This window comes from Carlito syrichta, unplaced genomic scaffold, assembly GCF_000164805.1.
Source record: "Carlito syrichta isolate Samal-C Ts95f unplaced genomic scaffold, Tarsius_syrichta-2.0.1 Scaffold307347, whole genome shotgun sequence".
NCBI lineage: Eukaryota > Metazoa > Chordata > Mammalia > Primates > Tarsiidae > Carlito > Carlito syrichta.
The window spans coordinates 1985-67147 of record NW_007251443.1 but is presented as its reverse complement, the minus strand read 5'-3'; the positions used below and the strand labels follow the sequence as shown (position 1 = coordinate 67147).

General features: G+C 45.1%; 1 protein-coding gene across 2 annotated transcripts; it reads right to left on the bottom strand.

Moving 5' to 3' along the window:
- Nucleotides 1-20167: 20167 nt before the first annotated feature.
- RPS6KA5 (ribosomal protein S6 kinase A5) lies at nucleotides 20168-60335 on the bottom strand. 2 transcript variants are annotated; one of them, XM_008064472.2, is made up of 12 exons: nucleotides 60221-60335; nucleotides 57802-57905; nucleotides 50834-50984; nucleotides 47677-47838; nucleotides 45862-45987; nucleotides 45349-45482; nucleotides 44591-44684; nucleotides 40640-40810; nucleotides 36142-36333; nucleotides 24596-24755; nucleotides 23167-23330; nucleotides 20168-22002 (listed from the first exon to the last, which is right to left on the bottom strand). In XM_008064472.2, the coding sequence occupies exons 1-12, from the start codon at nucleotides 60263-60265 to the stop codon at nucleotides 21763-21765; spliced, it is 1743 nt and encodes a 580-aa protein (XP_008062663.2). In that variant the 5' UTR covers nucleotides 60266-60335; the 3' UTR covers nucleotides 20168-21762. The 2 variants fall into 2 exon arrangements, 1 of the variants encoding a protein (XP_008062663.2); XR_002482333.1 differs by having other exon boundaries at nucleotides 21916-22002; nucleotides 22941-23330.
- Between the last annotated feature and the right edge of the window lie 4828 nt (nucleotides 60336-65163).

Sequence of the window (65163 nt, the reverse complement as noted above, 5' to 3'; positions counted from 1 at the left end):
GTCTCACTCTGTCACCCAGGCTGGAATGCAGTGGCATGCTCACGGCCACCCCAGCATTGATCTGCTGGGCTCAGGTGATCCTTCTGCCTCAGCCTTCCAAGTAGTCATAGCTACAGGCATGTGCTACCATGCCTGGCTAATTTTTTGATTTACTGTCGAGATGAGGTCTCACCAAGTTGCCCAGGCTGTTCTTGAACCTGTGGGTTCAGGCAATCCCCTCACCTCGGTCTTCCAAAGTGCTGGCACTGCAGGCCTGAGCTACTATGTCCAGCCCAAAGACAGCCTTGAGGATGAGGGGGCATCTGGAATCATCAGCTACTCAGCAACATCTTAGGAGATGGGTACAGAGCATCTGGAACTATCTCAGCTACTCAACAATAGCCATGGGGTGGGGAAAGCATGTGGAACTATCCCAGCTACTCAACAACAGCTATGGGGAGGGATATCTGGAATCATCTCAACTACTCAACAACAGCCATGTTGGGGGAAGCATCTGGAGCCGTCTCATCTAGTCAACAACAGCCATTGTGAGGGGAGCATCTGGAACCATTTCAGCTATTCAACAGCTGTGGGCGGGCAGAGACTCTGGAACAATCTCAGCTGCCTAACAACATGCATGGGGGTGGGGAAGCATCTGAAATCATCTCAGTTACCTAACAATGGTCACTGGGGAGAGCATCTGGAATCATTTCAGCTACTTAACAACAGCCATCATGGGGAGGAAGTGGAAGTGTGGAATCATCTCAGCTCCCATGGCAGGGAGGGAGGGTGAAAGCATTTGGAATCATCTCAGCTACTTAACAACAACCATGGTAGAGAGGGAGCATTGGGGACCATCTCAGGTACTCAACAACAGCCATGGAGAAGTGGAGAAACTGAAACCATCTCAGATACTTACCAACAGCAGTGGGGGAGGGCATCTGGAATCATCTCAGATACTCAACAACAGCCATGGGGGGCCATCTGGAACCATCTCAACTGCTAACAAAAGACCTGTGGGGGTGTTGGGGAGGCATCTGGAATCAACTCATTTACTTAAAAACAGCCGTGGGGGTAGGTAGAACATGTGAAACCATCTCAGCTACTCAACAACTGTGGCAGTGGGGGTGGGGGGAATATCTGGAACCATTTTAGCTACTCAACAATAGCAATAGCCATGGCAGTGGAGGGGGGAGTCTGGAACCATCTGAGCTACTCAACAACATCTGTGGGGGTGGGGGGAGCATCTGGAACCATTTCAGCGTTCAACAACAGCCTTGGCTGTAGGGGGGGAGTATCTGGAATGATCTCAGTTACTCAGCAACATCCATGGGGGTATGGTGAGCATCTGGAACTATCTCAACTACTCAACAAAAGCCCTGGGGTGGGAGGAGCATATGGAACAATCTCAGTTACTCAGCAACAGCCATGGGTGCCAGGTACAGTATCTGAAACCATATCAGCTACTCAACAACAGCCTTAAGGGGGAGTATCTGGAACAACCTCAGCTACTCAACAATAGCCATGGGGAGAGGCCATCTGGAATTATCTCAGCTACTCAACAACAGCTGTAGGGGTGGGAGAAGCATCTGGAACCATCTCAGCTACTCAACAACAGTTGTGGGCTGGGGTCATCTGGAATTATCTCACCTACTCAACAAAAGCCATGGTGGTGGGGGGGAGGGAGCATCTGGAACCATCTCAACTACTCAACATTTGTGGAATTGGGGTAGAGCATCTGGAATCATCTCAACAATTCAACAACATCTGTGGGCAAAGGGGGAGTATCTAGAACAATTGCAGCTACACAACAGTTGTGGTGGGGCAAGGGGAACATCTGGAACCATCAATTCTACTCAACAATGGCCATGGAAGTAGGGTGGAGTTTCTGGAACCAACTCAGCTACTCTACAACCTCCATGGGGGTGTGTGTGGAGGATCTGGAACTATCTCAGCTATTCAACAACATCCTTGGGGAGGAAGCATCTGGAACCATCTCAGCTACTCAACGCCATCCATAAGGGAAGGAGGAAAAGCAACTGGAACCATCTCAACTAGTCAACATCAGTGGGGAGGAGGGGGAGGAGAGGCAGCATCAGCTACTCAACAACAGCTGTGGGGTGGGGGAAACATATAAAACCATCTCAGCAACTCAACAACAGCCCTGTCAGATGGGGGGAGTACCTGGAACCATCTCAGCTATTCAACAACAGCTTTGTGGGGGGAGTGGGTGGGCATCTGTAACCATCTCAGATACTGGACAATAGCCATAGGGGAGGGGGAAGCATCTGGAACCATCTCAGCTACTCAACGACAGTCGTGGGGGTGGGGAAAGCATCTGGGAATATCTCAGAAACTCAACAACAGATGTGGAGTGGGGGGATAGGAAACATCAGTGACTCAACAGTAGATGTGGGGAGGGAGCATCTGGAACCATCACACCTACTCAGCAGCAGCCATGGGGGTGGGGGAAATCTCTGGAACTATCTCAGCTACTAACAACATCTGTGGGGGTAAGGGGGAGCACCAGGAACCATCTCAGGCACTCAACAACAGCCTTGTGGATAAAGATCATCTGGAAACATCTCAGCTACTCAGAAACAGCTGTGAGGGAGAGGAGCATCTGGAACCATCCCTGCTACTAAACAACATCTGTGGGGTTGAGGAAGAACATCTAAAACCATCTCAGCTACTCAACAACAGCTGCAGGGGTGGGGGGACTTCCTGAAACCATCTCAGCTACTCAACAACAGGTGTGCGGGTGGGAGCACCAACAACCATCTCAGCTATTCAACAACAGCTGTTGTGGGGAAACCTCTGGAATGGTCTAGCTACTTAACAACAGCTGTGGGGAGAGGAGCATCTGGAACTCTCTCAATTCTCAACAACAGCCGTTGTGGGAGGGGGCCATCTGTAACCATCTCAGCTACTCAACAACAGCTGTGGGGGTGAGGGGGGCATCTGGAACCATAACAGAAACTTAATAATTGTATGGGAGTAGAAAACTTACGGAACCGTCTCAACTACTCAAGAACAGCTGTGGGGGAGGGCAGCTTCTGAAACCATCTCAGCTACTCAACAACAGCAGCTCGGGTGGGTAAACCGCTGGAAACATCTCAGCAACTCAACAACATCCATTGGGGAAAGGGGGAGCACCAAGAACTATCTCAGGTACAAAACAACAGCCATGGAGGTGGGGAGCAACTGGAACCATCTCAGCTACTCAACAACATCAATGGGTTGGGGGTGTCATCTGGAACTACACCAGCTACTCTACAACAACCAGGGAGGTGGAGCATCTGGAACCACTTCAGCTACTCAACAACAGCCTTAGGGTAGGGAAGCAGCATCTGGAACCATCTCAGGTACTCAACAACAGCTGTGAAAAGGTGAGAGTATCTGAAACAATCTCATCTACTCAATAGGAAACGTGGGGGTGGAGGGAGCTTCTGGAACTATCGCAGCTCCTCAACAAATACCTTGGGGTGGGAGAGCATCTGGAACCATCTCTTCTACTTAACAATAGCCATGAGAAGAGGAATTCTCTAACACACTCAGCTACGCAACATCAGCAGTGGGGTGTGGGAACATTGGAACCATGTCAGCAACTCAACAACTGTCATGTGTGGGGACACCTGGAACCATCTCAGCTACTCAACAACATTTGTGAGGGTTGAGGAGAGTATCTGGAATCACTTCAGTTACTCAATAACAACCAGGAGAGGGAGAGCATCTGGAACCATCTCAGCTACTAAACAATGGCCGTGGGGTGAGGGAGCATCTGGAACCATCTCAACTACTCAACAACATCTGTGAAGTTGGGGGGGGTCATCTGGAACCATCTTAGCTACTCAAAAACATCTATGGCTGGACTCAGTGGCTCAGTCTGTAATCCTAGTACTTTGGGAGGCTGAGGCGAGTGGATTACCTGAGCCTGCGGGTTTGAGACCAACCCAGGCAACTTGGCGAGACCTCATCTCTACAATAAATCAAAAATTAGCCAGGCATGGTAGCGTGTACCTGTGGCTCTGGCTATTTGGAAGGCTGAGGCGGAAGTATCGCCTGAGCCCAGCAGGTCAATGCTGGGGTGGCCATGAGTGTGCCACTGCACTCCAGCCTGAGCTGCACTCCAGCTGACCAACTGAGTGAGATTCTAACTCAAAACAAACAAATAAAAAAATCTATGGTGGGGGAGCATCTGGAACGATCTCAGCTACTCAACAACAGATGAGGAGGTGAAGCATCTCGAATCATCTCAGCTACTCAACAACATCCGTGGGGCTGGAGGAAGATCATCTGGAACCCTCTTAGTTACTAAAAAACATCCATGGGGTGGAGGGGCAGCATCTGGAACCATCTCAGCTATTTAGCAACAGCCATGGAGGTGGAGCATCTGGAATCATCTCAGCTACTCAAGAATAGCTGTGGAGGTTGGAGGAATCTCTGGAACCATTTCATCTACTCAACAACAATCGTGGGGGTAAGGAGGAGCACCTGGAATCATTTCAGGCACTCAACAACAGTGGTGGTGGGGAGCACCTAAAACAATCTCAGGTACTCAACAAAAACCATGAGGGGTAGGGGGAATATCTGACAACATCTCAGCTACTCAACACCAGCTGTGGTGGTTGGGGGAGTATCTGGAGCCATCTCAGCTACTCAGAAACATCTGTGTGTGGGAGGATATCTGGAACTATCTCACCTATTGAACAAAAGCCATGGTGTGGGCAAAGATCATTTGTAACCATCTCAGCTACTCAACAAAAGCGGTGGGGTGGGAAAGCATCAGGAACATTCTCAGCCTGTTATCAACAGCTGTGGCGACATGGGGAGCAGCTGGAACCATCTTAGCTAGCCAACAAAGTTTTTGGTGGTAAGGGAGAGCACCTGAAACCATTTCAGGTACTCAACAATATCCTTGGGGTAAAGGGAGTATCTGGAACCATCTCAGGTACTTAACAATGGTGTGAGATGTGGGAGCATATGGAACCATCTCAGCTATGCAACAACAGCCATGGGGTGTGGGAGCATTGAAACCATTTCAGCCACTCAACAACTGTAATGCAGGGGAAGAGCATCTGGAACCATCTCAGCTACTCAACAACAGTTGAGAATTTGGAAATATCTCAGCTACTCAACAATAGCCAGAAGGAGGGAGCATCTAGAACCATCTCAACTACTCAACATTCGTGGGGATTGGGAGGGTATCTGGAATCACTTCATCTACTCAACAATAGCTGTGGGAGGAGGACCATCTGGAACCATCTTAGCTACTCCACAACATCCATGAGGGGGTAGAGAGCATTTGGAACCATCTCAGATACTCAACAGCAGCCAAGAGAATGAAGTGGGGGAGCATCTAGAATCATATCAGCTACACAGTAACAGGCATGGAGATGGAGAAACAATGCTGTTGTTGAATAGCTGGATCTATCCCAACTACTGTATCTATCCCAGCTACTCAACAACAATGATTGGGGGAACATCTGGAATCATCTCAGCTATTCAGCAACAGGGTGTCATGTGGGGGGCAGCATCTAGAACTATCTCAGCTACTCAACACCATCCATGGGGATGGGTGGGGAGCATCTGGACCATCTCAACTACTCAACATTTGTTTAGGGGAAAAACATCTGGAACAATGTCAGCACCTTAACAAGAGCTGTGGGAGGAGGGGAGCATATGAAACCATCTCAGCTACTCAACAACAACTATGGTTGGGGGAGCTTCTGGAACCATGGGGGCTGGAGAATCTCCACTACGCAACAACAGCTGTGGGGTGTGGAAGCATAGGAACCATCTCAGCTACTCAACAATAACCATATGAATGTGTGTGTGGGGTATTCTGAACCATCTCAGTTATTCAAAAACAGCCATATGGGAGCAGGGACTGAACAATGTCAGCTACTCAACAACATCTGTGGGGTCTGGGGGAGTATCTGGAAACTTCTAAGCTACTCAATAACTTCTGTGGTTTGGGAGAGCATTACGAAACATCTAAGCTACTCAACAACATCTGTGGGGATGATGTGGGGGAGCATCTGAAACCATCTCAGTTACTCAACAACAGTTGTGGGTAAGAGGTACGATCTAGAGTCATCAACTAATCAACATCTGAGGGGAGAAGAGAAGCATATGGAACCATCTCAGCAACTCAACAACAGACATGGGTCGGGGTGGAGGGAGGGTGGATCATCTGGAACCATCTCAGTTACTTAACAACAGACACGGGAGTGGGAGGGAGCATCTGGAACAATCTCAGCTACACAACAACAGTTGTGGGGTGTGGGAACATTGGAAACATCGCAGCTACTCAACAACAGCTGTGTGATTGGGGCACCTGGAACCATTACAGCTACTCAAAAACAGCCATGGGGCAGGGGAGGATGGAGCATCTGGAACCATCTCAGTTACTCAACAATACACATGGGAGTGGGAGGGAGCATCTGGAACAATCTCAGCTACACAACAACAGTAGTGGGATGTGGGAACATTGGAAACATCTCAGCTACTCAACAACAGCTATGTGGATGGGGCATCTGGAACCATTATACAGCTACTCAAAAACAGCCATGGGGCAGGGAAGGATGGAGCATCTGGAACCATCTCAGTTACTCAACAATAGACATGGGAGTGGGAGGGAGCATCTGGAACAATCTCAGCTATACAACAACAGCCGTGGAGTGTGGGAACATCGGAAACATCTCAGTTACTCAACAACAGTTGTGTGGTTGGGGCATCTGGAACCATTACAGCTATTCAAAAACAGCCATGGGGGTGGGGGGAGGATGGAGCATCTGAAACCATCTCAGTTACTCAACAACAGACATGGGAGTGGGAGGGAACATCTGAAACAATTCTCAGCTACACAACAACAGCCATGGGGTGTGGGAACATAGGGAACATCTCATCTACTCAACAACAGCTGTGTGGTTGGGGCATCTGGAACCATTACAGCTATTCAAAAACAGCCATGGGTTGGGGCAGGGGGAGGGTGGAGCATCTGGAATCATCTCAGTTACTTAACAACAGACATGGGAGTGGGAGGGAGCATGTGGAACAATCTCAGCTACACAACCGCCGTGGGGTGTGGGAACATCGGAAACATCTCAGCTACTCAACAACAGCTGTGTGGTTGGGGCATCTGGAACCATTGCAGCTATTCAAAAACAGCCATGGGGGTGGGGGGAAGATGGAGCATCTGGAACCATCTCAGTTACTCAACAACAGACATGGGAGTGGGAGGGAACATCTGGAACAATCTCAGCTACACAACAACAGCTGTGGGGTGTGGGAACATTGGAAACATCTCATCTACTCAACAACAGCGGTGTGGTTGGGGCATCTGGAACCATTACAGCTATTCGAAAGCAGTCATGTGGGAGGAGGGGGAGCATCTGGAACCATCTCAGCTACTCAACAATAGCCATAGGGGTGGGGAGCAGCATCTCAAATCATATCAACTACTCAAGAACAGCCAATGAGGTTGGGACAGCATCTGGAACTATCTCAGCTACTTAAAAACAGCCATGGGGTGTGGGAGTAGTGAAACCATGTCAGCTACTCAACATCAACCATGTGGGGGGAGCATCTGGAACCATCTCATCTACTCAATAACAGCTGTGGTGGAGGAGGAGGGCATTTGGAACCATCATAGCTGCTCAACAACATCTTTGGAGGAGAGTGGAGCATCTGGAACCATTTCAGCTACTCAACAACAGCCTTGTTTGTGGGAGGGGAGTATCTGGAACCACCTCAGTTACTCAACACCATCATTGGGATGGGAGGAGCATCTGGAACTATCTCAGCTACTCAACAAAAGACCAGGGGTGAAGGGAGCATATGGAACTATCTCAGCTACTCAGCAGCAGTCATCAGGGGGCATCTGGAACCATCTCAGTTATTCAACCACATCTGTGGAGATGGGTGGAAGCATCTGGAACCATCTTAGGGGCTCAACAACATCTGTGGAGATGGGTGGGAGCATCTGGAGCCCTGTCAGGTATGCAAGAACAGTCATGGTGGGGAAGCAGCATCTGGAACCATCTCAGGTACTCAACAGTTGTGAAAAAGTGGGACTATCTGAAACCATCTCAGCTACTCAACAACAGCCATGGGTGGGTGAAGCATCTGGAACCATCTCGGTTACTTAACAACAGCTGTGAAAAGTGGGAACATCTGGAACCATTCTAGCTATGCAACAATAGCCGTGGAGTGTGGGAACATTGGAACCATCTCAGCTACTCAACAACTGACTTGTGGGGGAGAGGCATCTAGAACCATCTCAGCTAGTCAACAATAGCTGTGTGAGGGGTGGAGAGCATCTAGAAAAATCTCAGCTACTAAACAACAGCTGGAAGGAGCATCTAGAACCATCTCAGCTACTCAAAAACAGCTGTGGAGTGGGGGCGGGGATCATCTGGAACATCTCAGCAAATTAACAATAGTCATGGGGCAGAAGCATCTAGAACCATCTCAGTTACTTAATAACATCCATGGGGAGGGAGGAGTATCTGGAACCATCTCACTACTCAAAAAACAGCCATGTGGGGGAGGGGATTAGCTGGAACCATCATAGCAAAGTAACAACAGCCATGGGGAAGAAGCATCTGGAACCATCTCAGCTATTTAATGACATCTGTGGGAAAGGAAGGGCACTTGGAACCATCTCAGGTACTCAAAAACAGTCGTGGAGAAGGGGGACTATCTGGAACATCTCAAGGGGAGGAGAAGACTTAGTAGGGGTGGGTATCTGGAACCATCACAGTTACTTAACATTATTGGGAGTGGGCAGAGCATCTGGAATCTCAGCTATTCAACAAAAGCCCTGGGGGTGGGGAGCATATGGAAACATCTCAGTCACTTAACAATAGCTGTGTGGAGGGGTCATCTGGAATCATCCCAGCTACTCAACAACAGCTGTGGTGGTTGTGGGGGAGCATCTGGAACCATCTTAGCTACTCAACAATAGCCATGGTAGGGAAGGGGGAGCATCTGGAACCATCTCAGTTACTCAACAACATCTGTGGGGGTGGGAGGAGCACCTGAAACTACCTCAGCTACTCAACAAAAGCCCTGGGGTGGAGGGAGCATATGGAACTGGAACTATCTCAGCAACAGTCATGGAACGGGGCATCTGGAACCATCTTAGCTACTCAACCACAACTGTGGAGATGGGTGAAAGAAATGGAACCATCTCAGGTGCTCAACGACATCTGTGGAGATGGGTGGGAGCATCTGGAACAATCTCAGGTACTCACCAACAGCCAAGAAAAAGTGGGAGTATCTTAAACCATCTTAGCTACTCAACAATAGCTGTTGGGGTGGGTGAAGCATTTGGAACCATCTCAGCCATGCAACAATAGCTGAGATGTTGTGGGAGTATTTGAATCATCTCAGTTACTCAACAACTGATGTGTGGGGAAGGGGCATATGGAACCATCTCAACTACTCAAAAATAGCCATGGCAGGGGTGGGAAGTATCTAGAAGTATCTCAGCTACACAACAGCCAGGGAAAGGGGAGTGTCTAGAATCACCTCAGCTACTCAACAACAGCCATGGGGGGAGGAGGGGAGCATCTGGCTCAGCAAATTAACAACAGTAGTGAAGAAGGGGGACTATCTGGAGCCACCTCAACTATTCGGCAACATCTGAGGGGAAAAGAAAAGAATCAGGAACCATCTCAGCTACTCAACAACAACCATGGGGGTGGGAGTGCAACATCTGGAAACATCTCAGCTACTTAACAACAGCCATGGGTGGGGGACCATATGGAACCATTTCAGCTACAGTTACTTAATAGCCATGGGGTGGGAGCATCTGGAACAATCTTAGCTACACAACAAGAGCCATCAGGTGTGAGCATTGGAACCATCTCAGCTACTTAACAGTAGGCAAGAAGGGGGACTATCTGAATCCATCTCAATTACTCAACAACATCTGAAGGGAGAAGAAAAGCATATGGAACTATCTCAACTACTCAAAAGAAGCTTTGGTGGTGGGGAGCAGCAGGAAACATCTCAGGTACTTAACAACAGCTGTGGGGGAAGGTGCAGCATCTGGAACCAACTCAGGTACTCAACAACAGATGTTTTACTGGGGGAGCATCTGGAAACATCTCAACCACTTAATACCCATGGGGGGGGGGTTGGGAGCATCTGGAAAAATCTTAGCCACACAACAAAAGCCATGGGGTGTGGTAGCATTGAAATCATCTCAGCTACTCAACAACAGCCATAGTGGTTGAAAGCACCATGGGGAAGGGGGGAAGCTTCTGGAAGCATCTCAGCTACTTAAAAACAGATGTAGGAATTGGAGGGGGGAGCATCTGGAACCATCTCAGTTACTTAATAGCCATGGGGAGTGGGAGCATCTGAAACAATCTCAGGTGCACAACAACAGCTGTGGGATGTGCAAGCATCTGGGACCATACAAGATACTCAAAAACATCCATGGGTGGGGGAAGCATCTGGAACCATCTCAGGTACTCCACAACAGCCGTGGGGGTGGAGGGAGTGTCTGGAATCATCGCAGCTACTCAACAACAGCCATGGTGGAGGGGGGGAATATCTGAAACCATACCAGGTTCAAAAACATCCTTGGTGATGGGCAGCAGTATCTAGAACAAACTCAGCCACTCAATAAAAGCTGTGCAGTGGGGGGAGGGTACATCTGGAACCATCTCAGCCACTCAACTACTGCTGTGGATGTGTGTGTGGGAGCATCTGGAACCAACTCAACTACCCAACAACAGCCTTGGTGGTGGGTGGGAGTATCTGGAACCATTTCATCTACTCAACAGCATCCATGGGGCAGGAGTTAGGGGGAGTATCTGGAACCATCTCAGCAAATTAACATCAGCCACAGGGAAAAAAACATCTGGAACCATCTCGGCTGCTTAACAATATCTGTGTGGAGGGAGGAGCATCTGGAACCATCTCAGCTACTCAACAACATCTGTGGGTGGGGTAGAATATCTAGAACTATCAGCTACTCAACAACAGGTAAGGGAATGGGAGGGAGATAGCATCTGGAATCATCTCAGCTACTCAACAACAGCTGTGGTGATGGATGGCAGCATCTGGAATCATCTCAGCTACTCAACAACATCTACAGCAGGGAGTGTTGGAATTATCTCAACTTCTCAACAACAGCTGTGGGAACATCTGGACCATCTCAGCTACTTAACAACATCCATGGGTATGGGCAGGGAGCACATGGAACCATTCCAGCTACTTAACTAACTCAACAAGATTCGTGGGGGGGGGGGGGGTGAGAACACCTGGAACTATCTCAGCTAGTCAACAACAGCCATGGGGATGGGGTTAAGCATCTGGAACTATGTTAGCTACTCAACAACAGCCATGGGGATGAGGGGGATTATCTGGAACCATCTCAGCTACTTAACAACATCCGTGGGGATGAACAGGGAGCATCTGGAACCATTTCAGGTACTCAACAAGATTCGTTGGGGGAAGGGCAGGTGTAAACTTCTCAGCTAGTCAACAACAGCTGTGGAGATGGGGTTGAGCATCTGACACCATCTCAGCTACATAGCAACAGACATGGGAATTGAGGAAGAGCATCTGGAACCATCTGAGCTACTCAACAATATCTGTTGGAATCAGAGATGGTATCTCAAACTATCTCAGCTACTCAACAGCCTTGATGGGGAGTATCTGGAACCATCTCAGCTACTCAACAACAGCTAACAGAATGGGGGAGAGCATCTAGAATCATCTCAACTACTCAACAACATCAGTGGCAATGGCAGGGGGCTTCTGGAATCATCTCATCTACTAAACAATATCCACGGGTATCAGAGGGAGTATTTGGAACCTCTCAGCTACTCAACAACAGATGTGGGAGCATCTGGAACAATCTCAGCTACTCAATAAGAGTGTGGGGATGGACAGGGAGCATCTGGAACCATTTCAGCTACTCAAAAAGATTTGTGGGTTGGAGTGGAGCATCTGTAATCATCTCAGTTAGTCAACAACAGTTGTGAGAATGGGGTTGAGCATCTGGAACCATCTCAGCTACATAACAACAGCTATGGGGATGGGGGACATCTGAAACCATCTAAGCTACTCAACAACATCTGTAGAGTTGGGAGCAGCATCTGAAACCATCTCAGCTACTCAACAATATCCGTGGGGAAGGAGCATCTGGAACCATCTTAGCTTCTCAAAGACAGCTGCGGAGATAGGGTGGGAGTAACTGGAACCATCTCAGCTACTCAACAAACAACATCTGTGAAGGTTGGAGATGGTATCTAGAACCATCTTAGCTACTCGACAACAGCCATGCAGGAAGGAGAGCATCTGGAAACATCTCAACTACACAACAACAGATGAAGTGGGGAGCATATGGAATCATCTCAGTTACTCAGCAACAGTGGCGGAGGGGAGGGAGAAGCATCTGGAATCTTTTCAGTTACTAAACAACAGTCGAGGGCAGAGGAGGATCTGGAACCATCTCAGCTATCCGACAACAGTAGTGGGTAGGGGGAGCATCTTGAATCATCTCAGCAACTCAACAGCAGTCTTGATGGGGAACATGCAGAACCATCTCAGCTACTCAATAACAGTCGCAAGTGGCAGCATTCTGGAATCCTCTTGGCTACTCAACAACATCCATGGGGGTAGGGGGAAGTATCTGGAACAATCTCAGCTACTCAATAACAGTCATGGGAGGGGTGGAAGAATCTGGAACTATTTAGCTACTGGACAACATCTGTGGCTATGGGGGGGAACATCTGGAATTATCTCAGCTACTCAACAACAGCCATGGGGGAAGGGACCATCTGGAATCATCTCTACTACACAACAACAGATGTGGGGGAGGGCATAGGGAACCATCTCAGCTACACAACAACAGACATGGGGGGCAGGGAGAAGAATCTGGAACTATCTCATCTACTGGACAACATCCTTGGGGATGGGGGGGAGCATCTGGATCTAGCTCAGCTACTCAACAACAGCCATGAGGAGCGGGGCCACCTGAAATCATCTCTGCTATACAACAACAGATGTGGGGGGGGCGGAGCATATGGAACCATGTCAGCTACTCAAAAACAGCCGTGGGGAGGTGGGTAGAATAATCTGGAACTATCTCATCTACTGGACAACATCTGTGGGGATGGGGGAAAGCATCCAGAACTATCTCAGCTACTCAACAACAGCTGTGGGGGAAGGGGTCATCTGGAATCATCTCTACTGCACAAAAACAGACAGGGGAGCATATGGAACCATCTCAGCTACTCAACAACAGTTGTGGGAGGGGGCAGGGAGCATCTGGTATAATTTCATTTACTAACAACATCTGAGGGCTGGGAGCATCTAAAACCATCCCAGCTATCCAACAACAGCAGTGGGCGAGGGGAGCATCTTGAATCATCTCAGTTACTCAACAGAAGCTGTGTGTGAACCATCTCAGCTACTCAAAAGCAGTTGTGAACTGGAGGAGTTTCTGGAATCCTCTCAGCTACTCAACAACAGCTGGGGTGGGGGAGCATCCAAAACCATCTCTGAAACTCAACAACATCCATGGGGATGAGGGGGAGCATCCAGAAACATATTGGCTTCTCAACAACAGCTGTGTGGGTGGAACCATCTGGAACCATCTCAGCTACTCAACAACAGCTGTGGGGTGGGGGAAACCATCAGGAACCATCTCTGCCACTCAACAACAGTTGTTGGACTGGGGGTAGTATCTGGAACCATCTCGGTTACTCAACAATAGTTGTGAGGGTGGAGGGAGCATCTGGAACCATTTCAGCTATCAAAAACAGCAGTGTAGGGGGGGGAGCATCTCAAATCACTTGAGTTACTCAACAAGAGCTGTGAAGGGGGGAGCATCTAAACCATCTTATCTACTCAACAACAGCCTTGAAGTGGGGAGTTTCTGGAATCATCTCAGCTACTCAACAAAAGCCAGGGAGGGTGAAGGGCATATGGAACCATCTCAGCTACTCAACAATGTCTGTGGGGAAGTGAGAGGAAGCATCTGGAACAATCTCAGCTACTCAATAACATACATGTGGGGTGTAGCATCTGGAACCATCTTAGCTACTCAACAACAGCTGGGGGGTGTAGGGAGGGAGAAGCATCTGGAATCTTTTTAGTTACTAAACAACAGTCAAGGGCGGAGGAGAATCTGGAACCATCTCTGCTATCCAACAACAGCAGTGGGCGGGGGGAACATCTTGAATCATCTCAGCAACTCAACAGCAGCTGTGGGGGGTAGCATCCAGAACCATCTTGGCTATTCAGTAACTGTCGCAAATGGGGGGAGTTCTAGAATCTTCTCAGCTACTCAACAACAGTGGCAGGGGGCGGGAGGAGGGAGTATCTGAAACCATCTTTGCTATGCAACAACATCCGTAGGGATAGGGGGAGCATCTAGAACCATCTAAGCATCTCAATAACAGCCGTGAAGGAGGGGGCACTTCTGGAATCATCTCAGCTACTCAACAAAAGCCAGAGGGTGAGAGCATATGGAACCATCTCAGTTACTCAACAACATACGTGTGTGGGGTAGTATTGGGTACCACCTCAGCTACTTAACAACAGCTGTGGAGATGGGGAGAAACATCTGGAATCATCTGAGCTATTCAACAACATCTGTGTGTGGGGTAGCATCTGGGACCATCTCAGCTACTCAACAACAGCTGTTGGAATGGAGAAGCATCTGAAAACATTTCAGCTACCCAACAACAGCATGGTGTGGGAGTGGGAGCATCTAGAACGATCTCAGCTACTCAACAATAGCCGTGGAGTTGTGGGAGGATCATCTGGAACCATTTTGGCTACTCAACAACAGCAGTGAGGGTGGGGATCATCTGGAACCATCTCAACTACTCAACAACAGCCGTGGGGACGGAAGTCATCTGAAACCATATCAGCTACTCAACAACAGCCATGGTGTGGGGTCGAGCATCTGGAACCATCACAGCTACTCAACAAAAGTTGTGGGGCTGAGTATCTGGAACCTTCTAAGCTACTCAACAACAGCCATGGGGGTGAGGGGAACATCTGGAACCATCTCAGCTACTCAACAGCCATGGTGGGATGGGGGGCATCTGGAACTATCTCGGCTACACAACACCTGTGAGAGTGGGGGGGAATATCTGACCATCCCAGCTACTCAAAAACAGACCTAGGGTGAGGGGAGCATCTGGATCCACAGTAGTTGGGGCTGGGGGTTGGTATCTGGAACCATCTCAGCTACACAAAAACAGCTGTGGAGTGGTGAGGGGTTGAATCTAAAATCACCTCAGCTACTCAACAGCCATGGCAGCTGGGGGAAGTATCTGGAACTATCTTAGTTACTCAACAACAGCCATGGGGTGGGGTGGGGGAACATCTGGAAACACCTCAGCTACTCAACAACAGTTTTTGGGTGGAGGGCAGGGTATCTGGAACCATCTCAGTTACTCAACAACAGCAGGGAAGGGGTAGGGCTGGGTATTTGTAACCATCTCAGCTACTCAGAAAAAGTTGTGGGTAGGGGGGTGGAGAGTGGAGAAACATCTGGAACCACCTCAGCTACTCAATAGCAATAGTGAGGAGGCATCTGGACCTATCTCAGCTACTCAACAACATCCGTGGGTTGGGGTGGGGGGAATCTAGAACCATCTCAGATACTCAGCAACAGCTGTGGGCAATGAGGGGAGTCTGGAACCATCTCAGCTACTCAACAAGAGCCGTGGGGTGGAGGGAGCATCTGGAACCATCTTAGGTACTCAACAACAGTCATGGGGAGGGGGGTAGGAGAACAGGAACCATCTCAGTTACTCAACAATAGCCATGGGAGTGGTGGGAAGCATATGGAACCATCTCAGCTATCAATAACAGCCATGGTGGGGACAGCATCTGAAACATAGCTATTCAACAACAACCATGGGGTGTAGGGGAGCATCTGGAACCATCTTAGCTACTCAACACAGCAATGGGGGGATGGGGGAGCATCTGTAACCATCTAAGTTACTTAACAACACCTGTGGGATGGGGAAGAAGTAAATGGAACCATGTCAGCTACTCAACAACAACTGGGAGGTCAGGGGGAGTATCTAGAACCATCTCAGCTACTCAGTAACAGCTGTGGAATGTGGGGAGTGTCTGGGACCATCTCATCCACTCAACAATATCTGTGAGGGTTGGAGGGACTATCTGAAACCATCTCAGCTACTCAATAACAACACTGCGGGGAGAGGGGAGGGCATTTGGTACCATCTCAGCTACTGAACAATAGTGGAGGGGTAGGTATGGGAGCATGTGGAGCCATCTCAGCTACTCAACAACAGCTGTGGGGGGATGGGAGCATTGGAAACTATCTCAGCTACTCATCAACAGACGTGGGGTGGGAGGAGAGTACCTGGAACCATCTCAGCTACTCAACAACAGCTGTTGGGGAGGGACAATCTGGAACCATCTCACCTGTTCAACAAAAGCCGTGGGATGGAGGATGATCATTGGAACCATGTCAGCTACTCAAAATTAGACATGGGTTGGGCAAGGGGAGCATCGGGACCATCTCAGCTACTCAAGTCGTGGAGGTTGGAGGTTGAGCATTGGAACCATGCCAGCTACTTAAAATTAAAGATGAATTGGGCAGGGGGAGCATCAGGACCACCTCAGCTACTCAACAACAGTCGGGGGGTTGGGGGGAGTATCTGGAACCATCTCAGTTACCCAACAACAGCCATGGGGTGGGGGAGGGGCACTGGAATCATCTTGGCTATCTAACAATGGCCATGGTGTGGGGGTAGCATATGAGACCAACTGAGAAACTCAACAACAGCTGTGGGGGCATGGGAGCATCGGGAACCATCTTAGCTACTCACCAACAGCTGTGGGGTAGAGGGGGAGCTTCTGGAACCATCTCAGCTACTCAACAAAAGCCAAGGGGCTGGGTGGGGAGTGTCTGGATCCATCTCAGTTACTCAACAGTCGTGGTGGGAGGGAGCATCTGCAACCATCTCAGCTACTCAACAACAGCTGTTAAGGGGGTAAGCTTCTGGAATAATCTCAGCTACTCAACATCTGTGTGGAGTGTAGTATCTGGAACCAAGTCAGCTACTCAACATTAGCTGTAGGGATAAGGGAGAAGCATGTGGAACCATCTAAACTACTCAACAACAGCTGTGGGGTGGGGGTGGGTAGCATCTGGACCATCTCAGCACCTCAACAGCTGTGGGGGGAGGGGAAGCATCTGGAACCATCTTAGCTACTCAACAAGAGCCCTGAGGGGAGATGGAGGGCATCTCAGCTACTCAGCAATATATATGAGGGAAGGGGGTAGGGGAAGCATTTGGAACCATCTCAGCTGAGGGGAGCTTCTGGAATTGTCTCAGCTACTCAACAAGAGCCATGGGGTGGTAGTGGGGGGGGGGAATCTGCAACCATTTTAGCTACTCAACAACAGCTGCGGGGGTTGAGAGGGGTATCTAGAACCATCTAAGGTACTCAACAACAATCATGGGGAGGGGAGCATCTGGAACCATCTCAGCTACTCAATAATATCATGGGGGTCTGGCTGAGAATCCGGAACCATCTCAGCTACTCAACAACAGCTGTGGCAGGGGAGGATCTGGAACCATTTCAGCTACTCAGCAACATCCATGGCAGGAGTGGAGGGTGGGAAGGACTGGAACCATCTTAGTTACTCAACAATTGTGTGGGGGAGCATGTGGAACCATCTCAGACACTCAACAGCCATTGGTGGGGGGAGCTTATGGAACCACTTAGATAGTCAAGAACATCCATGGTTGGGGGAGCATCTAGAACCATATCAGCTACTCAGCATCCGTTGTGGGGGGAGAGCATCAGAGTTACCCAACAACACCCATGGTACGGGGAGCATGTGGGACCATCTCAGCTTCTTAATAACAGCAATAGTGGGAAGAACATCTGGAACCAGCTCAGGTAATCAACAACGGCCCGTGGTAGGGGGAGCATATGGAACCATCTCTAGTACTCAACAACAGCTGTGGGGGGTTGGGGGTAACATCTGGAATCATCTCAGCCATTCAACAACAGCCGTGGGGGTGGGGCAGGATGCATCTGGAACCATTTCAGCTATGCTGCTACACAGGGGGAGGGAACTGGACACACAGAAACCTCAGGAGACCCATCCTGACAGCTCCCGAGTTAGCAGTATCAGGAAGAGGATGGTTGATGGCCGTTTTCAGGAAGACACTGCTCCTTTGAAAATATACTCCCCCCACAAAAACAAAAATAAATACTCTCAAGGAAAGTATCATCGCTAAAGAATGTCACAATTTGGATTAAAGTTATTTAACAAAACAGAGAATGAAACCTTTATGTTGGGTGTAGTAGCAATTTTCTTTGGGGAGATTATACTTAAAACATTTACTTGGCACATAACATACTTATGTTAATCTTATTTTTTCCATTTTTGAGTTTTACACTATCTCATATTTAAACCCCAAACTTCAACAGATCCTGCTACGTTCATTTTAGTGCCAGATAAAAGTATCAGGTGATGGTATCTTCAACTAATTAAACACCAGAAATTGGGGTATGATAGTGAGAAGACATTTGAAAGGCCAAAAGCCATGTCATTTTAAGATACGTCACTATGTTAAAATAACAATTCCTCTCTAAGACAATTACTTTGATATAATGTAAAAGGCATATCAGCATTTAACTTATTTACTTAGATCTTAAGTCATTTTAGAAGTGTTATCACACAAGTACAAAAATCACGCTCTTCTTATTGGTTACTGGGAGACTACCCAAAGTAATCAAGTGGTCTAAGGCACAGAGACCCAATAATTAAGAAATTTTCACCAACTGAGGTATCCTGTTCTTAATAAATATAACAACAGGTGCTTGAAACGGGGCAAGTAGACAATAAGTCAAATACTCATAAATACTGTCTTTGAGAACACACTTAAAGTGAGATGATACGAAAAGAATTTCCTTACTTAAAAAGTCACTGCTATCCCAGTAGGTTCCTTGAAATAACTTACCTTATATGTAATATGCAGCCATTTGCATACTAAAAAAGTCAGCAGTATCTAAAAAAAAATTAAAGGGCAGAATTTCATGGGTGAATTTGAATCTGTAACTCCAAGACAGATGAGCATATTGATGTTTCACTCTGGAGCTGATTTTCTGCTCTGATAGTTCAGCAGTTTCTTATTTTAAAGAGACTTGGAAGAATCAGTAAATTTCAAAATACTGAATTCAACTGTCTCAGTCCTGGGATCCAGCGTAGTCATCAGAAGAAATGGGCCTGTGTTCATTCTTTATTTCCTTCTTTTTCCTATTCTTGCCTCTCAATCTGGCTCATACAGTTATACACGTGCCATGTGACGCAGGACTTAGGATGGTGTGAAAACTATACACAACACAACCCACAAGGGAAGGAGGAGGGGCAATGTGGTTCTATCCCCAAAACTGATGTACTAAAGGGAATCTGATGCATATATCTGTATTTCTTAGACTTACTCCTAATTCCAAAAAGGAGTCCTTTTGTTTAACATTTTCATAGGAAGTATTTTTAACTGCTTGTTTTTGAAGGTGCGTTTTAGCATGTGATTCGCTGTGCGCTCCTGTCCTGCACACGTCCAGTTGCTGCCACTCAGCATCCGTGTAAGGCTGCTGTGAGGACTCACAAGCAGGGCAGGGGCAAAGGCTCTGGACCCAAGAGCCACGTTCTGTGCCTGTCAGAGGCTCCCAATGGCGCAAGACCTTTTGGGAGGCTCACCAGGTGGTCAACAGCCATATCTTTCCTTCCTTCTCTTACCCCACTTGCCTTTCTGCCCCATCATCGTCTGTCAAGTTCCCAGAGCAAGAGGCGAGGGATATACCCAAAAAGGAAACCCACTGATTTCCTGTGTTCACCACGAACTGCCACATCACCGACTGGGCAGTTTGAGCACTTTTCTGGTCATTTCCATGAACAGCACAGTCCCTTCAGTTTGAACTTTACAACTACTATTTTCTACCAGGATGCAGTTTTAAAAATAACTTGAAAAACTAACTTGCACATTTCCAAACAGACTCCAAATACAGCCAATGTAAATATAAATGAACATTTTCTCAATCATTATTAATCTGTGCTTGATGGAATGACATGTTTTGTGAATTAGTGACAGCGTGGTAATACTTCACACACAATCTCCCATCATTACTAGGAACTAGGAACAACTGAATGTTGGGAGCAAAAAGCTTTCACTGACTCAGTGAGAACCATGCAGTCATCTGGGCCAGTGAAGAGGATAAAAAGTTATCCCAGTAATCCCTGTGGACAAAAATGTGACCAGGGTGATATAATATTTTGAAAATATTTTAATATTTGCCATTTTTTGTCTGTGCTATTAATATATACATTGATTTAGTAATAAATACACTGATATTACATAGAGTGCAATGTTTTTAGTATTCATAACTGATTGAAGTTAATGCTGCTATTACCTCAAGGTAGGAATAAATAAATATTTCCAAATTTCAAACAAATAATGCTCAAGAGTTATCACCAACAAAAACTGTAAAATAAACGTGCTGGGCACTATCTCTTGAAGTACAATTCCTGTAAACACAGCAAAACTCACTTTTCTCAGTCCTGACAGTTCACATGATGGCTTTAAAAGAAAATATAACATACAAATCCTATCACTTTTTTTTGCATAGGGAATGAATTAATTGAATTTTTAAATGCAGCAATCTTTTAATGAAATGTCATCATCACATAGCACTTGTTTTCTGAATGAATTCAGAACTTTTGAGCAGTAAAAGTGCTCTGTATAAGTTTATAAAATATGATTTCTGAATTTAAAATTTAACAGAAAAGTTTCCAAACGAGTCAAGGTCTGAGTCTAAAAGTCTATGTACATCAGCTACGACCCAGGAGGAAGTCCTCGCTGCGATGGGCACAGTGTACAGGGAGCACAGTGTCAGGATCGTTCCCTTTGGCTCCTCACAGAGCGTGTGGCTGACCACACGCACAACATGCCCTCTGTTTCTCATGCACAGGGCAGAGGGGTGAGGACAGACTGAAAGTACAGAATGAAAAATGGTACGTACAGTACATAAACAATGCTCTTTATAAAACAGTTTGCTGCATCCATACTCTTTTATAAAGTGCGATGTTACTTAAAACAGGGAAACATGTACCTTATTTTGTAGTAACCATTAAAACAAATTGCCAGGAAAGGGCAGTGCAAAATTAAAAACACATGTAGCTCAGCATGCATCTCAGAGGGGTCCCAGACCCAGAGAAGGGACCAAATTCTTCTATCTTTTATGTTACTTTTTAGGAAAAGATTAATAATAGCAGGTTAACATCATATGTAACCATAAAATAAAAACAATAAGTTAAAATCTCTCAAGAAATAAGTATATGCCACACATAAAATTCATTACAGAATCTTTTTGAAAACCGACCTTTTTCTCTGATAAATCCCTGTCCCAAGGGTGTGAATCTCTTCGAAACCCACACTGCCCCCAAGGCAAAGCAAAAGGTGTCATCCCACACAGGCCATCTCTCGTTAGCAGACATCAGAGACCCTGTTAATTTACAGAAACCCTGGCTCTTCCAAGGGCCCCATGATAGGTGGCAAAAAAGAACACGTGCTCTGTTCACAGTAACGTTTGTCCAGTGCTTTGAATAAGGATAACCCAACAGGTATTCCTGAAAAATTCACTAAGAGGCAGATTTCAGGAGAACCACGGGACACACTTCTGAGAACACAGCCCGTGCTGAGGGAATGGGAGGTGTGACGCTCTGATTGCACTCCTTCCACTCCCTGCTCAGTCTGAGAACTGGAACAGTGGCTCAGGGTTGCTGCTGTCAGCTGGGGGACCGGGCTGCAGTGCCGCAGGGGGCGTGGTCTTCCCGTGGGAATGGGAGGACGATGAGTGGGAGCTCTCACTGGAGCTGCTGCGTGTCTCGGTGCTGGTGCTGGTCCTCTTCATCTTCCTCCTCTTGGCCAGAGGTGCCTTATCGACATTCTGTAGGCAGAAGCCCTCTCTCCTGTACTTGTTAAAGGCCTGGGGAGAAGTAGAGAAGACCCGTGAGGGAGGGCTGGGCTTTGCAGCAGTCAGGACCCAGCAGGGACAGCTTCCCTGGGTAGCTGCAGCTCCTACAACCCTTCTCTCCAGGCAGCCTGGAGAGGATCGTGGGAAGAGGTCCCCGAGGGCCTAACTCTCACCAGCCAGCTGTCCAGGAGCCACAGATCAACCCAGCTTCTGAAGACACTACTGCTACATCCTGGTGAGAAACTCCTGACCGACTGGAAACTCCCGAAGTCTCTCATCGTCTAAACAACTCACCTCCATTCTCCAGCTGGCCTGTGTCCCAGCATGGAGCAGGGCTGATTCACGAGGGCCCCTCCCCTGCCCACTCATGGTCACCTGGATACACCTGGGACACATGACATGGCAGCCCAGCTCTGCAGACCTACCCGGCTCCTCTCCCGCAGCCTGTCTCCCCTCCAAGCCTTGGCCTGGGCAGTGTTGCAGTCAGGCCCGCAGCTGTCACCCTGCATCGTGTGACACTGAGATCTGAACTATCTGGGATAAGCTCTTGCCACTCATCTCTCTCTCTACACTTCGACTCTCCCTGCAGCTGGAGAAGCACCACCCTTCTCCCTTCTAGAAAGTTCCCTCCCGGGGAACTTTCTTTCTCCCTAACTCACATTACGCTGCACTTGACACTAATCACCTTAATATTCTGTGTACAAGCCATGATTAGGCCATGTCCTCTCAGCCTTTCACATATACCATCTGCACCGGATCTCTCTGTCTCTAGAATGGCTTATGCACTAAATGGTCATGGAATAAACGGCCTCAGTCCTAATGTTGATTTATGGTTTTTAAAGATAATGATTTATTTGAGAAAAATGTTCTAGTATGCACACATTTTCACTTCTCACTGGAAGTTTTCCACAGGTTGAGTGCAGGCTGTGTTGCCTCATGAACTCACACACCTCACAAGATGTTTTGTGGTTGGAGTGATGCTGGTACCCTCAGGACCTGCAGCTTATAAAGTGTTCATACCAAGAAGTGGTTTATAAAAACATGCCCCAAGATAAAGGGACTCATGTATTTCCTTAAATGCCATAACCAGGAGCCTGTCTCCAAGGCCACAGAAGAAGGACCTCCGAGTGTGGTTCCTATTCTAACTGCCCCACAGGCATGCAGTGCAGGCCTCACGTGGAAGGTGGCCTTCACGCAGGTGTGCACAGCAGCGCCTGAGGAGCCCAGGACATCTGGGGTCATCAGAGGGGTAGAAGACAGTTGGCCACCATCCTGGAGCCACTCGTTGTACCGCAGGCCAGACATCTTTAGCCTTTTGTTTGGATCGACTGTGAGAAGCCCTGTGGAAGTAAATGAGATATTTATTTAATCATGTCATTTTAAACATGTTTAAAACTACCTCAGATGTGAATCTCAATTATGTTTATATGACATGTTGGTTTCTGTAAAGCTCCAGTCTCCTACAAGATGAGGACATCTGCACATGCATCTAAACTTGCTGGCAGTCGCTGGAGCTAATGGCAAAACCTCAGCTGCTCCTCCTGGGAGGCCATAGGGAGCTGACTTTTCAGTAAGGAGGAAGCAACAGCCCCAAGCAGAGTGGGGCCCATGAGCCCCGAGCCGATAGGAGTACCTGGATCTGGCTCCTTCTGGATTGAATGTTAACTGGCAAACCAGGGGGCATGGCGAGGTGAGGGGCATGGAGAGGGAGACCAGAGAGGAACTTCGAGAAGACATAGACCCTGGGCCCACAACAGCAGGGACAGGGCAGTGGCAAGTGACAGGTGGGGTGGCTGCTGCCCGGGGGAAGGACTTGACCCAGGGAGCCCTCCCGGAGTGCACCTGCTGGATGGAGTAGCCAGAGTAAGGGGGTGCTCCAGGAACCATAGGCATGTGCACAGGAGGAGGTTGGAGGCTCGGCACATGTGGAGTCCCATATTCTGCCATCAGAGCTAGGGTGCCAAAGAGGCAGAGGCAAGTGGGCCAGGAAAGAGGGGCTGGCAGTGCTGAGCGCCAGGCCAAGGGGTCTGCCCTGAAGCTCACAGATCACCCCAAGGATTTCTCCCAGAGGTAAGGCATTGGTGCCTGTGGATGCTGGAAAAGTCACTCATCAACAAGTGGTGAGCAGGTGAGGTAAGAGGAAGGAGGCCAGGCAGAAGGACACGGCGGGGTCTTAGGAGAGATGGCGACAGGACAAAGGCCATAACTTGTGGACAGGAGGATGGGATTGCCAGGGGCCAGTGAGGCTGTGGGGACCTCTGTGAGGTGGGCAGGGTGAAGTGGTGGCACCTGGGCCTCCATGGTGACCTGGCTTCATGGAGTACCAGCCTCTCACGGAGATCAGGAGTGTGTGTGGTAAGGGACAGCCCATGGGCACTGGCTGGGTCTGGATGCGTCCGACAGAGGCAGCAGCAGCCCAGGGCAGCTAGGGTTGGGAATGCAGGTGAGTTGAGGAGGGGATTGTTCTGTTAGGAAGAAAAGGAGGCCTAGGAGCTGCCTGGATGCCTTCTAGGACACACGTGGTTCCTTGAGTAATGAACTTGAGGGCACACACGTGTGCAATTGCAACACAGCACATACATGTACACCACTAGCAGGTCCTTACCTTGGATCAGATCTTTAGCCTCTTGGGATACGTTCTTCCATGCCTCTCCTTCAAAGGAGAAGTCACCCTTTTTAATTTTCTTCATGATTTCCACGGCACTGGTGCATGTCAGATTCCCGTCATCAGACTGGAAGGGGACCTGCCCCGACAGCATGGTGTACTGTCAGGAAAGAGGAAACAGTACGGGTGACTGCCAGGACCCTGTGGAAGCCACACAGGACCCCAGTCGAGCTCGTTCGGCACCATTCACCAGCAACGGACTCGTAGTGCTGGGTTTAAAGAACCACGTGACTGCCATCAGAGTGCAACCAACACAACCAAGAGTTATAAACAAAGCGGTAGGGCTTATCAGAAGGTCGGAAACCTTCAGGCTGGCAGAGATGGCGCCTGGTCTTCATTGGGGCTGGGTTCAGTAGGTATGCAGAACAGAGAGGACCAAAAGGTGGCGTCACCCAACTGTGCAGGAAGGGAGTGGTACCAGCGAGAGGAGGTTGGTGAGGAGGAGGCTGACAGCGGAGGAAGCTGACAGCACATGGACCTGTGCTCTCCAGTAGCGATGGATGGCGGCATTTGTGCAGGCTGGCGGATGAGCACAGGGCCTGGCTGGAGGGGTCTGTGGCAAACAGTGACAGTGCTCCCAGGGATGAGACAGATGACTTGTGCTGCTCGTGTGTCTTCTCTTGATGGGAATGAGGCTAAACTCAACTGCTAGGCAGGAAGCCAGCATCCACCACCCTCAGTCACAGACCTGAGACCAGTACAACCTGGCTTCTGGTTGATGAGAGGACAAGCCTCCTTGAAGCAGGGACTCACCAGGCCAAGCAACCATAGAGAGTAAACAGCTCCCACCCCTCACATGGGGCCTGTGGCCAGCTGCCAAGATGTGCTGGGAAAGGGAAGCCCAGGCTTTTGTGAGACCTGCCTAGGTCCAAGTACTGACACCAAGGACCCAGTACACTCTCGCAACCCTTCAGTGCGAGTGGGATTTGCTACCTAGAGACAGATGGAGTTCTGGCTGAAGTCCACCCTGTAGTGCTTCCCAGTGGCTCCCTGACGTGTAGATTAAGAGCCATCATGGGAGGAAGTGCTGGGGGAAGCCCCCGAAGCGTCTCTGGCCAAAATCACACGTCACAGATTACCTTCAGACCTCAGGATCAGTGCCACAACGAAAAACTTGGAGGGAGCTAGGTGCTGTGGCTCATGCTTCTCATCCCAGCACACTGGGAGGCCAAGGCAGAAGGACTGCTTGAGTCCAGGAGTTCGAGACCAGGCTGGGCAACAGGACAAGACTTTGTCTCTACAGTCAATCAAAAAAGTAGTGCATGCCTGTAGTCACAGCTACTTGGGAAGCTGAGGTAAGAAAATCACTTGAGCCTGGGAGATCGAGGCTGTGGTGAACTGTGAGTATGCCACAGCACTCCAGCCCGGGCAACAGAGTAAGACTCCAACTCAAACAAACAAATGAACAAACAAAGTAACTAACTTGCAGAATTTGAGGGTTGTAGGCGCCATCATATGCCCCTTCAGCGTGGTCCCTGCCAAAACCAGAGGGACTGAAGTGACGACAGAGGACATGAGACCTCATCTGTGAGAGCCACAGCAGTGGCCACGTGGGATGTGTGGTCAAGCCTCCTGGCCCTGACAGGCATGAATGCCCTGGTCAGTGTCTTCCTGATTCTTATCTATGGAAAGATTCAAGCAGCAGGTCTCCATATGACAAGGTCAGCATCCCACGGCTGTCCCGGGTGATGCGGACTTTCCTGCTCTGTCGTAATAAGCCTGTCAGGACCCTGATCTTCATGATACCCTGAAGAGCCCACGCTGGCTCTCTACCTCCATCAAGACCTGGCAAGCAGGAACTGCCTACAGCTACATGCATGCAAGAGACTTTGGGGACTGTCACACTGGCCAAGAATTGAGGTTGCCATGGTCAGGGACACAGTGACACACCCTCCAGAGACAGACCGCTATGCTGGGTGCCACCAAGGAGGCTTGGGACTCAGGAGGCATCTTTGCATTCTGGAGGCAGCACACAACTGCACCTGAGGACGCCGCTCCAACCAGCTTCCCATGTGACCTGGGAGGCCAGCTTCAAGGAGGCTCAGAGTGGAGGCTTTTGCTACAGGTCCAAGTGGTTACCTAAAGCTACTTGGACCACAGGATTTGGCAGATTCGATAGCCTAGAGGCGTCTGTGAAAGACAAGAATGTAGTGTGGAGTGCCGAGAAGACTGGAAGGATTCTGGGGCAAGGTGGTGCCCTCCGTGGCAGAGACTGACTCTCCAGAAGCAGCTCTTGGGATGCTCTGGGCTCAAGCAGGTAGTGGAACAGTGAGTGTGTGCTGGGACTAGCGACACCCTGACTCCCAGTCAGCAAGGGCAGCAGCAATCCAGGGCACCATGGCAAAGGCACATGCAGCATAGCTCCGGTGACCCAGAGGCATGAGGACACACATGCACACGGGCACATCACCTATCTCAGAGGCACCAATACTGCTTCCTTAATCCCTACATGGCCCCACTAGGAAAGTTCCCTAGGGCCAGCAGATGAGCCTATACCCTCACTTGGTGGCAACTGGTGTGCAGGACACGACAGGCTCAGGGATGATACTGGCTCAGGGTGACACAACGTGTGTGGTGTGGACCTTAAGAACTGCACGGCACCAGTGCTGACGGGCAGGTGCCTCATGGGGACTCGGTGGGCACACAGTCCATGTAGAGAATTCATGTCCCCTGTCCCTGTAGTCTTAGGCCCTGCTAGCTGGACATCTCAGCCCTTGGGCTGATGTGACAATGGCACTCGGCCACACGTGCTCTGCACCTCCCTCCCTCCCACAAACCTGGGCTTGCACCCCTCAGTAAGGTCATATGATGGAAGCCATAACTTCAGGTGCTGCTCTCTGGGAACACAGACCAGAGTCTTTCCACTCCCAACTTTTTTACTATGCTAAAATATGTGTAACAAAATGTTCCATCAAAACCATTTTTAAATGTACAACTCAGTGGTACTGAATACATCCATGATGTCATGCACCACAGGTGTGCCATCAGCCATCTCCAGAACTCTCGTATAGCTGAAACCCCACACCCGTGACACTGTAACTCCCCACTCTCTCCTCCCCAGCCATCACCATTTTACTTTCTGTCTCTCTGACTGTGGATGCGCTCAGGACCTCACATAGGTAAAATCATACAGCATTTATCTTTTGTGGGCTATTAAGGTCTCCAATATTATTACAGAATTGTGTGTTTCTCCTTCAGATCTTTCAGTTTTTACTTTGTATACTTTATTGGTCTGACATTAGGTGCATAAGTGTTGTAACTGTTATGTCTTCTTGTTGAATTGAATCTTTTATTAACATATAATGACTTTGTTGTCTTGAAAACTTTTGATTTAAAGTCGATGTTGCACACTCACTTTCTTCTGATTAATATATGCATGGAATATCTTTCCCCATCTTTTTACTTTAAGTATGTGTGTATCTTTTTTTTTTAAAGACAGTGTCCTACTCTGTCACCCAGGCGGGAGTGCAGTGACATGATCACAGCTCACCACAGCCTTGACCTCCTGGGCTCAGGCAATCCTCCTGCCTCAGTCTCCCAAGTAGCTGGTATTAAAGGTGTGTGCCACCATGCCCAGCTAATTTTTAAAATATTTTTTGTAGAGATGGGATCTCACTATGTTGCTCAGACTAATTTCAAACACCTAGCCTCAAGGGATCCCTCCCATCTTGGCCTTCCAAAGTGCTGGGATTACAGGTGTGAGCCACCATGCCGGGCCTGTTTGTGTTTTGAAATCTAAAGTGATTTTTTGGTAGACAATATATAGTTGGATCATGTTTTTTAATCCATTCTTCCAATATCTATCTTTTGATTGGAGAGTTTAATCCATTTACATTTAAAGAAATTATTGATAAGAAGGCATTTACTTCTGCCATTTTGCCATTTGTTTTCTATGTGTTTTATAGCTTTTCTGTTTCTCATACCTGCATTACCGACTTCTTTTGTGCTTATTATTTGTAATGGAACAATTAAATTCCTTTCTCCTTTCTTTTTGTATATATTATATAGTGATTTTCTCTGTGATTATCAGGGGATTATATTTAATGTCCTCAAGTTATAACGCTCTAACTTGAACTTATACCAGTTTAACTTCAGTAACATAAGAAACTTCTGTTCCTTTAACAGTTCTCTGTCCCAACCTTTTTGGTTGATGATATCACAAAATTACATCTTTATACAAGTGCACCCCAAAACAAATGAATAATTCTTTGAACTGCATTAGTCTCTTATGTCATACAGAAAACAACAAGTAGGGTTAGAAACCACTCTTACAATAACACTAGCTTTTGTAGCTGCCCATGTACTCACCTTCACGAACACCCTGCAGGACTCCTGTAAGCATTTCTTGTAGGAAAGGATTAGTGGTAATAAACTCCCTCGACTTCTATTTATCTGGGATGTCTTAATTTTCTCTCACGTCTGGATAGCTTTGCCAGGTACAAGATTCTTGGTTGATAGTTTTTTTTCTTTTATTGGTCCATTGCCTTTCAAAGTTTCATATGAGAAATTTGCTTCTAACTGAAGATGCTTGTATGTAATGATTTGTTTCACTCTTGCTGCTTTCAAGACTCTGTCTTTCAACATTGTCATTATAATGTGTCTCACTGTGTCGCTTTCAGTTAGCCTTATCTTGAGTTTGTTGGGTTTCTTAGATGTTTACATTCAGGTCTTTTTATAAAATTTGGAAAGTTTTCAGCCGAAACACCAACTATCTCTTCCAGTATCACCTCTTTCCTTTGCTCTCCCTTCTCTTTCTGGGATGTACACGTTAGTTCTCTTGGTGGTTTCCATAGGCTCGTTCACTTTCTTCAGTCTTTTTCCTTTCTGTGCCTCACATGTGATAATTTCCACTGTCCTGATTCTGAGTTTACCAGTTCTTCTGCCTGAGAAGTCTACCTTTGAAACCCTTTAGTTAATTTTTCATTTCAGTTCACACATCTGTTCTTGGCTTTCCCTATGTATTCCTTAGACCTTTCAGTATCTTCAATACAGTTATTTTAAAGTCTTTGTCTAGTGGATTTGCCATGAGGTCTGTTTTGGGAAGTTTCTGTCGTTGTTGTTTCTTCCCTTGAATGGGCCATACTTTCCTGTTTCTTTGTATGCCTTGTGATTTTTGTTGAAAATGGGACCTCTGAATCTAATAATGTATTATATTACCTCCAGAAATCAGATTCTCCTCCTTCCTCAGGTATTGCCTTTTTAAAAATTGTTTCTGTTTTATTTTTTGGAGACAGGACCTCACTCTGTAGCTCAGGCTGGCATGACCATAACTCACTAACTTGAACTTCTGGGCTCAAGTGATCCTCCCACCTTAGGCTCCGAAGTAGCTGGGACCATAGTTGTGTGCCACCATGCCTAGCCAAATTTTATTTTTCCGATTTTTATTTTTAGAAATGGGATCTAGCTATGTTCCCAGGCTGGACTCCTCAAGTTCCTCAGGCTGGGCTCAAGTGATCCTTCTACTCCAGTCCCCCAAAGTGCTAGGTTACAAGCATGAACCACTGTGTCTAGCATTGTTTTTATTTATTGCTTTTAGGTTTTTGATTGTTGGAGGCTGTCTCTGTGCCTCAGCCTAGACTGCAAACTTAAGGCCTTCTCAGGTCTTTTCTGAGCTTATGCCTTTGCCTAGACAGTAGCTTTCTCATTTTCCTTGTATATATAGTTGTTTTTGAATGCCCTAGTCTCGAATATCTGGTCCCAAAAGGGAAAAAAGAGAAAAATGGGGAGGGGGGGGGAAGGCACTGGCTCTTTGGAAATCCCTAAATCCAGAGGAGGTGGGTCTTGCAGCCATGGTGGTAGGTGCAGCAACAATGGCTGCTGCTTACTGGCACCTCTGTGATGAGAAGCAGCAGTTGGCAGTTCAGACCGCAGGTCGTCCATATGTGACTCACCCTGACTCTTACAGCAGGTTGTTCCAGAAGCACGTGCACAGTTGGCTGCCATGGGGCAGAGGGTGGAGGCGGGCAGCTGCTACAGGTTAAGCATCCCTAACCAAAAATCTGAAATCTGAAATGCTCCAAACCCCAAAACTTTTTGAGTGTGAACATGATGCTCAATGGAAAAGCTCATTGGAGCACTTTGAATTTCTGATCTGCATATTTGGGATGCTCAACCAGTATGTATTATGCAAATATTCCAAAAAATTGGAAAACATCAAAAGTCCCAAACACTTCTGGTCCCAACGATTTTGGATATGGGATATCCAAGTGGCACTTTGCTAAGAGCTGAAATTGAACAAAAGTATCTGCACTTTACTGTCTAAGCCTTCCCCTGAAAGTTGCAAGCCTTCAACAGATTCCTGAGTTCCCAGACAGTTACATCAGACAGATTCTGCTAGGGCAGTTGTTATCTATGTGCGGAGACTGACTCCTTGTGCTCCCTACTCCACCTCTTCCCAGAATTCTCTCCTTCAAATATCTTTCTATTGGTGATGAACATCTGGGTTGTTTTCAGTTTGGGGAAATTTGAATCATGCTATTATAAACCTTATACATGTCTTTGTTACATAAATATACACATTTCTGATGGACATATTCCCAGGATTGGAATTTCTGGGTTTCTGGTCTGCATATGTTCAGATCTGCCAAACGGTTTTCCAATGTCTGCTCTACTTCTTAATCCTACCCTACTTCCTAACAAGGAAGTGCTTTTGGATGTGTAATAATGCAACAGAGTACTGGGTGGAAAAGCCGACTCTCCATCTTTGGATGTATTGAAGAGGAGTTTGGTGATCAAAGACTTTGTAGAGAAGATTCCTTTTGAAGGGTAGAATTAAGCAAACTTTAGGCTTCTCTCAACTTCAGAGAGACTGCACCTTTGCCTGGGCATGCAGTCTTACAGTTTTAATTGATTATCCGACAATCAACTTCTGTTAAGAATAATTTTGTGTCGCAAACTGCTTGCAAATGGTATAAATATATATCTACATGAAAATACATATATCTATATATGTAGGTATTTGTACATATGTATTACATGTGTTCACATACATACACATACATACAGAGGGAATGTGTGCACAAGAGAGAATTAGAGAGAAAAAGCACATGCAGTCAAATGATGGATGTTCACAGGATATTCTCTTATATTTTCTTTAGTTTTGAAATGTCCTGAATAAAATTTTGGGAAAAAAGGTTAAAAAACAAAAAAGGTTTCCAGAATAAAACATGTGGAGAAAATGTTTTAAATGGAATTATGTGACACAGATACATGACACCCCCCCCAAATACTGTGTGTTGTGGACTGAATACTTATGTTCCCAGATCCTCAAATTTGTGTTGAAGCTCCAGCTGAAGTCAGCGTGACTATATTTGGTTACAGGCTGTTAGGGAGATCATTGAGGCTACCCGAGAGATTGTGTGGACAGCCTGGATCCACAGTTCTCAGAGAAATAGACACCAGAGCTAGCTCGAGCTCTTGTGCTCCCTCTCCCTCCTTCCCTCTCTTCCTCTTCTTCCCTCCCTCTCTTCCTCTCTCTCCCTCTCTCTCTCCCTCTTCCTCTCCCTCCTTTCTCTTTCCCTGCCTTCCTCCACTTCACTCTCTCCTTCTCTCCCTCTTTCCCTCCCTCCCTCTCTTTTCCTCTCCTCCCTCCCTGCCCCCTCTCCTTTCCTCTCTCCCTCTCCTTACCCACCTCCCTCTCCCTCCCTCCCTCCTTGCTCCCATTCTCTCTCCCCCTTTCTCTCTTCCTCTCTCCTTCCCTCCCTCCCTTTCCCTTTTCTCCCTCCTTCTCTTCTCCTCTTCCCTCACTCTCTCCCTCCCTTCCCCCTTCTTTCTCTCCCTCTCTCTCCTCCCTTCCCCTTCCCTCCCTCTCTCCTTCCTTTCCTCCCTCTCTGCCTTTCTTTCCTTCCCTCCCTCTCCCTCTCTCTCCCCTTCCCTCCCTCCCTCTCTCTCTTTCTCTCTCTCTCTGAGCATGCACACCAAGGAGAGGTTGTGTGAGCACACAGCATGCAGGTGGCCATCTGTAACCCAAGGAGGGTCCTCATCAGACACAGACTCTGCTGGCACCTTGATTTTGGACACCCCAGCCTCAAGAAATGTGAGAAAACAAATTTGTATTGTTTCTTCCACCCAGCCTGTGGTATTTTGTTATAGCAGTCTAAGCAGATTAATAAACTGTATAAGCTATATTTTTATTAAAGTCCTATATATTTCAGACAGAGATTGTACCTACAGGGTAGAATGGGCTGCAATCAAAGCCTTGTGACAATACATGGTGCAACTTCCTGAAATATTTCCTCTACTCAATGAGGGCAATATAAAACCATAACCACAACACCACTATCATGGTTTTTAAAAGATAGTAGTAACTCCTTTATCATTCAGTATTCAATCAATATTCAATTTTTCCTATTATGTTATACACATTAAATATATAATTACACCTACATAAATTATATCTAGGTTTGAATTTAATACACAGAATTTAAATTAGAAAGTGCTTGGATCAGGATCAAGGGAGATGCCAACTGTGTTGCTTCAGGTCTTCTCATCTCTGGGCTCCCAGGTCTTCTTTCCTTACGGTGTATTTGCAGAAGAAGCTTTGTTCTGACTTGTAGACCTTTCTGCAGCCTGGACACCATGGTTACCCTCATGTGATATTATGCTGCCTGTTTTTCTTAAATGCTGACAATGAGATCTAGAGGAACACACCACATCCATCTATGCCATGTATGTAGTTTCCATACCTGAATGTGTTCAGAATGTGAAACAGCTCTCACATGTCTTAAGCCTGTCCTGGAGAACCTGAAAGAGCCTGACAGTCACAACTGGCCTGTACCTAAGGTGAAGTCCCTTTCACAGTGGAAAAGAAACTACTAAAGATGAAAGGCTCTTTTTTATTCAGATTTTTAAAAGACGTTGCTACTAACAAAAATTTCATCAATTTAAGTCCTTTAACAAAAAACTTTTACATCTACCAGAGTCAGTTGTTTATTTTTACTAAAAATAAGCTTATCCATAAGTATATAAGTTTAGTTTGAAAATTACAAAACATGACTTGCAACTACTGAGAAGAAAACTATATAAAGCCTACAAATAAAAGAAGAACCATTGTGTAGGGGCAAGTGACTAGCCATTGGCGGAAACAAACAGACACAAACCTAGAAATAAATCCTAGATGGATACAGATTTAAGTATAAAAATAAAATATAATAATTCTAGAGAAAAATCTAGGAAAGCATTTTTATAGTTTTGGGTTGGACGTAGGGTAGAGTGACAATCTAACGTTAAAGCCAGATACCATTAAAAAAAGACTGACATATCTTATTACAGATAAATCTTTATCTTATTACAGATAAAATCTTCTCTATTTAAACCCATCTAAAAATAAAGTAAAAACCCACATTACCATAAGCAGAGGCTTTAAACAAAAGACAAACCAGATAAAACACTTCCAATATTACTGGCAGACAAAGAACTGAAATCCTTAATAAGAAATTTAAAATTCAATAAGAAAAATCTCCTCACAAGACTTCTCAGCAAATTGGATGGAATTAGAGACACTCACACTTAGTGATCTATCGCAGAAACAAAGACTGAATACCACATGTTCTCACTCATAATTGGGACCTGAACACTAATTAATTACAATAGCACAAGGGAGAGACTGGCAATTGTGAAACACTGCTAGGGAGTAGGGCGGCACATAACAACACAAAGGGTAGCTCATCCTAAACCAAGGGGAGTGAAGGCCAGTTTGAGGCCCAAACATCATCAGCACATAGATTACTTACATACCAAATCCTGACATGTACTCCACATCTGTAAAATAAAATAAAGAAAGAAGAAAGAAAGAAAGAAAGAAAGAAAGAAAGAAAGAAAGAAAGAAAGAAAGAAAGAAAGAAAGAAAGAAAGAAAGATCTCCCTATAGGAAAAGTTCAAAAAAACCCGATTCATACAAGAGGAAAGAAAATGTCCAAATGCATGAAAAGATGATCAAACTGAATATTCATTGAAGAATTGCATGTAAATGATTTGAGGCATCATTTAAATATTGAAATTGATAGTATCCAAGGTACTCCCACACAGCTGGTGAGAACATAACTTGAGAAATCTTCTGGAAAAAATTGAGGTTGTATGTTAAAGTTGTGTATACCCTTCTCCTAAGAATCCACCCTAAGGAAGTAACAAGACAAATGCAAACACATAAGTGAAAAATATTCATGTGTGTTGCATGAAATTAGTGAAAAAAATTAGAAAAATGCTAACTGCTTATTAGTCAAGAAATGGTCAATCAGTCCTGAAGACATATAATAGAATCACACTTAAGACAGCTAAATATGTACACATGCATTACAAATATAGCCAGATGTCAGGCATACATACACTGGCAGTATCATCTCCATATGGGAAGAGTCTGAGAAAATTCACTCGACTCCTTCTGACTTTCTTAGTCTGAAGTAGTCTGAAGTCTGGAACTTCCCTCCAAGAGTGTGCACTATTGACTACCATTAATATCTGTATGGGGAAAGGGGGGCACACCTCATCAACAAGGGTACCTGCACAATGAATATGCATATCTAACCCTTAATTGTACCCCACAACTTTAAAATAAAACATATATATTATAAGAAAAGAGTATGCACTACAAATTATATACAGAAAAAGTGAAGATATTTTGAGAAAAAACACAAGATTTTTCTAGTGTAATGTTCTGTTTCTAATCCCAGTAGTCATGGACATTTTGTGAAAAGCATGCTCATCATGGTTACTGTAAGTTACATACTATAAATATTTATAATTTTATTGATTAATTTGCTAATTCACCTAAATTACATTATTTTTTCTTTTGTTTTATTTTTTTCTGAGACAGGGTTTCACTCTGTCACCCAGGCTGGAGAGCAGTGGCATGGTCATGGCTCACTGCAGCTTAGACCTCCTACGCTCAAGCGATCCTCCTACTTCAGCCTCCCAAGTAGCTGGGACTACAGGTGCATGCCACCACACCTGACTAACTTTTCTATTTTTTTGTAGAGATAGGGTATCACTTTGTTGCCCAGGCTGGTCTCAAACTCCTGGGTTCAAAGGATCTTTCCACCTTGGCCTCCCAAAGTGCTAGAATTACAGGTGTGAGCCACGGCGCTTAAGTGATATTTCTTCAAATACATTTTAATTGGAGACATCCCAGAATAGCTTTTTAATGTTTTTTTCTATTGATGAGTCACTGTGTTATTTTCACATTATATGCAATAGAACACGCGTCTAGAAAGTACACTACAATATCTTTATAAAAAAAATATAACTCTTAGTCACATAAAACACAGCTAACTTAAATATTTCAAAATAAGCCAAAATAAAAATTCCTATGTTTTTTCTAATATAAGCTTTAAGAAAGGGAACTATTCTTTGGTTAGGGTTTTAATTGGTTATATAGAAAAGGAATCAGTTTGCCAATTTTTTCCACAAATTTCAGGAAGATAGGTGAGAGGGAGAGGGCTGGAGAGGACACCAAGGAACGGCCAGGCTCGACGGCCATGGACAGGACTCACCAAGATGACGCCCAGGCTCCACAGGTCACAGGACTCATCGTAGCCTCCGTGGTCCAGGAGCTCTGGGGCTGCATAGTGCAGAGTGAAGCAGGGCGTCTTGAGGGGTTGGTTGTCAGGCGGCTTTAGGCGGGCGAACCCGAAATCTATGATCTTGATCTCCAAACTGTCATTCTCGTCGGTGAACAATAAGTTCTGTGAGACACCAACATGGTGATGAGCCTCTCATCAACATGTGCAGCGTGACCTCTGTAGAGGACACTCAGTTTGCGCAGAGCCTGTGGGCAGTTTGGGATGGATGTCCACACCCTGTGTGCTCTCTGCTCACACCTTCCCAGCTCCATTCTAGTTTCACAATGCCAGTGAAACACGTGACAGTGCCATGCCTCTGCTGACGTCAGCCCTGGCCATGCTCTCCCTCTGCCTCCCCAGCCTGCCCCCCAGACTGGCTCATCTCCATCCTCCTGACCATTCTGCCAGCTGACGTCAACCCTGGCCATGCTGTTCCCTCTGCCTCCCACAACCTGCCCCCAGCCTGGCTGGCATCCATTCCTCTGACCATTCCGCCAGGCCCATGCAAGCATTCTCTCCATGTTTTGCTGCCACGCTTTCTTCTTCTCTCCTGGCACCTGCCACTTGTAGTATTAGTTTAGTGCCTCCGTCCCCACTCAGCCAGTCTCCTATAAGGGCAGGGTTCTGTGTCCACCTTACGTACGACCCTGTCTCCTGGGCTTGGCACAGCCACAGAGCAGGAGCTTGGGTAAGTGTCTGTTCACTGAAGGAAGTCATACATGAAATGGTTACATGGTGTCTAGTGTAACCTATGAAGAAAACATGGTGCAGATATTTTTCTCTACAACAGTTCAATATATCTTGATGCTTGGAGATGCCATCCCTTGACTATTCAGGAAATAGTTACTTTGAATCATCTACCCGCCAGGGCATCTGCATCACTAAGGCTTTGTATTGACCACATGCTCCATACATGCTAGCTACATGGATGCCCAGATCATCATCTCCGTAAGCACATCAGGCCAGTTCCAAGTGGATGAGGCTGAATTGCACTGTCTTTAGATATCCAAGCAGAATCTCATGCCTTTATGGTCAGTAAGCCCTTCCTAGCTCAGGGCAGAGTCTGTTTTGCTAATACCATTCTAGTTGATATGAAGGACAGTAGAGAAGGCTTCACTGACACCAGAAGGTGAACCTCCTATGTCATTCATTTACATGTTGAAAATGAGTGAGGTGGGAGAAGAGAAAGGCAAAAAGCTAACTAGGAAGTTTCTTAAGTTTCCTATCCTACAATGCTTCAGCTGGACTGTGACACCTGCAATCACAGTGGATTGACGAGCATGCTGGGAGACCTCTCGGGATTCAGTGCCAGTCCTTGCTGAGCTGGGCACTGGACCACACAGCAGGGCAAGGAAGCACTGTCTCCACTGAGCCACATACCCTGGAAGCAACACATGTACTCCCCATCAGGGCCTGGGTCTCAGTTCCTGAAGTGGGGGAGGGAGCGTGTGGCATTCATTAATTGAATGGCTTTAATCCACCTCTCCTTCCTGAGCATGTAAAGTCCAAGTACGCTGCCCACCGGTGGCCTCTCAAAGCTCCCAGTGGAGGTTCCAAACACTTCTACGTGAGGAGGGTGTGCTTGGTTGGGAGCGGGGAGAGCAACCACTTAACACCCTTGTACCCACAGCAAGTTCTGTCTGAAATGGAGCTGGCAGATACAGTTTCTCTTAAACCTTCCAGGAATATGAAACAGTTCACAAAATACAAAGCAGCTTATCAAGATGGTCAGCCAGCTTCTAAATCCACTGACTCGCACCTGGACATAGGGATCTGCCTGTGTGGAAATGAGTCCCATGTAACTCACTAGTAGAATGCATATAATCAGATCTTGAAAGCCACATGGGACAAGGGCAAACCTTCAGTTTGGAAATGACAAAATCTGTCATTAAACATCAAAGGGAAGAGTATTTTATTATGAAAATGTACCTTTTTAGTTCAAAAGTACATTTTCTTTCTTTCTGTCTCTCATCGGGGTCTCACTCTGTTGCCCAGGCTGGAGTGCAGCGGCATGATTATGGTTCCCTGTAGCCTCAAACTCCTGGCCTCAGGTGATCCTTCTGCCTCAGTCTGCTGAGTAGCTGGAACTATAGGTGAGTCCCACCAAACCCAGCTAATTTTTTTTTTTAAGTTGTAGAGAATGGTGCCCAGATTGGTCTCAAACTCCTGGGCTCAAGTGACCATCCCCTCTCCCCTTCTCGGCTTCCCAAAGTGCTGAGATTATAGGCATGGGCTACTGCGACCAGTCACAGTCTAATAGTTCTGCTTCATTTCAAGGACTATTTGAAAAAAAGTCTTATAACAAGTAAGAAGAATCAAGCTCTATAAGACTCTTTTTATCACAAAAGTAGGAATGCAAACTAAAATCTGCAGAGAGGACAGTTGCCTCGTGAGACTCGGGATGACAGATGGTCACTTATCAGAGAACACACCATGTGAAAATGAGTTCTTTACAGTCATGGACAGATCTTTTCAATTAAGAAAACTACATGCTCGCTCCTTGTCTCTCAAGACAACACAGAAGTTCTGTGTCTCACATTTAAAACTGACAGCCCATCTCCACTGGCCAGAGCACCAGTTCTCCATGGGCATCACGTGGGAGGGCAAGGACTAGAGGGAGGGCATGGGGGGGCTGCCACAGGTGCAAGTTAACAAAGCACAGTCACTTTGGTTAATTACTAGTAATAGAAACAGCAGTGACAGAAAGTACATAGACAAGTTTACATACTTCAAATGAATACATCAATTATATTTGAATGCACAGAATTCCTTTTTTTTTTTAAGTTAGGCAGTTCACTCTGTTGCCTAGGCTAGGGTGCAGTGGCATGACCACAACTCACTGTAGCCTCTAACTCCTGGACTCAGGTGATCCTTCCACCTCTGCCTCCTGTGTAGCTGAGACTACAGGCATGCACTACCTTGTCTAGTTGATTTTTTTGTAGAGAGGAGGTCTCACTATGTTGCCCAGGCTGGTCTCGAACTCCTGGGCTCAAGCGCTTCTCCCAACTCAGCCTCTCAAAGTGCTGGGATTACAAGCATGAGTTACGGTGCCTGGCCTAGAATTCCCTTTCAAAAACATCCTCTACCTCATAATAATTCAACACATTTAAGTAAAAGGCAAAAAAAGTGCTTTTAAAGACATATTCTTTTGTGATCTAACCAAAAAAGGAACATCAAATAAGCTAATGTTTTAAATATACTTAAAAATACATTATAACCACACGGTAATCAAACATAAGTTCTGTTTTGGAGAGGAAACATGTATAATTCTGCATATGGCAAAGGATGAATCAGTTATCTTTTTATACTTTTTTGTTTTTCAATTTTCATTATTATTTTGACTTTCTAAAAGGAAGGAATTTTCATAGTTTTGATACAAAAAAGGGGCTCATTCTCAGAGCTAGAGCTTTCTCTGTTAACCTTTGAAAGTGGAAACGTATAAAAAGCTGTTGCTGCACTGCAACATGCTTCTATAACTATGACACCTCGAGCATGGAAAGGCACATGTAAAGATGGCGTAACTAAACCAACATGATTCTTTATGTTTACATATTTAGAATAGAATGATATACATTTTTATTCATGAGCTAACCAACTTGATTAAAAACATAAAAAATAAGTTTTCAAAACATATCATTTGGAAAAAAAACTCTTTAACATGGTATATATATAGAGGTAGGATATTATTTTCTGCTACAAAAATTTCCATTGCTATTTTTAGTTCACAACTGTTGCATAAAGTACTTTTTCCATAAAAGGCTCTCACACTTACAAATATAACCTCAAGATGATCAGTTGGCAAAAATAAAGACAAATTTATTTTAGACTGAAATAAAAAGGAAAAAAAAACCCCGAGAAATGTATTTTTAAGTATCTATTTAACAGCCCTAAAAGTAAAAACAAAGAAGTCCCCCAAGACTCCTTCTCTGGTTTACATGTGGGTCATGCCCTGGGTTCCTCAGGCTCCAGGTTCCGGTGCACCACACTGACAACCCCCTAGATCTCCTCATCTGGGCAACACATAGGTACCCCCACTTCAGGCTCCAGGTCCTAGTGCACCACACCAACACCAAGATCCCCTTGACTCGGTTACATACGGGTCCCACATACCTCAAACTCCAGGTCCCAGTGCACCACACTGACATCCTCGAGACCCCCATGTCTGAGTTACATGCAGGTCCTACCTACCTCGGCTCCAGGTCCCAGTGCACCATGCCAATGCTCCCTTGAGACTCCCATATCTCGGTTACACAGGTCCCACTCCCACCTCAGGCTCCAGGTCACAGTGCACCATGCTGATGCCTGCCAAGACCCCCATGTCCGGGTTACACGCAGGTCATGCCCTGGGTACTTTGGGCTCCAGGTCTCAGTGCACCATGCTGATGCCCTTGAGACCCCCATGTCTGGGTTACACACAGGCCCTGCGTACCTCGGGCTTCAGGTCCCGGTGCACCACGCCCACGTCATGCATGTGGCTCACGGCCGACACGAGCTTGCGCATGATGCCGCTGGCCTCTGTCTCACTGAAGTGCTTCTTCCTCTTGATGCGTTCAAACAGCTCTCCCCCATTCAGGAGCTCCATCACCAGGAACGTGTGGAGCTGGAGAGAAAGGAGCATGGTAGTCACCCAAGAGAAGAGCCGTAAAGTGGAACGCTGACCCACGCATCTGCCACCTCATTAAGATGACCCACAGCAACCCTGTCTCAGGGGAAAGGGCTGGAGGACATGCAGCTGCCTCAGAATTCTACTCTGGAGGTGGAAGACACCGGCCAGTGTCTTCACCCAGTGATCCTCTCCTGTCTCTCTGACTAGTCCTTTCATGTGTAGTACTTGGCTTTGTTTTAAGAGAGGGGGTCTCTGAGAGAAGGCTGGCCTTGAACTCCTGGGCTCCAGCGAGCCTCCCATCTCAGCCTCCCGGGCAGCTGGGACTGCAGGTGTGTACTACTGTGCCCAGAGATCCTCGATATGGCTCCATTCCAACACTCTGTCAAGTTCCATGCCTGTCGGTTTACAGCACGGCCCGCTGCTGATGACCACGGGAAATCAGGGCTTGACATGACACACAGCAGAAGATTACTAACTGAGCATGGGCAACTGACACATGAGGCCTGACACACCCATTTGATGGCAAACTTACCTTTTAAAAAAGGTATTGCTAGATATTGTCATGTTGAACCTTTGGTTGGGATTCAACAGAATAGTTTCAAGGTTCTTGAAACTAACTGCAAATACCCATCACTCACTGTGCATGTTTTAAAAAATTGCTTCTACAATAAATCAAAAATCAGCCGGGCGTGGTAGCGCATGCCTGTAATTCCGGCTACTTGGAATGCTGAGGCAGAAGGATCGCCAGAGCCCAGCAGGTCGAGGCTGCGGTGGCCGGGAGCGGCCACTGCACTCCAGTCTGGGCGTCAGAGTAAGACTCCAACTCAAAAAAAAAAAAAAAAAAAAAAAAATATTGCTTCTAATCCAAACAGCATTATTTTAATTAAACAGTTATTTTATGTTATGTATTTACTGCATTTTGCAAACGTCCCCTTTTTCCCCCCTGACCCTTTTCTGCGAGAATTTATAATTTCCATAAAGCAAATAACATAGGAGCCATCAAAAAGCAAAGGCCTTATATCAGCTCTCAAATGGTTTAGGAAAAGACCTCAAGTCAATATTCTGATTTCAATGCTAAGCACTGTAGCACCAACATTACTCCACAAACTAAATGTTTCCTTTTGGATTGGCAGAACTCAGAAAAGCTGCTTCATAAATAAGATGAAGTACATTGTCCTGAACACATTGGACAAACCGTAAGGGGTAAACAAGGCTTTTAAAGACAGTTGCTCCCAGGCTGCTAGAGATCAAGCTCGTGTGAGTTTCTACATCAGATAAAGTCCAGATTGAAGGTCTCCTACAATCATAGGCCAATGAACATTAAAAAAGAAGACAAAACCTGCAATGGCTTGAGGGACAGACTCAGAGTCAGATCTGGTTTGAATGACAGTTGTGTTGTTTATTCTCATCCTGGGGATGCAACTTCACTGCTATTAGCCTTAGGAGTCTTATCAATAAAATGTGGAGAATGAGAAAATGCACAGCTTAAATGATGGCCCTCCAAAGATGCCTGTGTTCCAGTCCCCAGAACCCGTGGGTCTCACCTAACTTGGCAAAGGAGACTATGCACATATGGCTCAGTTAGGGCCTTGAGGTGGGATGGCTGTCCCGAGTTACTCATCAGGGTCAGATGTGTGAGAGGAACCACAGAAGCAAGGGCAAATGGTGCACTGAGGGTTGTGAGCCTGGAACGTCAGTGGACCCGAAGAGCTAAGAAGGTCATCCTGAGTGACTCACCAGGGTCAACCATGTGAGGGGGACCATGAAGCAGGGGGCAAGTGACCACTGAGGGTCATGAGCCAGAGTGTGGTAGGCCCAGGGAGCTAAGAAGGCAGAAAGCAACGGCCCTTAGGGCCTCAGCAGGAGCCAGCCCTGCTGGACTTTACACCAGTGACACTGACTGGACATGTGACCCCTACACTGTAGGATAATAAATCCATGCTGTTTCCAGTGGGTGGCAACTGGCTGAGGAGCAGCAGGAGGCTCACAGACCATGCACACAGGAAGCGACACTAGCTCACAGCCCAGCAGAAGACCCAACACAGTAAGGGTCCCCGTCAGTGAGAAGAAGAAGGTGGGCACGGATGGTCCAGGCACCCGTGTCACCATCACAGAAAACCCAAGGTGCATTTCAGCAACTGCATGTTAGAATGCCAATGCATTCACACTAGTATGTGTAGGGTTACGTCATGGGACAGTTTCTACTTCAGTAACTCTTGAATATATAAGCAGCAAGTAATCAACTTAATTTGTAACATAAATTCAAAATTAAGGTGGCAGTTCCTCGGATCTGAGCTTAATCTGAAGGTCAGAGATCAAATGTCTCATCTGGATGGGGTGAGGGGAATAGCTGCTAAACCACTGAGGAGCCATCAGGGTCCCTGCTGACCTCTCAAGTGACAAGTGAGTTACAGCACCTTCAACAGGAGGGGGGCTGTCCAGGGTCCCCATTGACCCTTCAAGTGAAGTGTGAGTCACAGCACCTTCAGTAGTACTCTGTCCGGTCACTCACTTCCTAAGCACCTTTGGGGGGAAAATTATCTTGCCGGCATTGAAAGGCTTGGGAGGGCACATCCCCCCCACCCAAGCTTCCTGCCTTGGGGGCATTTCTTTTCTAATGATGAGAACCAGAAAGCAAGGAGAGATGGCACCCTGGGTGCTCACTGCAGTCATGGAAGCTAGCTTGCTCCCATCTCTTCAAGGGCAGCAGAGCAGAGCGAACCAAGATATGCTGAGCTGAGGCTGGGCCACAGGGCAGGTCCCAGTCTGGCACTGACAGGTGTGAGATCCTGCTACTCAGCTTCTGCGTGTATCTGTTTTCTCCCCTGCTGGAGTCACGTGAGGGCTGAGTAAGATCACATCCATGAGTGCCTAGTGTGGTGCCTGAATCACAGCAGGCACATGGCCTCAAAGGAACAGTCACGGGGGAGCAAGCTAGGCTGCCAGGGTGGTGTTCACGGTCACAGGCCCTGGGAGGTTTCGACATGGTGGAGAATGGGCTCTGTTGGAGGTCGCAGGTGTCCCAGCAGCACAACAAGAGCGCCCAGACCTGGAGCTCAGGTTGTCCCTTAAGATTTCTACCCACCTGCGTGACCCTGGATAGTACATGACTCTGCAAGGCCTCAGCTATCTCACTGGTTTATCAGGGCAAGGCTGGCAGGGGCACTCATGCCTCCAGGCTCTCCTGAGCAGGACTGCATCGTCCACCCAGTCTTGGGGAAGGCAAGAAGAATGGGAATGGGGCCATTTCTGGCTCAGGAGGTGGTGGGGGCTGAGGAGACATGGCCCATGGTCCTACTGGGAGGTGGAAGCGGGAGTGGTAGAGGAGGGGCGCACTGCCTGGATCAAGCCATCAGACGAGAGGGGGCATCTTCGCCCCATGACTCCCCTTTGTTCTTAGCCCGTCCATCAGGCTCATGATTCCTGAGTCCCCTGCAGAAGTGAGAAGAGGCTGGAGGCTTAGCATGCTCAGTGCTGTGGGGAGTGCCAGGCTCAAGCATTGGCAAGAGCAGTGGTATGGCTACCAACTCATGCAGCTGGATGGGCACACACTTCAGCCCCTCCCCCTGCCACACCACTGTGGTGACTGTTGAGCAAGAAAGGCAGGTGTGGAAGGATGGCCCGACATGGGATGAGGAGAGTATGGGGTTTCTCTGGTCTCTCTAGTACTGGGTGACATCCCATGCCCCTGACTCTGAGCCACCACTGCCAGCAAAACCAGTGAAAATGGAGTCTTGTATGTGAATTAGAACATACAGGAAAAACATGGCATACCTGGTCATGAAACACTTCATACAGCTTCACAATGTTGGGGTGTCCTTCACAGAGCTTCAGGGCTGCTATCTCTTTCTGAGTGCTGGCCTCCAGCCTGCAAGACCAACAGTGAGCACTGTGTCTCTGTAGGCATGATCTATGTCAGCACTGCCTGAAGCCTGCTTGTATGTTTATTTACAGTACATTTGGAACAGATATGTCAAAGTTTTAGAACAAGGTTGCCATGAGAGCAAGGAATCACACAACCCACCCAAAAAAGGAAGACATTATTCTGGAGAAAATTATTATTTCTAAGTCAGAAAAGTGCTAATCATATAGAGAACAGAAGCTCTACTTGCCTGACAATTTGGTCATAAGAATATATAATCATAAGGAAAATGATCAGTTACTAAAACAGCTAGCTGGATCTTAGAGCTGCCAGCAGCTTGCTAAATAATCTCAGATAAAAGTATTCACATACGCAACCCATAGCAATGGTAGCAGCTGCTGAAATCACTGTGAGACCGAATACATACATCACTGCTATCCACAAATTTTCTCCTGACAGATTCAAAAGCATGTCCATCTATGATTCATGTCTAATGTGGATTCCCTTGTCAGAAAACATCCACGAGAGCTAGAAGGTGAGGGGTCAGTTGGTGAGTCGTATGGTGCGCCTGCAGGCAGAAGACTAAGCTGGACTGTGGCTCGCATCTTAAACTCACAGAATCCACTGACGAGTTACGAATAGATTTGAAAGGCCACAGAGGCCAGTGTACCTCCGGCTGATGATTTTCACTGCAAAGGCCTGGCTGCTTTTCTTGTGGATGCATTTTCGGCAGATGGAGAAGCTCCCTTCTCCTAGTGGCCTGTCACTCAGATCCAGGTCGTAGTGCTGGTAGAATGGGGAGTCCTAATGGAGGCAGGAGTCGCTTGAGGAAATGTTAGTAACACGCATGGGTAAACAGGATTGTGGGGTGACACGGAATATTAATATCAGGAATACTAATAGAACACATTCATCATTGAAAAGCCATCTTGCTTTAATTTCTATTTTCATTTATGTCATTTATTTAAGATCCATAATTCTCTATCATTGTAAAAAGAAGCTCATGTAAATTGATGTTAACAATTCTCTAGGGAAAATCTTGTTATTTCCATTTTTCATTTTTTAAAATCGCACATTAGTTAAGTGGCAAATCTATTAATTTCACTGGACTCAAGAATGTCAGTGCTGGTGTTCAAGCTCTGTGTGACCACAAGCATGTCATATAAGCCACACATCTCCGCACCTTCAGCATTGCGCTCCTGGCGACGTTCATCACCCCGGGACGTTCAACTCCCACATGGAACTGAAGAGGGTCTGTGACAGCAGCGTTGCGCTTGAACAAGATGGAAGGAGCGACAAAAGAGTAGCCCTGAGAAGGACAGGAAAGGCAGACAATAACGACGGGCAGTTTCCAGTCTCACACAGACTCAGCTGTAATGATCTTCTTAGAAACAAATATTTGTTGACATGAATCTAATTTTCTTTAATTTACAATTCAAAATTCAGAGTAATTCCAAATCAACTGAAAGTGCTTTCAGAAGGAGATAATGCCATCTTCTGGTAGAATTAAAGCAATTCAAAGTAAAAAAGAAGAAGCCAGGCTTGGTGGCTCAGCCTGTAATCCCGCGCTTTGGAGGCTGAGGTGAGTGGATTGCCTGTGCCTGAAGGTTCAAGACCCGCCTGGGCAACTTGGTGAGACCTCATCTCTACAATAAATAAAAAAATTAGCCGGGCGTGATAACGCACACCTGTAGTTCCCCTACTTGGAAGGCTGAGGCAGAAGGATCACCGGAGCCCAGCAGGTCGAGGCTGCGGTGGCCGGGAGCAGCCACCGCACTCCAGTCTGGGCGACAGAGTGAGATTCCAACTCAAAAAAAAAAAAAAGAAAAAAAAGAAAAACAGAAGAAAAAGACTCCCTCTCTTTTCCACCCCAATGTGACTGGCAGCTGGAATTCTGCATGCCTAATAAAAGTTCACCTATAGATACAACTAAAAATATACAGTCATGACATTAAAACAAGTGGTTCAAGATCTACTGTTTGTCAAACTAGAAAAATAGCAAGTTTCCTTAGTTTCTAATTTAGCAATTACTTGACTCATGTGTTTTTCAGAATAATTGAATCTACAATTGAGTTTTGGAAAGGAACACAGAGCCAGAAGGGGTATAAGGATGGACGATTAATTCACTCAAGCCAGCACATTCAGTACTTCATCCATAAACTTCTATTTTAAACATCTAATAAGTGCCCAGTCCGGTGCTAGACAGTGAAAGAAAAGAAAGACATGGCCTAGGTGACCAGATTAAACTATACCAAAGGTACATATAGGAGTCAGAAAAGGAAAATGAGGATGCCATTCAACGTTAAGATCTTCTACCTCAAGTTTGATAAAGATCCTTCTGCAAATAGAAAATTCTTTCTAAGTCTTTTTTAGGAGTAGTAGTTAAGACTACTCACTGAAGACAAAGAATCAGATAACATTGTGAACTAAAGAATATTTTATGTAAACAGAGGTAAAATAATGTATTATTGTATTTTCTATAAAAGAGCCTGAATAAAAATAAAATTTCAGGTATATTAAGACTTCTAGGCTGGGTGCAGTGACTCACGCCTATAATCCCAGTACTTTGGGAGGCTAAGGCAAGAGGACTACCTGAGTCCAGGGGTTTGAGACCAGCCTGGGCAACATGGTAAGACCTTATTTTTACAATAAATCAAAAAATTAGCCAGATGTGGTGGTGTGCGCCTGTAATCCCAGCTGCTAGGGAGTCTGAGGTGGAGGGATTTCCTGAGCCCAAGAGGTCGAGGCTGAGGTGAGTTGTGATCATGCCACTGCACTCCAGCCTGGATGACAGAGTGAGACCGCAACTCAAAAAAAAAAAAGACTTCTTTATCTCAAAAATAAACACACAATATCTGTTATTTATCAAACCATTAGCTTCAGCTAACAATCTGCAACATCTCTGTACTTAATATTTCTGAAGAGACTAGAGAACCCCATTTTAAAGCTTTCTTTCAAAGCCCATCTGCCAGCACCCACAAATCTGGGTGGGGAATACCTGGAACAGCCTCTCACAGCTTTGGGGCAGGGCCGCTGGGGAGTAGGTAGGGTCCATCTCCGTGAACTCCTCCGCGAAGTTGCTCACGTCCAGCTCGTCACGGATGACTGGCTTAAACGGCGCTGGCACTTTCTTGGCAGCTAAATCTTCCCAATTTATTTTCTAAAGCAGAGAAAGAAAATTAGTACAAAATAAAAGTCGACAAAGCTCAAATATATCTTCTAAGAACAATAAAGACTAAATATTAGGGTTTTAATTGATTAATAGAGAATGAGAGAGGCTAAAAACGAGGGCAAGTATTTCAGATCAAGACTTAAAAACATATTTTTTCCGAGTAAGTCATGCATTTTAACTGTAGCTCAGGCTCCAGAAAGGTCGTGAAGACAAGGCTGCTTTCTATCACCCCTGGATCTCGGAGGGTCCTCTGGGGGCACCAAGACCCCTGGTTTATTTTTGTCCTGAGCCTCCTGAGAAAGGCATTAAGCCAAAAAGAAAACGAGCAAACAAACAACACAAAACAATAGAACAGAACAACAAAGCGAAGGCTCCCAACACCCCGTGGACGTCAGCTCTGATGACTGTCCGCACGCTGGCCTGTGTGCTCCCCCTGTCTCTGGACCAACAGGAAGATACGCTGCTCACTCTACACCATGGAAAGGCTCGTGCCTGTAAGCCTGAGTGTGATGATCAAACTGACACTAGAACCGCTCTCTCCTCACTTGCACTCAAGTGTCAAAACGCCACCTCTCGCCTCCCCACAGAACCACCCCCCACCATGTCCCTCACTGCCTAACTGTGTTTATGTGACTCTGCCTCTCTATGCCCCTGCTGGTCACTCACAACCTTGGAGACCACTTACTGAACTGAGTCCCACATTTCTTCACATCTAAGATGGCATCGCTGATTGCAAGCTATGCCATGATTTCATGTGTCATTAAGAAAAAAAACATTAAAAGCGAGATGGTGAGATGATGTCCACTGTAACATGTACTGATCTCAGTGATGAAAAACATAAAAGTCTGCACTTCTTGGCTGATGAAACTCAGAGAGTTTAATCCATGACCATAAAATGTTTTAGCTGTGCTTCCTTGTGGAGGCAATAGAAATAATTTTTTTCTTGAGTTGGAGTCTCATTCTGTCACTCAGGCTGCAGTGCAGTGGCATGATCATGGCTCACCGCAGCCTCGAACTCCTAGGTTCAGGTGATCCTTCCAACTCAGCCTCCCAAGTAGCTGGGACTACAGGTTCATACCACCACACCTGGCTAATTTTTTTGGTAGAAACAGGTCTTGCTATGTTGCCCAGGCTGGTCTTGAACTCCAGGGCTCAAGCGATTCTCCTGCCTGGGCCTCCCAAAGTGCTGGCAATACAGGTGTGAGCCACTATGCCTGGCCAAAATAAAACAACTAAATTAAAGATCTTCATATTTTTCAGTTAGATGGAATTTAGAGATCATTTAGTTCATCTTCTTTATTTGATCCAAAAGGAAACTAAAGCCCATAAAAAGAACCAGTTTTCCTTCCAACTCCAGCTGGGAAAGAGCCAGGACTTGAGTGCAGTCTGACTTTCCAGCTTGTGATTTTTTTCTGTAAGCAGCTGTAATGTTCTCCATGATAAGTATACGATTTATACTTGGCTTTGTACATACATTAAGAGAGAGTTTCAGAGCAAAGGGGTAATTTAAAGAAACACGTTGTTAGCAGGAGAATGCCTAATATGTAGAAAATGGGATGCTATTATGATCCGTTTCCCTCCTGCTCCATTTATAGAGAAAAAGGCCATTTAGACCTTTAGAAGTAGAATTCTGGTCTTTCTGTAATTGTCCCAATCATATACAAAGACAAGGCAATTAAGTAATCTAAAATTACTATTCCAGGCTATCAGAAAGAGGAATTTCTCTAATAGAAAAGGCATATTGCAGTATTCATAAATACTGGGAACAATGGAGAAAAAGACTTGAGGAAAATATAATGGGGGATATTTTGCTTGAATATGTTCTTGAATATTACCTGATTGTTAATTTTTGAGATAAACTTCTGAACAAGATATTGGAAAGTTTGTTCAAACAGTAATCTTTCCAAGTCATATGAATCTACAAAATGCATAATGAGAAGTTCATTTTATTCTAAATGTATTTCTCATGATGTTACTGAACTTCTGTAAGATGTGTAGTAATATTTCTAAAAATGATGACTGAGAAAATAAAATAAACATGCTTTTTGAGAAAGAAGTGCAGAGAGATCATTTTAATTTTTAATCAGTATTTATTTTTCTATATTTAAAAACAGCAAATAACAATATGAGAGCTTACTTGAGAATAGTTCTTTCAATGTTTTGGTATGCGCTTTCCATTTGTTTTGGTGACAATACTGTAAAAGTTTAATTTATAAAATAAAGATAAAACATAGATGGTCCCTTTAGACCATAACTATTTAGGTCATGCTTATCACGCTTATGGGTATAGTGAAATTATTTAAAAGTCATGGCTCAGGGTTTTAGAAATACAAGTCATGCTTTCCAGGTTTTATCATTTAAACTGGAAATAACTAGTCAACTCCACTTTTTTCTTCCAGTTATTTAATATTTTGGTGTTTACTGAACTAAATTGAGCAAACTAAATCGAGCAGATGTGTTGGTGCTCTGTAGAAAGGTCTCGCCGGGTTTTTCCAGAAAGCACTGTCATAGAACAAAGAAAATCAGTGACTACTCCCCATGAGTCAAGAATATGTAACTGAGAAATAGGTAGACTTAAACTTTTACAGATGTCCCCGGGAAACAAAGAAGCCATGACATTACTCTCTAAAAGGTGAGGCACAATGGCAGTTAACAGCTCATAAATGGAGAGAAAAGGAGAAAGTACAATGGAAGTCTCCTTAGCCCAGAGGCCTAGGTTTCAAGATCACAAGTGGAAACCATGCCCAGAAACTCTAGCCAATGAGTAGGCAGGAAATGGAATGAGCCTTCCCTTCACTCCACAGGGAGAAAGACTTCTCAGGCCTATTCAAGCAGCACTGTGGGCATTCCCAAAGGGTATCTGTCATAAAAAAAAAAAAAAATGATGCAAGATATGTGAAGAAGGGTGGGGCTGTGCTCACTAGGCCCCCAGAACGCCATGCCCAGAACAGCAGGCGTAAGACCGTCTGCTCCAAGACCTCACCTGGAAGAACAGGTGCTCTTTGATCTCATCCGCATCACGTGGGCCACATCCCAGCCTCTTCTTGGGGTCCTTCATCAGAAGGTGCTGAATGAGGTCTTTTGCTAATGCACTCATTTCTTGGGGATATGGAGGCTCACTTTTTAGTATTCTCCTGTGGGCAAATAATACTTGCGGTTAAGATCACCCACAAATGGAGTTAGGTTGATATTATTTTTAGCAAAAACAAGTATGGTGAAACACGTTTTGAAGCAGAACTACATGGGAAGGAGAGACAAAAATACCTAAAATGTTACAATAATAGCTCGACAAAGTTGAAAAAATATTTAAAATGAGATACTGTGAAGTCAAACTTCTGATACTCAAATGAGCAGAAACAAAAAACATTGGCTCAGTTTTCAGCATAAGTCAATCTTAATGGAAGGTTATATACCCCAAAGCCTTCACCAGGAGAAAAGAAAAGACTTGGGGTCAGATTCAACCTTCCATAAACAGATGAGGCTCCACGATGAAAGATTCACAACACAAACAACTCTTAGCAAATTCAGATGAGTAATCCAACTCTCAGATTTAAACTGACAAAAGAGGACAGTTGTGTCTACCTCACTCCCCTGTCCCTGTGCCAGCAGGCCCAAGGGGAGCAGTGGGAAAGCAGGAAAGTCGATGGAGAAGGCCAGCGAGACACTTGGACATTTGACTCTTGACACTAAGCACAGATGCTGGAGCTGGGCTTTCCTAGCGGAAAAGCACCCGCTTCATTTTCTGCTGCCATTACATACTGGGCAAGGATCTGTAGGCAGGTGGTGCTCAGAGACGAAGTGAAGTCTACTGGGTATTATGAAAACAAAAAGTAAGACTGGTGCTTCTGGATGAGAAATCTACTCCAAGGTCACAGAAGAAATCAAGCTAAGCCAGTGGACTTTCTCCTCCTTAAAATACAGATCAACAATGAAAAGAGTTGATTGAAATTAATACCTTAATGCAGTGTACTCAAAGATAAAGTTACTCCATTATTTAAGTTTGCAAAAGATCTTCTATTGTGCATTAAAATATTAATAACCATCATGGAACAAAAGCATAATGTGTAAAAGACAGTACGGTGTGGTAAGAACATGGACTCTGGGGACAGACTGAGTTCAATGCTGGCTCAGTCTTGACTTGTGTGACCTTGAGACAATTAGTTTCTTTGTGCCTCAGTTTCTTCACCTGTAAAATAAGGATAACAGCATCAACCAAAAATAGGGGTTATGATGCATTAGGTTGTGACCACGTAGAGTGTTTTACATGGCAGATGCTTGGTGGTATGAGCTGCTGCTGGATACCTGCATCCCAGGGCAACCACACAGAAAACAGGCCAAGGAACTGTACCAATAGCCATTGAGAACCGGTGAAATGATAGCAAAACTGTAATTTCTAACACAACTCCAGGAGTGTTGGAATCTCAAAGTGAAGCCTGCTCCCAGGCACTCCATTCTGGGGACTCAAGCAAAGGCTGGTAGAACAGGAAGGAAGCAAGCTGCACCCTCCCTTCCCCTGCCAACCACCCACTGCTGCTCAGGGTCTCTTCTCAGACCAGCAGACATGTTGGAGAGGATTCAGGAATCTTGGTTCTGGGGGAAAATTACATAGCCCCTCCCATCTGCTTCAGCATGGCTTTCTGCAGGAGGAAGAAAGCCTCTGTGAAGGACCCAACAGAGATAAGCCTGGGTGTGCACCTGGCTGCCCCATCTTGCACGCTGACTCTGCACCACCCATTACTGCTCAAGCCCCAACGTGTTACCACATGTGTTGAAATCAACTCCGCACCAGGCACAGGTCCTGTGAAGACATACAAGAGAGGAATGTCCACCCAGCAGGACCAACATGGGAGGGAGCTCTGCAGGAGGCCCAGTCTGGAGCAAGAACACATAGAGCCCACAGTCACCAGTTGGGGACCGTGCTAGGCCCACACACAGTGCTGTGTGCAGCTGAGGCAGGTGGCAAGTGCAGGGTACCGAGTTGGAAACATAGGTGCAGGTGCACCAGGGCCTGCCTGCATCAGAAGGAGTTGCGTGGAAACCAGAAAGAGTTTCTGCTAAGGGAGCATGGAGGGCCCCAGGGATGACCCAGAGCCCTTCCCAGAGTAGGAATCACCTCATCCTGCTCCCTGCTGTATCCCAGGGGCTTCAAACCTGCTTGGAGCAGAGCAACTTGACAACTGTGAGTGAGGGAACAAACACCTAACTATTCTCCGCTCATTCCATCACTCCGCTTTCCGCTCACTCAGGGCAGTCTCCTCACGGCTTCCACAGGAGACCTGCAACAGCCCTTCTGCAGACAGCAGGCACTCCTGGGGTTGGTGTCTTTCTACCTGTCCTCCATTTAAAGGTGATACTCTTCCCACTTTGCTATTTACACTGACTTTTACTTCCTGGTTCCTATGTGGTCCCAGAATTAAAGAATTTTTTATATGCCTGCCTGAGTTAGAAATAGCTTCCAGTAACTTCACTTACTCTAAATTTCTGTCTGACACTGGGGGAAAGGATATTGCAGGGTATCCACATAATTGTATGCTACCCAGCCACCAGAAAATTATGTTCACGAAGAGCCACAGGAGTCTGGAAGCAGGTCCCTTCCCAGTGAGCACTGAGATGCTACAGCTCAGCCAGTGCTGAGGTTGCAGCCTGAGAGGCCTTGGAGGACCCAGCTGAGTCATGTCAGCTCCTGATCCACGGAAACCATAAGATCAAAGGTGTCTGTTATTCCTAAGCCACTGAGTTTGGAGTAATTTGTTACTTGGAGATGGAAAGTGTAAAACTGAGAGAGCCAGGCAATAGATTTTAGCTTTGCACATAGAGGTCCCCATGGAAACTACTCAACTCTTTCCAAGAGACTCTGAGAAGCCGCGTGAAGGAGCAATCACAACCGTGGTCTACAATGACAAACATGGATGAACATGTGAATTTCACACAACTGTCACATGTCACAAAATACTATTCTTCTTTTGATTTTTTTTCCAGCCATTTAAGAATGTAAAAGCCATTCTTAGCTGACAGGCCACACAAAAGCAGGAAGCAGGGTGGCCTTGGCCTGGGGCTGTGGTCCGCTGACCCTTGACCCAAAACAGTACCAACCAGAACTCTGTTCAATACCATGACTTTGATACCACTTGGGCCTGGGTTTATATAATATTATGCTTATAATAATATAATAAAACATTAACAAGGCATATTTTATTGACAGAAAATGAGATACCAAATAAACATCTCTTGGCAACTATTTTCTACATGCCAAAGGCAGAGACAGAGAGACCAAGAAAAACCCTGAGATGGTGAAAGAGACACAAGTACAACCTCTACGTTCCACTTCTCAGGTGTGGGTGCATTCAGTTGTCACAGGTTCCTTGTAGAGGCAGGTAGGATAGCCAGTGGGATCTCTCAGGGGAGAGTACTCGCAGGGCAGCAGTACCATGTCCTTGAAAAGTTCCGTATGGAAAGGCAACGGAAACCAGTAGAAGACACAGGAGTAAGAAATGCAAATGCTGCCCATGTAGGACATGGAAATAGACTCACAGGAAGGAGTGAGATCAGTATTGATCTCAGTACTCTAGTACTGGGCTTAATATTTGTCCAAAATGGTGCTAGGATATGAGGATTCTGGAAACAACTTCACATGAATTATTGAAAGAACTAGAAACATTTATCCTGGACAAAACTGCCTTCAAATTCTTAAAGCAATGTCTGAAGAGAAATCACACAACTATTCTATGTTCTTGAGAAGACAGGATCAAGATTAACTGAGATTAGAGGAAGATCATCTCAGTTTATTTTAAAGGGGGAAAAACCCAGTACAGCCAGTTGTCCACTAATGACACAGCTTCCTTGAAAGCGCCTTATACACCAGTACCCTCCTTCCAAGGTGCACAAGGCCCTCAGGGGTCTGGCAGATGACAGGATCCCGACATCAGGAAGAACTCTAAGTGTTCTTTTCATTCTGAGCTCTTCTCATAGTTTGAAATTTGACATACCAGAAGGACAGTTTTATTCTAGGCAACAATGGCAAACATAACTTGGATAATACATGATTTTGAGTCATCTCAAATACAAAGTACAGGAAGTATGCAGAGTTCAGGGAAGACCATAATGATTAAGGAGTAGAGAACTCAGTGATGAGGAAAAGCCTTAGCCAATTAAGACGCTGGGGGACAAGATAATGATAGCATTTATCTAAATGATACATGTTTTAAGAAAAACAGACTATGACAGATTTTATGCCAGGAAAGACAATCAGAATGATTATCTTAAAGGAAAATAGGATGTGGGCTGATTTGGTTATTACACTGTTGGTAAATTTCTGTCTCAAAAAACCCCAAGGAATAACAGGTTGATACCACACTTTAAGCATTATTAACATAACAAAGTGGATAATTAATCGATTATGGAGAAGGAATTCTACCTAAATTCTTGAAAAACCTATTTGCTCTAGTTTTAAGATTTTAGACAATCTGACTCAGGCTTTCTTTCTCAAACAAGAATGCCAATTGACTAATATAAGGGGAATAAAAAAAGGAAGTTAAAATCGAGCACCACAATGAGCACTACATTACTGGAAAGACTTTGTACGGCCTGTTTCCATTTCCCTGGAAGTTACCCAGGGGTGGTGTGATGGGTCACACAGTAGAGCAGGTCTGACTTTTAAGAAGCCGGCTATTTCCGAAGTTGTTGCACCACTTCACCTTCCCCTTGCTGCTCCTGTGCACATACCCAGCATGCCGCAGGCCAGGCTCTATTTAGCATCTTTGTGGGCACAGCTCTTCACGGAGGCTTTAATCTGTATTTCTTCCTTGGACAGCAGTGACGCTGACCATCTCCCCACGCCACCTGCCCCCAGGTATTTTCTGTCTGTTTAGATTCTTTGTCCATTTTTAAATGAAGCTGCTTTCTTGAGTTCTGAGAATTCTTCATATATTCTGGATACCAGTCCTTTCATAGACATGAGATTTAAAACTGTATTCCAGGCAGTCTTCATTCTCTTAACAGTTTCAAAGAGCAGAAGTATTTAATTTTGATGAAGCCTGATTCATCAATGCTTTCTTTTACAGATTTTTATTTTTTGTGTCATACCTAAGAAATCCTTACCAAACCCAAGCTGCACAAAGACTCTCCTTTGTACTTTGCAGAGAAGTTTTAGGCTTTACACTGAGGTCTCCCATTCACTTGAAATTCATTTTTCTGCAGTGTGAAGTATTTCTTGAAGTTCATTTTTTTATCTGGATAGCCAATGGTTCCAGCACCATTTGTTGAAAAGACTATGTTTTATCCAACAAAGTAACTTTGAACCTCTGTCAAAAATCAGCTGCCATAGATTATGTCTATCTTGATACCAACACCACAGAGTCTTGATTCCTGTAGCTTATAATAAATCTTGAAATCAACATTGTTTTATTTCTTCAAAGGTGATTTGGCTATTCTAGGTCTTCTGTATTTCCATATGAATTTTAGACCCAGGTTGTTAATTTCTTTTTTTCTTTTTTAAGAGATAGGGTCTCCCTCTATCACTCGGGCAGTGTTACAATCATAGTTCACAGCCTCGACCTCCTAGGCACAAGTGATCCTCCCATCTCAGCACTCTGAATAGCCGGGACTACAGGTGTGCGCCACCATGCATGGTTAATTTTTAAATTTTTTTGTAGAGATGAGGTCTTACTGTGTTGCCTAGGCTGGTCTTGAACACCTGGTCTCAAGCGATCCTCCCATCTCAGCCTCCAAAGTTCTGAGATTACTGGTATTAGTCACCATGCCCAGCTCAATTTCTACCAAAGCAAAAAAAAAAGTCTGCTGGAATTGTGACTGCATGGAATCTACAGCTCACTTTGGAGAGTAATGACATTGCCGTTATCCTGTTGCCCTCTCACCTATGTGTTTATCAGTCTTCAACTGAATACCTCTGCAATCCCTGGATTTCTCTCTGTTGCTCTCTCCTCCCTGACACTCTGGTCTCCAGTGTGGCTGTTGGTCTTCCTATTGGCTCCACTTCAGCTCTGCCGGCCTCCCCACTGTTTGGCAGCCTGAAACCTCTCTAGGCAGTCAGCCGGGCAGTCGCAGGCGTACCTCATCTGCTCGCTACCTCTCAGAAGACCACTGTCCCTCACTGCCAGGACCCTCTTGGTCTTCCCAACCACTGTCTCATGTTAAAATTGTGACAGGGAGGAAGCTAAGCCTGGTCTCTGTCATTCTATCTTCTTTGGAAGTGGAATCTCAAATTTTAATTTTTCATGTCAAATCCATTCTCAAAATTATAAAATTCAAGTAAAAATAGGACAAAAACATAACTAGTAATTAGTATCATGATTATCACTGTTCACTTATTTGTTCATCAACCCATTTCACTCCACAAATATTTACTGAATTCTATGTAGTAAGTATTGAGAATTAAAGCCAGACATGTCCCTTGCTCTCACAGAGCTTAGTCTAGCAGGACAGACACACAGTAACCAAATAATTATAAACAGAAATGTAGCACTGCAACTGTGCTATCTGCTGTGAAGACCAAGAAGAGAGCAATGCCATGAGGACCTCTAGGAGGGTGACTTTCTGGTATTTGTTTCTACTGAGCCTACATCCCTGAGTAGAAAGATATCATTACATTTCTGTCACAAAGAAATTACATTATGTATATAATGGGAAAGAAGTACCCATGAAGTATGCTTCTCCATATATAGTGTACCTCCTGGGGGTAAGACAAGATGCTCAGTGCTCTGGAGCATGCAGACATTAGAATACCACAGATCATAATTTACATTTCAAATCTAATTGGGCACATAAAGTCAGTATAAGGAAACAGAAAGGCTATACATTTCCTGTATAATGTGAACGGAAATTGGCCACTTAACATCATTTTGTCTATCTCCAATAAAACAGTTATTTTTTTCATCGGTCTAACTACAGAATTTTGAGAAAACAAGATGCTTATTTTATCTTGTCACATCTTACCTGGAGATCTCCGCTTGGGAGTTTTTTTCTCCATCGACAGTGAAAGGCGATGCTCCAGTGAGTAGCTCATACATGAGGACACCCAGACTCCACCAGTCAACTGCCTACAAAACAACAGTCAGCTCACTTACAGGGTTACCAACTGAAATAGATCTCATAAGAGCGAACGAAATACTTTAACAAAAAGATTTTGTGCAGTTTTCTGTCTGAATGTTAAATTAACACATTCCGAAAGCCCTTCAGAAGACAAGTCTGCAGGTTCCTCAGCACAGACAGTATTTTAATTATTTCCTAAATTAGTGACAGTTTTACCTTGATTAATTAAGAACATTTAAAAATTTTTAAGCATTGAAAAAATTTAAGTATGTGAAATCTTTGGGCTTATGACAGGGAAAAAAAGTACCAATTAGCATTTTTTAATCAACTATTCTGCTTCAATGAACCTTAAGACGCCTAAATCAATTCTCTTATAGACCCTATTACATAAATCTAAGTGTCTTCATTGATGGGAAGATTTAAAATAATATAAAATAAAATGTGTTCTAATTTCAAAACTAACTTATAAGTACAATAACCTGAATTGAGAGCACAACAAATTATATACGGTTTCAAGAATCTTGATGTATTGAAAACTGTTTCTTTTGTAATTAGGTAAACCAGGATTTCAATAACATTTGAATATATAAGCTTACATTAGTGAGAAACATTAACCGGATGTTAAAATTTTAAACTATCTGCTTCCAAATTTCAGGGCCTTAGTTTTAGAGAGGTGACACATGAGCCTAGGGCTATTTTAAAGAAAACATGGAACACTGGCATATAAAACCAGATCAGGTAGATGAAATCATGAGTGGAAAAGTGCTGGGGGATTCTCCGTGCTGGCACTGTCAGGTGTGCTTTGCATTCAGTTAACTCACAGTCCATTCAGTTAACTCACAGTCCTTGGGTGCCCTGGATGGAAAAGAGCATTCATGATGAGCTGTACTCTGGCCCTCAGGGAGGCAGGATTCTGGGAGTGATATGAGCTTTTCTTATGTGAAAATTGGTTCCATTACGTCTTATAAGATAATTTTCAAATTTTAACAGTTATAAATTCCTACCAAATTTCCCAGTACCTTCAAAGAATGCCATGAAGCAAACAAAGCCAGCAAGTCAAGTCTGCTCATACAAGCAGTGGCCCTGCCTTGAGTCAGACGCTCAGAACGTCTCATTGTTGGATCTGAAGTCATGTCCTCGACTAATACAGACCAACAATCAGATTCCTAGCCACACATTCAGTCCACAGCCACACGAGCTTGAAGAACGTGCTTGTAAAGATAAGCTTGGTCATCAGAAACGAGACCAAGGATTCTATATAGCCAGGTACTTGAATGGTATATGTGGGGCTTTGAAAGAGAATGAGAGAAAAGGAAAGATGGGGAGCAGAAAACAGAGTTCTTTGTTTGGAGAAAGGTATTAATAAGGCAGAAAGAAGTGTTAGGAAAAACTGAACAAATTGTGTATCCTTTAATACATGAAGAAAAAAACATGACCTAGATTTTATAACACAATTACTTACAAAGTTCCTTCTAGAATCTTTATTTTGCACATGAAAGGGAAGTGAGGAGAACACAAAACACAAAACAAAAACAAGCTTTTTAGAGGGTTTAGGAAAACAAACTCAGACACACCAGAATGCAAGACACCTTCCTTTCTTTCAAGGGTTATTGCAATATTCATCTCTGCTGGAAACACCAGTCTCTCTGCCAAGTGAAAGGAAGAAATAGGGGAACAAGAAAATACGAGTAATTCCCTCTGCAGTGACTTCTCAGTGACCTCTGAGAAGGTAAATATTAATTAACGCAAAATATTAACTAACGCTATACACATGACTATACAATTCTGTAGGTTTTTCCAGCAGAAATTAATGCCAGTAAGCACTGTCCAAAACCATTCATTGCAATTCAGACAGAAACAGTGTGCACAGTTTTTGCATTCGGTGACACCTCTCTGTGTTGCACTGTGATTCCATTGTATCCTAAATACCAAGGTCCCATGCAAAAGAAAAAGAATACTTTTGTTTCTAGAATGGAGTCATAATTTGTGCTTTGCTTAGAATATAAGCCCTTTTGATGAAAATTTAAAAAAAGTTATTTGAAGAATTAGTCCGTTTTGAGGTCTTAACTTTAACAAGAGTGTTTCTCTATTAAATAAAACAAAATTCTCATCAGTAAAACCTTAAAAAGGTACATCTAGAATTATCTAACCTTTCTATTATATCTTAACACCATAAGGTGTTCAGGTGTACAAAGCAAAAGAAAGGAAAAAAACTGAAGGTGACACCATCAACAGCAAGGAGGGTGTGGCTGAAGAGCTGGCACCTGAGCTATTAACTGGGATTCCTACACGTTTGTAGAGAAGAATCAAAATGGAACTGTACCTTGTCATGTCCGGAGTCTCCCCCTTGGACGATATCCGGTGCCATGTATTCAATAGTTCCACAAAAGGAATATGCTCGTTCAGTCTTGAACAAACAAACAGAAAAGGGCTGTGATTGCAAGCCAGCACAAGCGACAAAAGAAGAGACTTCATAACACTCGTCGGTGGTTGAGATACACCAGCAGCAACACAGTGGCAGAATTCACACAACAGCCCTCTCATCCCCAGGACAGACTGTCACCTACACAGGTTGAGACCTGGGTAAATGGCCCAGTGTAAGGTTACTCTCCCCCTAGAAGCTAAAAGGAGTAGTCCCAGCATGGTTCACTGGTGAGGTCAGGCAGGGGAAGGGCACAGCACAACACCTATCTCCGGAGTGGGGGCAGGAAAGCTTCAAAGGTCGTATTTTATAAACCACAGTATAAAAAAGTCAGAACAATATAGCACAATTCTTTTATGATTATAGTTTATTGTTTGTTCAAAATATCTTTACAGCCTTAATTTTTCCTAGAAGAGAGGCCATCAATCTATTTAACATTTATGTCCATACTATTTTATAAGCAACCTTACCATTAAAACTACCACAAAATTGTGCATTAAAATTTACTCGAATATGAGTGAAAATGGCAAAAGTAGCATGTATGCACTCTCCTGGCAGAGAATATGGAGTATTCATGTGTTTAAGTAATCAGGAGAACAAACAGGCTTCATTATTTCTTAGAGAAAAGGACCCAAAAACTAGTTTCCTACTAAGGAAGACTCCCGATGGAAACTCAACCGCCAAGTTTAAGTACTTTTCAGTGAAGACTTACTTGATGAAATTATTTCTAGCTTTTCACTGCCAATGGTTTGTCCTTATCTGTTTATGACAGATACATTTATGAGTTAAACACAAAATTGCCAATGAAAACAGGTAATTCCTCATCCTGTATTTGGCAAGATTCCTCATTTTGGCAAAATCTCTTTGGGATGAATGCCTAGAATTGTCTGATTTTTAAAAAACAAGTGTTGCATTCTAATCACTCAAGGCTATGCTCCCAAAGAAGACGGGGGAAGCCTTGGGTGCCAGCCAGGAAGAGGATGCAGAGAGCCAGGGAGGTGGGCCTCCAACACCACAGCTGCGTGTGGGGGGGGGCGGGGGGGTTGAGCTGCCACACGTCTCAGAACCAGGATCCTGAAGTGTACACCCTTGTGAGGACAAAAGCTGAGACCCTCAGCTCCGATGAGGTGGGGAACCACCACTCCTACACAAACCTTGAGAAAGCAAAACCCTCCCTGAGACAAATTCTGGAAAAATAAATTCACCCACTAGCACAGGTTTGCTTCTATTTAGGGCCTAGCTTAAAAAAAAAACAAATAAACATTCCTCTTGTGATATCAAATCCCTGTGTTTCTGTGGATGTGGGGTCTCATGGTATGGAAATGTGGGACAATCTGGTTAAACATGGTGATACCCTGAGCCTCATCACAGAAGCACAGACATTCCCACACTTAGCTGGCCCAGGATTCCAAGATAAAGCCCCAGAGTCTTGATCTTACTAAATGAATGAACTAGACTCCAAACACACAACAAACAGGATTACTTGAAATAGTAGAGAAACAATCTATAAAAGACTTGTATGTTATAGAAGACATAAAAGAAGAAAAATATCTGTACAATAGAGCAGCATAGAAAAGATTAGAAACATGTAAAAAGAATCAGAGCTATACAAATGAAAAATAAAGTAATAAAGAAGGCATATTAAACGTATTAGACACAGCTACAGAGAGAACAAGTAAATCAGAAAATACATTTGAGAAAATTATCCAGAATGTTAGAAAACCCCCAAGCAGACTAAATAAAAATATATCCACGAGTGACCAAGTTCTATTTCTTCACTAGTGGTGGTTACAAGGGTGTTGCCTTATAATAATTCACTAAGCCATACATTTATTTTGTTTTTGAATGTTTTATTTTATAATAAAAAGATATTTTAAAAATCACAGGTCCTGGGACTTCTGGCAAGATGGCGACGGGGTAGCCTAGTCTGTGAGACCCTCTGCAAAGGAGAACACAGAGGGTCTCTGGCTCTCTCCCTGCGGGCTGCGGATCCTATCATCAGCAGCCTGCTCTTCACACGGAGCTCGGCTGTCGCCACTGCTGGGGCATCGTGGTGGTCTGGACAGCCACTGCAGTCGCAGACACAGCAGCCGGCGCTGCCGCAGCTTCTGTGACTGCCATAGTGCATCATGCCACCTGTGCCTGAGGCAATCCACGACTTCAGAACTTGAAGCCCCTGCAGGCAAGATCTGCTGGGATCGCTGCCACCTCTGCTGCCACCATGATATCCTGCTGGCTGTGGGTCTCCACCTGTGTGCCCTGAGGCAGGCTCCCATCTGTGGCCTCTGCCTGGCTCCTGTCCAGCTCCACCCCCTCTGGGGCGAGCAGCTGGCGATTCAAGGTAACAACACCAAAATGGGAAAAACAAGCTTAAAAAACAAACAGGCCGGATTTGAGTGGTGAACTGAGTGGTGATCAGAACTGCCCTTCACAGCAGGCCAGGGGCAACTGACCCTAACTGTGAACAAATTTACCAGCCTGAGAAGACAGCTAGAAATCAGAGCTGAAAGGACACTGGACTTAAATGAAAAGTCTCAGAGTGTGCTCGATTGGTTCTGTTAGTTTAATGACTTGATTCTATTCCTACTGTTTTGTTCCTTTTTTTTCCTTCCTTTTCTTCTCTTTTCTCCTCTCTGCAAACCATATCTTTATATAGAGGAACAGCACACCAATAAGGTGTTTGGTTAGCTTGTATGTTAGCATCATTGTATGTTTTAGTTTTTTTTGTATAGGAGTTGGTTAGTCTGTAGCTGTGGTCTATTGTTTTTATCTGTTTCAGTTTAGGTCTCTCTCTCCATTTGTTGATACACATGTCTGTTTTCCCCCTTACTCCTCTCTCTCTCCACCCCACTCTTTCCCCCACTGACTGCTCCAGTCTCTTCCCTTGACTAACCACATTTTATTTCAGGAAGTAAACCTACAGCTCCAATGCACAGACAGATTCCAAGGCAGAGGAAAGTGGGTTTCAGATTATCCATATACCTGTCGGCGGATACCAGGACCTGCAGATAGATTTTGAATCACAGCTCCCCCCTTAAGTAAATCTCAAAACTGCAAAAAGGACCACCTCCAACCTACAGTGCAACTCCAGAATTGAACAAAGTAAGAGGGCATACATAAAGAAGAATAAGAGATTGAACAAATAGAAGTAAAAGTAACCCTTCTACCCCTGAATAACAGAATTAAAAAAGACGGTGATGTGGAGGGAAGGAAAAAGTAGGGAGGGAAAAAAACCGCACAAATGAAAAAAAAAACCAGAAGAAGAAAATAGGTCTCACACAGACCCCTGGGAGGTCAGACACTGAGAAAACAGACTCTGGAACACAAACAATGAAGAGGCCCCATAATGACTGGTCACATGCAATGAACCCAGACATCAAGACATTGATAGAGAGAATTTAAAAAATTGAGGAGAGACAAGAGGAAAATAGGAAGGAGCTGATGTCAGCAGTAAAGAATACTGTGATGGAAATAAAGAACAAACTAATAAGCATGGAAAGCAGAATTAGCCAAGCAGAAGAAAGAATCTCAGAGCTTGAAGACCAAAACACAGAACTAACCCAACTGTCAAAAACATAGAAAAGAAGCTCAAAAAAGACAGAACAAAACCTTCAAGAGATGAATGATTACTTCAAGAGACCCAATCTAAGAGTAATAGGCCTTCCTGAGCCAGACAGAGAGTCAGAGGCCACACTGGAACAAACATTTCATGAAATCATTCAAGAAAACTTGCCCCATGTCATCAGAGATGAAAAAATTCAAACACAAGAGATTCAGAGAACCCCTGCAAGACAACAAATGAGAAGACCAACTCCAAGACACATAATAATTCAGCTAAACAAAGTATGTATAAAAGAAAAAATCCTAAAGGCAGCAAGAGAAAAAGGTCAGACTACCTACCAGGGAAGACCAATTAGAATAGTAGCAGATTTATCTACAGAAACCCTCCAGGCTAGGAGAGCTTGAAGCCCTATCTTCAAAGTCCTAAAAGTTAAACAATTTCAACTGAGAATAACCTACCCAGCCAAGCTAAGCTTCATCAGTGAGGGAGAATTGAAATCTTTCCCAGATATCCAATCCTTAAGGACCTACGCTGCCACCAGACCACCTCTACATGAAACACTTAAGAAAGTATTGAACATGGAAGAAAAGGAAAGAACAACAACGTTCTTCACAAGAGTACAGGCAAAAAATTAAAAACACACATAATCCAACCCTAAAACCAAAAGAAAGACAACACACAAATAGGAAGAACAACAACCATGCAAGAACATTATGATAAGGATCAACTCCCACATTTCAATAATTAGTTTGAATGTGAATGGACTAAATGCACCACTGAAAAGACATAGGATGGCAAAATGGATAAAATATCACCAGGCAACAATCTATTGCCTTCAAGAGACTCACCTCACTAGAAAGGACACTCACAGACTCAAAGTAAGAGGATGGGAAACAAATTTCCAGGCGAATGGAACACAAAAGAAAGGAGGAGTCGTGATCTTAATCTCAGACAAAATACCCTTTAAGCTATCAAAAATTACAAAAGATACAGAAGGTCACTATATAATGATAAAAGGTCAATCCATCAACAAGAAATATCCATCCTAAACATATATGCACCCAACATAGGAGCACCAACTTTCATAAAGCAGCTCCCAGGTAAACTAAAAAAAGATATCGACTCCAATACCATCATAGCTGGGGACTTCAACATCCCACTCACAACCCTAGACAGATCATCAGGACAAAAAATCAGTAACGAGATCCGAAACCTCAATGTGACTCTTGATCAAATGGACTTAATTGATATCTACAGAACCCTCCATCCAAAGACCACAGAA

Bases quoted from the DNA above. Each gene is read 5' to 3' on its own strand.
- RPS6KA5 (XM_008064472.2), bottom strand. From the start codon at position 60,265: ATGGCACCGGATATCGTCCAAGGGGGAGACTCCGGACATGACAAG. The intron at 57,906-60,220 runs GTACAGTTCCAT...GTTGTTTTGTAG, and splicing joins GAGACTCCGGACATGACAAG to GCAGTTGACTGGTGGAGTCT. The intron at 40,811-44,590 runs GTATGCCATGTT...CTTTCTCTCCAG, and splicing joins ATGAAGTGTTTCATGACCAG to CTCCACACGTTCCTGGTGAT.